This window comes from Trachypithecus francoisi, unplaced genomic scaffold (genome assembly GCF_009764315.1).
Source record: "Trachypithecus francoisi isolate TF-2019V2 unplaced genomic scaffold, Tfra_2.0 Lachesis_group10, whole genome shotgun sequence".
In the NCBI taxonomy this organism is placed as follows: domain Eukaryota; kingdom Metazoa; phylum Chordata; class Mammalia; order Primates; family Cercopithecidae; genus Trachypithecus; species Trachypithecus francoisi.
The window spans coordinates 8,174,499-8,246,587 of NW_022681455.1; the positions used below are offsets into that span (position 1 = coordinate 8,174,499).

The 72,089-nt window shown below is 41.0% G+C and overlaps 1 protein-coding gene and 1 long non-coding RNA gene across 3 annotated transcripts; both read left to right on the top strand.

The window, feature by feature from the left end:
* Positions 1–9,793: 9,793 nt before the first annotated feature.
* Positions 9,794–11,006, top strand: LOC117086702 (nucleophosmin-like). The gene has a single exon (XM_033216158.1). It carries the CDS (start codon positions 9,888–9,890, stop codon positions 10,665–10,667), a length of 780 nt encoding a protein of 259 aa, XP_033072049.1. The 5' UTR covers positions 9,794–9,887; the 3' UTR covers positions 10,668–11,006.
* Positions 11,007–14,999: 3,993 nt separating this feature from the next.
* Positions 15,000–48,166, top strand: LOC117086703. Of its 2 annotated transcripts, none has more exons than XR_004438537.1 (3): positions 15,000–15,377; positions 18,603–18,695; positions 47,918–48,166. It is a non-coding gene; the product is annotated as an uncharacterized LOC117086703 (long non-coding RNA). The 2 variants fall into 2 exon arrangements; XR_004438538.1 differs by lacking the exon at positions 47,918–48,166 and adding an exon at positions 38,092–38,178.
* Positions 48,167–72,089: the final 23,923 nt, after the last annotated feature.

Below are 72,089 nucleotides of genomic sequence, written 5' to 3' on the forward strand. Positions count from 1 at the left end.
ACCACCGTGCCTTTTAATTTCTTGTAGAGATGGGGTGTCACTATGTCACCTAGGCTGGTCTCGAACTCCTGGACTCAAGCGATCTTCCCACCTTGGCCTCCCAAAGTGCTGGGATTATAGGCATGAGCCACTGTGCCTAGCCCCAATCATTTTTGTACAAAGCCAGATATCTGCGTATTCTAGTGAGTGGCATCTACAGTTCTTGGTGCAAACTTTGAAGCAAATGTTATAGCTCCATCAAGTATATGCAAATCACTGTCCAAAGGCTTATTGGTGAGAGAAACCAGCTTCATTGGGTTATAATCATATCATAGCTCACTGGAGCCTCAAACTCTTGGGGTCAAGGATCCTCCTGCCTCAGCCTCCCGAGTAGCTGGGACTACAAGCATGTGCTACTCCCAGCTCATTAAAATATTGTAAAGGTGGAGTCTTGCTGTGTTGTCCAGGCTGGTCTTGAACTCCTGGCCTAAAGTGATCCTCTTGCCTTGGCCTCCCCAAATGCTTGTATTACAGGTGCCAGCCACAGTGCCTGGCCAGTCCTGCATCTTTTAGACTATTTAGAAAATAGTAGGAGGCTGCATGTTGGAGAGGAAAGAGCATTTAACTTAGAGTTTTATTCTGCGATTAGAAATGCTTTTAGACTTTGGTCCCAAAGAGGTTTATTTCTGACTAGATTTCCTATATATTAAGCGAGTTCTGCAACTATCTGTAAGATAATTGAGCAATCATTAGATATATCTGACCTCATATGGAGCCCTCATAATTTGGGGCATAAAGTAATTAAAGAGTAATTACAACTAACCGATTCTGTGGTCCACTTTCAGTTCAAACTTTAAGTAGGAAGCGAGTCTTTTTAAAAGAGGGGCTTTCACGTGCCCCTCACATTGCCAGTGCACCTCATCGAGCTAATGGGGTCAGAGAGCAGAAGACCACTCAAGTGGATGCAGGTGTAGGACGAGGGCTCAGAAGGAAGGAGGCTGCCGTTCCAGAGTCATCTTTCTTAGTGAGGGGCCGGCAGTCAGCGTATTGGAGGGAATCAAACCTCTCCATGGAAATCCAGTCCTGACTGTAAGCTCAGTGAGAGCAGTGTCCAAGAACAATTCTGGAAAACAGCAAAACACCAAAGACGTCAAACCAGCTTTGTTTTGAAATATTTTTCATCAAAACACACTCAGAGTTATTACGTGTGCCTGAGTGAGGGGGAACAGTGATGGTTATCAGAATCCCAGGACTGGACTACTGCACTCAAGAGTATGTTATAAGCCATATCTAGTTCTCATTGCTATTTAGGTTGGTGCAAAAGTAATTGCAGTTTTTGCCATTAAAAGCATTTTGTTAGCCGGGCACGGTGGCTCACGCCTGTAATCCCAGCACTTTGGGAGGCTGAGGCAGCTGGATCACTTGAGGTCAGGAGTTTGAGACCAGCCTGACCAATGTGGTGAAACCTTGTCTTTACTAAAAATAGAAAAATTAGCTGGGCATGGCAGTGGGCGCCTGTAATCCCAGCTACTCAGGAGGCTGAGGGAGAATTGCTTGAAGCCAGGAGGCGGAGGTTGCAGTGAACTGTGGCCACGCCACTGCACTCCAGCCTGGGCGATAGAGGGAGAGTCTGTCTCAAAAAAAAGAAAAAAAAAAAAGAAAAAAAGGTGATTTGTTGTGGATTTAATCCTGTCTTCCCCCACAATTCGTATATTGAGGTCTTAACTCCCTGTAATTAAAAATGGAACTTTGTGTGCAGATAGGATCATTAAAGATGATACTTAGTTATAATTAGTTAAAATTATAATTATATATGTATTTATATATAAATATATAAATTTATATAATATATAATATATAAATATATAAAAATTATATCTATTTATATATTATATATTAATATATAATTATATATATTATATATTATATAAACATAAATTATATATGTTATATAAATTATCTATATGTTATATATATTATATATATAACTATATATATTTAACTATAATTAGTTAAAATAAGGTCGTTTGGTGGGTCCTAACCCAGTATGACTGGTGTCCTTATAAAAATAAGAAATTTGGACACGTAAACATGTCCACAGAGAAAATGCCCATGAATAGGAAGGTAGAGATTGGGGTGATGTGTCTAAAGCCAAGGAGTGCCAGTGATTGCCAGCAGTCACCAGAAGCTTGGCAGAGGCATGGAACAAATCCTCTCTCAGAAGGAATAGGACTTCCTCAGACTTCCAGCTTCCAGAACTGGGAGACAATACATTTCTGTCCTTTAAGCGGCCCTATTTGTGGTACTTTGTATGGGAGCCCTAGAAAACTGATATAATGTCATAGTTCAGCAGTTCTCAATGCTTCTTTTTATCATCGTCATAAGGGCTTGAGTTAAGATTGTCAGATCATGTACAGGATGCTCAGTTGAACTTGAATTTCAGATCAAAATCAAGCATTCCTTTTAGTGTCAGTAAAAGTGTCCTAAGTATTGCATGGAACATACTAGTACTAAAAAGTTATCCATTGTTCATTTGAAATTCAAATTTAGCTGGATGGTCTGTGTTTTTATTTGCTAAGTCCGATAATCCTATCTGGAGTGCCTTTCTCATAGTGATGACAATGAGTAAATGAGTCAATTACCTGGACTCAGTGGATTCTTCTTGGTGCCTGCTAGAGTCAGCAAAAGCAGGGAAGTGGAAATGCTTTTAGACTTCTGTCTCAGTGATGTTTATTTCTAACTATATAGTTGGCCATCCGTATCCTCGGTGTGATGGTTAATACTGAGTGTCAACTTGATTGGACTGAAGGATGCAAAGTATTAATCCCAGGTTTGTCTGTGGGTGCGTGTTGCCAAAGGAGATTAACATTTGAGTCAGTTGGCCGGGGAAGGCAGATCCACCCTTAATCTGGGTGAGCACAATCTAATCAGCTGCCAGCGAATATAAAGCAGGCAGAAAAACGTGAAAAGGTGAGACTGGCTTAGCCTCCAAGCCTACATCCTTCTCTCATGCTGGATGCTTCCTGCCCTCAAACATCGGATTCCAAATTCTCCAGTTCTGAGACTCGGACTGGCTCTCCTTGCCCCTCAGCTTGCAGACAGCCTATTGTGGGACCATGTGATCATGTAAGTTAATATTTAATAAACTCCCATATCTATATCTATATATATCTATCTATATCATATTAGTCCCTCTAGGGAACCCTGACTAATACACTCGGGTTCCAAATTTTTGGATTCAATTAACCTTGGATTGACAATATATGATGAAAACATAATAAAAATAAATATTAAAAAACCAATACAACATAACAATTTATATAACATTTACATTGTATTAGGTATTATAAGTAACTTAGAGGTGATTTAAAGTATGGTATGTGCTGATACCATTTTGAGAAACATTTTGAGAAATGAATCACTGAGCAATTTCATCCTTGTGCGAATGAACACCATGGAGTGCAGCTGCACAGACCCAGATGGTGGAGCCTGCCACACACCTAGGCTGTATGGTAGAAACCTTTGCTTCCAGGCCACAAAACTACACAGCCTGGTACTGTACTGAACACTGTAGGCAATGTAGGTGACACAATGGTAAGTATTTGTGTGTGTGGGTGTGTTTTTTTTTTAATGATGGAGTCTTGCTCTGTCGCCCAGCCTGGAATGCAGTGGCACAATCTCGGCTCACTGCAACCTCTGCCTCCCAGGTTCTAGTGATTCTCCTATCTCAGACTCCTAAGTAGCCAGGACAACAGGTGCGTGTCACCACATCTGGCTGATTTTTAAAAAATTTTAGTAGAGGTGGGGTTTCACCATGTTAGCCAAGGTGGTCTCGATCTCCTGACCTTGTGATCCGCCCACCTCAGCCTCCCATTGCTGGGATTACAGGCGTGAGCCACCGCGCCTGGCCTGTAGTGGTGTACAGGTGTACCACTGTTGAATGGATGGTGCTTGCAGGACTGGAGGCTGCTCTGGGTGAGTCAGGGAGTGAGCGGGCAGTGAAAGTGATGGTCCAGGAAGTTACTGTACCCTACTCTCAATTTTGTCAACACTTTACACTTAGGCTACACTACATTTATTAAAATTGTTTTTTCTTTCTCCGATAATAAACAGCCTATGGTAGCTTTTTAACTTTATAAACTTTAATTTAAAAAAATTTTGACTCTTATGTAATAACCCTTAGCTTAAAACACAAACTCATTATACAGCTGTACAGAAATCTTTTCTTTTCTTCTTCTTCTTTTTTTTGGAGACAGAGTTTTGCTCTTATCGCCCAGGCTGGAGTGCAATGGCATGATCTCGGCTCACTGCAACCTCTACCTACTGGGTTCAAGCAATTCTCCTGCCTCAGCTTCCTGAGTAGCTGGGATTAGAGGTGCCACCACCACACCTGGCTAATTTTTGTATTTTTAATACAAACGGGGTTTCACCATGTTGGTCAGGCTGGTCTTGAACTCCTGACCTCAGGTGATCCACTGGCCTCGGCCTCCCAAAGTGCTGGGATTACAGGTGTGAGTCACTGCGCCCAGCCTTCTTTCTTTATATTCTTATTCTATAAGTTTTTTTATTTTTAAAATTTTTAATTTTTTTTTCCTTTTTAAAATGTTGTTAAAAACTAAGACACAGACACATTAGCCTAGGCCTACACAGGGTCATGATCATCAATATCATTGGCCTCCACATCCACATCTTGTCCCACTGGCCAGTCTTCAGGCACAACGGCACACATGGGGCTGTCATCTCCTATGGTAACAATGCCTTCTCCTGGAATCCCTCTGAAGGACTTGCCTGAGACTGGTTTACCGTTAACTATTTTCTTGTTTTTTTGAGACAAAATCTCTCTCTGTCACCCAGACTGGAGTGCAGTGGTGCCATCTTGGTTTGCTGCAACCTCCACCTTTTGGGTTCAAGTGATTCTCGTGCCTCAACTTCCTGAGTAGCTGGGATTACAGGTGTGCGCCATCACGCCTGGCTCATTTTTTTTTTTTTTTTTTTTAATAGAGATGAGGTTCCACCATGTTAGTCTCAAACTCCTGACCTCAGGTGATCTGCCTCAACTTCCCAAAGTGCTGGGATTATAGGCATGAGCCACCGTGCCCTGCCAACTTTTTTCTTTTTTTTATAAGTAGAAAGAATGCACTCCAAGATGATGATAAAAAGTATAGTATAGTAAATACATAAACCAGTAACACAGTCATTTATTGCTGTCATCAAGCATTATGGACTATACATAACTGCATGTGCTCTACTTTTCTCTGACTGGCAGCACAGTGGGTTTGTGTACTCCAGCATCACCACAAACATGTAAGGCATGCGCTGGAACGCCAGGTCAGGCCTGGGTTAGGATGGCTAAGACATCACTAGGCAATAGGAATGTTTCAGCTCCATTATAATCTTCTAGGGCCACTGTTGTTGGTGCAGTCTGCTGTTGACCAAAACATCATTATGTGGTGCGCAACTGTACGCAGGAGGGTGTGCAAATATGCAAATAATACATCACTTTATATAAGGGACTAGAACATCCTTGGAGTTTGGTATCCTTGGGGGTTTGGGGGATCCTGGAACCAATACCCCCTGTGCCTACCAAGGGGTGACTGTATTTGCTACATGTTAAGCTGATTCTACAACTAACTGGCTGTAGGACATTGTGCAAATCACCTGACATGTCTGGGCCTCAGTGTTCTCATTTGTTAAATGAAAGAGCAGAACTATTTGCTTTCGAAGGTCCCTTCCAGCCCTTTATGTCTGTCATTCAAGGAAATGCTTCTTAAAGGAACATTTAAAAAAAGCCTAGCTTATGAAAGCATTAGGAAGCACTTAGCTATTTTTATGGTTTGGATCAGAAATATAAGCTGTCGCTTCTTGGAAAGCTTTATGACCTCCACTTCTTAACAAAGGCTGAAGTTTAATATCATTATGTGCCCCGTAATGAGGAGGCTCTAATTTAGGAGGGCGTTCATGATGATGATCACTTAAAAAGATCACTGATTTGAGAAATGGTTCAAGTCTTAATGGGCGCTGAGAATGAAGGCTGAGTGATTACGTCTTTCCTGGGCTGGTCGTGTTGATGTTTGCTCTGCTAATTGTACTTAATTTACTGTGAAGATTTTTAAGGCACTCCTGTTGCTCTGAGTGATGGTGCTACTGGCTGAAGCATTGAACTTGGAGACTATTAGTCTAAGCTACATGAGACTTAATAGTAAAGACTCCTGAATTTCTTGTTAAGTAATTTTAAGTAAATTTATTTTATTTTTTGAAGGTCCATTTAATTTTTAATTTACAAAGTAATTCATGATTGAGCCAATTTAAACAACTCAGGAAAAACCTCAAACCCCAACAAAATTCCATTAACTAAGTGGATATATTTTAGTACATTTATTTTAAAGTAATGTATTATATTAAAGAAAGTGTGCTAGAGTTAGCTGAGGACTTTTGTATCTTTTCTTTCCTTTTTTTTTTTTTTTTTGGAGATGGAATCTTGCTCCGTCACTCAGGCTGGAGTGCAGTGGCACAATCTCAGCTCACTGCACCCTTTGCCTCCCAGGTTCCAGCGATTGTCCAGCCTCAGCCTCCTGGGTAGCCGGGATTGCAGGCAGACGCCACCATGTCCGGCTAATTTTTGTGTTTTTATTAGAGACAGGGTTTCACCATGTTGGCCAGGTTGGTTTCAAACTCCTGACCTCAGGTAATCCGCCTGCCTCAGCCTCTCAAAGTGCTGGGATTACAGGTGTGAGTCACCACATCCGGCTGACTTTTGTGTCTCTTCTTCGCATTACTTCTTAGACACAGAAATATTTTTGTTCATCTGTTTGTGAAAAACCAGGAGTTGGTAATATCACCAATGGTTCTTAAAAATGAGACCAGTCTAGGGATGCTGGCTCATACCTGTAAGCACTTTGGGAGGCCGAGGTGGGTGAATAGCTTGAGCCTGGGAGGTTGAGGTTGTAGTAAGCTGAGGTCACGCCCCTGCACTCCAGCATGGGGGACACTGGGGGACAAAGCCAGACCATGTTTTTTGCTTCTGTTTTTGTTTTTTTAAAAAAGAGACCAGGTAGGTATTCCTTAAAAATGTTTCTAGAGGAGCCAGCCAGCAGTTGGGATAGTGGAAATGGGAATGTCAAGAACTGAAGGGAAATAAGAGAAAATAACCTGATGAAAAAGCTGACCAGCCATGGTGGCTCACTCCTGAAATCCCAACACTTTTGGAGGTCGAGGTGGGTGAATTGCTTGAGCTCAGTAGTTCGAGACCAGCCTGGGCAACATGTGAGACCCCATCTCTGCAAAAGGATACAAAAATTAGCCAGGTGTGGTGGCACATGCCTCTAGTCCCAGCTATTCAGAAGGCAGAGGTAGGAGGATTGCTTGAGCCCATGAGGTCGAGGCTGCAGTGAGCTGAGACTGCCCTTCCCTGTGATTTCCTTCCTCTAACTGGGACATGATGTCTGAAGCCACATGAGGTGACAAGTGAGTAGGATGAAAGGGAAGAAAGATAAAAGTCAGTGTCTTTCACTTTACCGACCCACAAGTTACTCTGAACCTCCGACCTCTGGGCATTTTGTTTTATCAGGTCCTAGTCGGTTTTTGATTTTGGGCTGCATCATGAGAGGAACTATGTATTTTCCCCCAGTTAAGCCCATTGTTGAGGTAGAAAGGGACTGACTTATGTACAAAGAGAAATTGACATTAACTGGGAAATATATCACCCCTGGAAACAAACAATTACCTGGTGATCTATTTTTCCTTGATTTAAAGTGTTTCTTAATTGGAATTGTTACCTGTTTGACTTGGACAGTTTTGTTTTCTATTTATTTTCCACCCACCACATATGGGTATTTGAATCATCTTGCAGGGTAAGCTATCGAATACAATTTAAAATAAGAGGAGTCATTATTCATTACACATTGTATTCACATTCGCAATAGCTTTCTTTACCTTGTTAGACCTCAACCACCTTCAGTTAACTAAGGAAAGCTAAGCCACAAATCAGTAGTCTTGTGATTTAAGTTGTACTTTTGCTCCAAAGATGATATGGGAGTTGAAAAACAAGACCATTTATTTACCTGGACCTGGGAAAGTGATTCTCATCTGAAAACCAGGTGTCTCTGGTTCTTCCACTAAGATTGATTGCTTTGAGCGTCAGCCAGTCCAGGCTGAGCATTCCTGAGTAATGAGGATTCACTTCATTGGCAGGCGAGTGCTGACCTCACCTTGCAAAGCTCTCTAAAGTGTCTGAGCAGAGGATCCCCTCCTCCCCGGCATACCTTTGCAGCAATATTCTGGCAGATACTTTATGTCATGTTGCCATGAACTGCATTGTTCTGCCCCAAGCCCCAGGCTACTGGAAAAGATGGTAAATGTTCCAAGTTTAAGCTAAATAATATGTTTTTAATGAGATCATGTGCGTTGCGGATCAAAAACATCACCAAAAGGTAAAAAGTTCAAAAAGCCCTTTACATGCACAGTGAGTTTGACCAAAGTGGCTTTCAGGATCTTTCTGATAGAATTTTAAAAAGCACTTTCAAGTTTCTGATCCTAAATGTTACACTTCAGCAGGGTTTCTCCTTGCCTTTCATCACACAGAGACAGGAGCGATTCGGTGGTAGGGTACAATTCGGTGGCAGGACAATAACAATGCCTTGCAATCTGTGTGCTGCTGAACATAACAGGGTCTAGGAGCACTGGGAAGTGTTGTTGGGGTGCTCTGGAAATCTGATAGAATATTATCCCTTCAAAACACTGGGGAAAACCCACTGAAACAAGCCCTGGCTTAGGAGAATTGGAGTTCTGCTCAAACCACATCTACTTCATGAGACTTTCCTAGAAATCTCCTCAATTAGAATTAGCAGGAGGAAGGGAGAAATAAGTCAACATTTGCTGAGTTTCTATGAAATAATAAATACAGGCTGGGCCCAGTGGCTCATGCCTGGTATCCCAGCATTTTGGGAGGCTGAGGCAGGAGGATTGCTTGAGGCCATGAGTTCGAGGCCAGCCTGGGCAACATAGTTAGATCCTTGACTCTATTAAAAAAAAATAGCCAGGCATGGTGGCGTGTGGCTGCAGTACTAGCTACTTGGGAAGCTGTGGCAGGTGCATCACGTGAGTCCAAGTGTTTGAGGTTGCAGGGAGCGCTGATCATGGCACTGCACACTCCTACGCGGGTGACAGAGCAAGACCTTTTCTCAAAGAAAAGAAAATCACATGTTGGGGCCTTTAGATGCATTATTTCATTTAAACTTCAAATATCCTTATAAGGTGGTGACTGTTAACAATCTCTTATTCCTGGCTGGGCGCGGTGGCTCACGCCTGTAATCCCAACACTTTGGGAAGCCGAGGCCAGCGGATCACCTGAGGTCAGAAGAAGTTCAAGCCCGGCCTGGCCAACATGGTGAAATCCCGCCTCTACTAAAAATACAAAAATTAGCCAGGCATGATGGCATGCGCCTGTAATCCCAGCTACTTGGGAGGCCGAGACAGGAGAATTGCCTAACCTGGGAGGTGGAGGTTGCAGTGAGCTGAGATTGCACCATTGCACTCCAGCCTGGGTGACAGAGCAAGACCCTGTCTCAAAAAAAAAAAAAAAAAAAATCTTCTTCCATTGAACATTATTTTAACCATGAATATAAAATGTCTTCAAATCATCCTTGTATAAAATTAACGTTTTAAAATAGCCTTAACCTTTAGGCTCTGTGAGGTGAGAGAGCAGGGGCCATGCACTTACTACTTACCATCTATGGGCCCACTGAATGTTGGCTTCAGTATCAGATTCTCTTATATGTATGTCATCTCCTTTAATATTTAAAAATCTCGCTTTTCCCTGGTGTGATTCCGTCCTGTGCGGCTGTTCTTTGGAGCAGCGTTCGTGTATCTCCGTCTGCCTTCTCTCCCACCTAAGTGCGTGCCGCCACCTGATGGAAGATTCGATGGACATGGACATGAGCCCCCTGAGGCCCCAGAACTATCTTTTCGGTTGTGAACTAAAGGCCGACAAAGATTATCACTTTAAGGTGGATAATGATGAAAATGAGCACCAGTTATCTTTAAGAACGGTCAGTTTAGGGGCTGGTGCAAAGGATGAATTGCACATTGTTGAAGCAGAGGCAATGAATTACGAAGGCAGTCCAATTAAAGTAACACTGGCAACTTTGAAAATGTCTGTACAGCCAACGGTTTCCCTTGGGGTCTTTGAAATAACACCACCAGTGGTCTTAAGGTTGAAGTGTGGTTCAGGGCCAGTGCATATTAGTGGACAGCACTTAGTAGCTGTGGAGGAAGATGCAGAGTCAGAAGATGAAGAGGAAGAGGACGTGAAACTCTTAAGTATATCTGGAAAGCGGTCTGCCCCTGGAGGTGGTAGCAAGGTTCCACAGAAAAAAGTAAAACTTGCTGCTGATGAAGATGATGATGATGGTGATGAAGATGATGATGATGAAGATGATGATGATGATGATTTTGATGATGAGGAAGCTGAAGAAAAAGCACCAGTGAAGAAATCTATACGAGATACTCCAGCCAAAAATGCACAAAAGTCAAATCAGAATGGAAAAGACTCAAAACCATCATCAACACCAAGATCAAAAGAACAAGAATCCTTCAAAAAACAGGAAAAAACTCCTAAAACACCAAAAGGACCTAGTTCTGTAGAAGACATTAAAGCAAAAATGCAAGCAAGTATAGAAAAAGCGCATTGAACAGCCCTGGGCACTACATGTAAATTAAGCCCAAAGATGGGGAGAAAGGAAAAGGAGAGACAAATATAGTCCATACTGAGTGTCATCAACAATCCAGACTGAAGTCTTCTATTTTAATCTCAATCCCCTTTTCTGATTTGCCACCCATGCCTCTTCAGGCTGGAAACAATCTCACTCTTGGTTCCCTAAAGCACTTTCTTCTGACTGCTGTGATTCAGTGAACCTTGCCCTTTGCTTTCTATTACTTGTGCATTTGCCTCACCTCTGACAATGTTTTCAATTGCCTTTGTATCTCCTTAGCTGCTCAATAAATATTTGAATGAATCAAAAAAAAAAAAACTCTGGAGTTTGGCATTATTTTGCTCATATCATAGATGATGAAATTGTCTGAGAGATTGAGTCACTTGCTTAAAATCACCCAGTTGGTAAGTGGCAATGCTGAAATTTGAACTCAGTTCTGCGAGTGTAAAGCCCACATTTCTCTAGTAATATTTAGTAGTTCTCTAGAAATAACATTTCTAGAGTCCTCTTGCTTCCAGTCTTGGTGTTGCCCCTAGCATAGGGAGCTTCAGTGTTTGTCCGAGTGAACGCACTGTGAGTGATCCATTTTCCAGCAAGCACCCTTGTCTTCCAGGCCCGCATCACCAGATGGCGAGCCACCTCGACACACTTGCCTGTGCCATCTCAAAGTGCTCCCAATTCCTGCTTGGGCAAAGTGTGGCTCAAGGACACCAGCATCAGTGTCACCTGGCACTTCATGGAAATGCACATTTTTGGATTCTTTTTCAGGCTCTGAATCTGGGGTGGCTCCCAGGGATGTGCATTTTAAAATCAAGCTTTGCAAGTGATTTTTATGCATGCTGAAGGTCAGAAACCCCTCTCTTCACTGGTCTTCTTGTATCTAGGCACGAATCATTCCCTCTATCCTTTAGAGAGCTGCCAGTGATTTTTTTTCTTTTTTGAGACAAAGTCTCACTCTGTTGCCCAGGCTAGAATGCAGTGGTGCAATCACCGCTCACTGCAGCCTCAACCTTCCAGGTCCAAGCAATTTTCCTACTTCAGCCTCCTGAGTACCTGGGACCACAGGTGCACGCCATGATGTTCGGCTCATTTTTTGTAGAGATGGGTTTTGCCATGTTGCCCAGTCTGTCTCAAACTCCTGGGCTCAAACAACCCGGCCACCTTGGCCTCCCAAAGTGCTGGGATCACAGGCCTGAGCCACTGCACCCGACCTGCCAGTGATTTTTTGAAACACACTTGGCCTAGTGTTCCATAGGCTATAGCATACTTGCTCCTTAAGGAGACACTGTACCCTCAACATGCTTCTATTCAGGAACCCACAACATTTAATTTGAGGGATTTGCTTAAATGACCGTTACACTCACTGGCATGGGCCCTTTGAGAAGTTAGTCTTCACCTATACAGCCCTAGTGTGTAGCACCTCCGAAAACTATTTATTGAACAAATTAAGGAAACTGCTAAGTCATGTCATTTTCTTGTGGCAAGAGGGGACTGTGAAAGTTATTTGTTTGTTTATTTATTTATTTATTTTTTGAGACAGAGTCTCTCTCTGTCGCCCGGGCTGGAGTGCAGTGGCCAGATCTCAGCTCACTGCAAGCTCCGCCTCCTGGGTTTACCCCATTCTCCTGCCGCAGCCTCCCGAGTAGCTGGGACTACAGGCGCCCGCCACCTCGCCCGGCTAGTTTTTTGTATTTTTTAGTAGAGATGGGGTTTCACCGTGTTAGCCAGGATGGTCTCGATCTCCTGACCTCGTGATCCACCCGTCTCGGCCTCCCAAAGTGCTGGGATTACAGGCTTGAGCCACCGCGCCCGGCCAACTGTGAAATTCATTAATCAATCTGACAAGTTAGAAGGATGACCCTAATTCCTTTTGCTAAGTTTTTTTGGATGGTGGATTTTTCCCCGATTAAAACATATAGCTTGGAGTTGGGGGGAAAATAACAGGAGCAGGGCATGTTGTTAAGTCACCTGCAAACATGCCGATACTCTACTTAACGAATTTACAATGAGATGGGTTATGCTAATTCTCCAAGCAGCCACCACTTTGCAAAGAAGCAATTGATGAGCAAAATGTTTATTTTGCAACTGAAAAAGATTAGGAAGGTCTGTCCCCCTACCCTGAAATTTTGTTGAGAGTCCCAAATTTAAAATGTCATTGACAGGCATAGTCTTTCCTTTTCTCTCCCCTACAGAATCCAGAGTAAGAGGTTGCCCTCTCCATAGGCGGGGCAGGAGACTGACCAAATGAGGCAGTTTTAAGGCTACTGAAGATTCCATTTTGTGAGTTAACACATGGAGGCTTATGGAGTTTCAGTAATTTATCTAGAGTTCCACTGGTGGTAAGCAATGGGGCTGGGGCGGAACTCTGGGTTGCCTAATGTAGTGGTCTTTCCCTGCACACTGTCCTTTCAACAGAGAGTTCCCAAAGGCCCGAGCCTCAGCATCAAATAAGGTGCTTTAAAAAATATTTCTAGGTGCCACCATGGGCCTACCAAATTAGAATCTTGGAGGTACAGCCAGGAGAATTTGTATTTTTAAAAAATGTTTCGGTCTGGGTGCGGTGGCTCACACCTGTGATCCCAGCACTTTGGGAGGCCGAGGCAGGTGGATCACCTGAGGTTAGGAGTTTGAGACCAGCCTGACCAACATGGTGAAACCCCGTCTCTACTATAAATACAAAAATTAGCCAGGCGTGGTAGCAAGCACCTGTAATCCCAGCTACTTAGGAGGCTGAGACAGGAGAATTGCTTGAACCCAGGAGGTGGAGGTTGCAGTGAGCCGAGATCGAGCCACTGCACCCCAGCCTGGGCGACAAAGTGAGACTCCGTCTCAAACAAAAACAAAAACAAAAACAAAAACAAAAAAAAAGTTTGGTTATTTGTTGGTTTATTCTAAATTCTGATGCTTGTCCTTGTTCGGGAGTTGTGAAAACAGGCAGCCCCATATTCAGAAGGACTTGAACCTGCCTCAGCCAACCTGGTGGGTATCACCACAAATTCAGTGGTTCTGAAGGGTGGCCCCATACAGCGGCAGTAGCATCATGTGGGAATTTGTTAAAAAATGCAAATCCTGGTGCCCCACCCAGACTACCTAAAGGGGATCTAGGGTGGTGCCTAGCAACCTGTATGTTAATAGTCTTCCAGGTGATTCTAATGGTTGCTAAGATATGAGAAACGCCGATCTAATTGTTTACTGTATAAATGTACGTATTCCAGTCAGGGCCATTTCTAAGCTATTATCGGTTACTTGGAGTTCAGTGTAGATGAAGACTCTAAGGGAGGTGAGGAGAGACACAGCAGCACCAGCAGCAGCAGCAGCAGAGAGAGAGAGAGAGAGAGAGAGAGAGAGAGAGCGTGCGCGCAAGAGAGCGAGGTGAAAGGGGATGAGTGGGGTTAAGAAGGGAGGCAGGTAACTGAACAATCTACCAGACTTCCCAATTTTGCCTGAGGCCAGTCCTGTCTACCTTAGCTCCTGCCTTTCTTCTAAGAAGTAAATGTCAAAAGTAGTTTTCTTTGAAGGTGACATAGGTATTTAACACCTCAAACAGTTAGAACCCCACCAGACAGTTTTACGATGTGATAATTTACCTCTTACAAGTAAGTACACTTTGCCCAGGTAGAAACTGACTAGCTGAATCTGGGTTTCAGCAAGGAATTCTACTGAAACAATTCCTTCCTTTTTGAAGGCAAATCTGATTGAGTTTTTTTTTTTTAATTGGAAAATTATGTTCCTTTGGGCTCATTATATCACCAAAATGCTAGGCTAATGATTGGTCTAAAACCCAGAGTGTCCAGGGATTTCTGTGGTTTAAAAAGATTAAATGAAGGACTGTAGTCTGACTTCTGCACAGTACAGAATGAACACATATTTTTCTTTATTTAAAAGTATTCAAGTAAAACCTTCCTTCTTCTGCTTTTTAAAAAGTCAAAAATTTCAAATAACCTCCAGTGCGCACCAATTACGTGTTGGGGATACAAGGATAAACAAGGCAGGATTCTGATGCCCAAGGAACTTCCAGTCCAGTGAGAAACTTGTAGTCATGATTAACATGCACATACTCTACTCTCTGTGAGAAATCTCTTTGCCCAAGCTATATGCCTAGATATTAGTTACATAGTTGCCCATACAAATAGGTCTCTTACCCATAAGAATATCAAATACATATATCGAGTCAAGAGAATAACTATCAACTTGGGCATTTCAAACAGAGAATTTAATTTAGTGTATTGATAACATAGGTATTAGAAGAACTTAAGAGACAGACAGGATCATGGGGGCGCTCAGAGATTAGCAATGTGAGGAAGGGCTGAAGAGACACAGGGAAAGATGGCGTTACCAGATCTCAGAAGCTGGTTCCATTGGATGGTTCTAGAACCACAATGAAGACTGCTTGGTAGAAGCTGGAATCCTAGACAGATGCAGCTACTGCTGGAGGTGTCCATCAAAGTACAGTGAGAAGGAGAGAATCTTTGGTTCCCCGTTTGTCTTGTGCTCCAGTCTTCTGTGAGCACCTCCCATTGAACAAATCTAAGTGGAAGCCAAGAGGACAAGCATTCTGGAAACCACCATCCCTGAGGTACAGACAGAGCAGGGGGAATGTGGAGAATGGATCTAAGAACAAAGTCCGACGAGGGGCAAACTCCAGTTGTCCTCTGAAGGAACTTCTGGTTCTTTCTCGGCTGGAGCAGGGTAAGAAAGATTCTGGAGAAGTCAGGACCACTCCCCTGGGGGACTGTGGGGAGATGCAACCTCGTGGAAAGCAGCAGAGATAGATAGAGAGGCAAAAGCTGTATGGAGGCACAAGGACCCCTGTCAGAACGAGGATTCTTGAATTCTCCTCCAAATGCTACACTTAACCCAAATTATTTTATTTGTTATTATTTGCTTTTTTTCCTCTTGCAACAGTGGTCAACGTCTGCCTTCTACACTCAGTGAAAATCAGTGTAACGGTGAACCCACACAGGTATCAATGTATCTACATTGATTTGCCTTTCAAGAACTTGGGAGGCTGAGGCAGGAGAATTGCTTGAGCCCAGGAGCTGGAGGTTGCAGTGAGCCGAGATCACGCCACTGCACTCCAGCCTGGGTGACAGAGCGAGACTCTGTCTCAAAAAAAAATAAATAAATAAAAATAAAAATAAATAAATAAATAAACTCAGAGAAGAAATGCTTAGCTCAAAGAAAACATTGCAAGCATCGTGGCATTTAGGGCAAACAGATTTCGGGCAGAAGAGTCCCCCTGGAACCCTCAATGGGCTCCTGCCTCTCTACTGTAAAGACTTTTCTGTATAGAGATCTGGTTCATCGTAGTTTCACCAGGACCGTTGCAGGTTGAACACAATAACCTCAGCTCAAGACAGTCCTTTTCCAGGGCCAGCATTTAAAAAAACTTAAAAATAAAAAAAGGTCCAATCCACTGTGGGCACATACTTTGATACAATATAATATATTATAAAAATTACTAGAAGAGTTTCATAGAAAAAGACATACAATACACAGGATCTTTTTTTTGTTATTAGATTCAACAGGCATATAGTGACTCTATCCCATGGCGGTGAAAGTTTCTAAATTCTTATTCTTGGTCAGGTGCGGTGGCTCAAGCCTGTAATCCCAGCACTTTGGGAGGCTGAGGCTGGTGGATCATTTGAGGTCAGGAGTTCGAGACCAGCCTGGCCAAAATAGTGAAACCCTGTCTCTAATAAAAATACAAAAATTAGCCTGGTGTGGTGGTGTGCGCCTATAATCCCAGCCACTCGGGTGGCTGAGGCAGAAGAACTGTTTGAACCCAGGAGGTGGAGGTTGAAGTGAGCCGAGATTGCACCCCTGCACTGCAGCCTGGGCGACAGAGTGAGACTGCCTGAAAAAAAGAATAATAATAATAATAATAATAAAATTCTTACTCCTGACTCTGTACTTGCCTCCTTGTAGACCAGCCAGCCAGTTTCTGGACAGGTTCCAGTCCACTGTCCACACAGGCCTAGAAACACCATCCAAGATTGTCCTTATGATTGTAGGAGGCCACTCTGAAAGAAAGTCATTTTTCGCCTTCCTGCCCTCTGTGGCCTGTGAGTTTTGGAAGCCATGGCTAAGAGTGAACAAAAAGCAGGCGCTGTAAGTCAGCAAGGACCTGGTGCAGAACAGATCTGAGGAGGATGCTTAGCAATAGCTGAGAAGCATCTCACCCATTCTGCCTTTTTATTTTTTATTTTTTTGAGATGGAGTTTTGCTCCTATTCCAGTTTGCTGGAGTGCTGTGGCGCAGTCTTGGCTCACTGCAACCTCTGCCTCCCAGGTTCAAGCAATTCTCATGCCTCAGCCTCCAGAGTAGCTGGGATTACCGGCATATGCCAGCACACCTGGCTAATTTTTGTATTTTTAGTAGAGACGGGGTTTCACCATGTTGGCCAGGCTGGTCTTGAACTCCTGACCTCAGGTGATCCACCCGCCTCCCAAAGTGCTGGGATCACAGACGTGAGCCACCTCACCTGGCCCAATTCTGCCTTTTCAAGCGTCTCTGTGCTTCTCACTCAGTGAAACAGGGTCTACATCTTTTCTAACTGCCGCGTTTTATGTTCTTTTGATGCTGACAACTTGGAAAAGGCAGCAGACATATCTAAAAATGACAGTTATCTTCAGGGAAAGGAAAATGGCAAATATTAGACAAAAAAAGTATGAAGTAAATTTTTCACCCTGAAGGGCCAAAGAAATCATTAGAGTTATCTGACAGCCACAGTCTCCAGGCACATAACTTGCCCCCTGGCTATCTCGTTGCTATTTATATGAGCTGGGATGTCTATCTTGCGGCCAGGGCTCAAATCAGGTGGGAGCTATAGGAACTTAGATATGGCCCAGAGTGAAAGAAACCAGGAAACCCTTATATCTGGCTTTCTAAAGTCCAGATTTCAAATTATTCATCTGGAGTTTATAATTAGCTATCTTCTCCCAACACACACACACGCACACACACACACACACGCGCACACACACACACACATGCTCACACACACTTTTTATTCTTCTCTCTCTCAAAACATCACATTAAGCAAATTAAAACTTTTGGAGTTAATAATTATTTATCTTCCCCAAGATATTACTATTATTTACAAAGTGAGTGGGTATTAAAATAAGGTGAAATAAAAATTGCCGCTCTTTTTCTAGGACAAAAATATTCAAGTAGACCATGAATTGGGAAATTCAAAAGCCCTCTTACTGACTCTTACACTTGTTAAAAATCTACCAAATTCTGTGTTTAAAAAGTTGTCATGATTGAAGTGTTATTAGAGTAACATTAATTGAAGTTAAATACATACCTACAGAATATATTGTCAAATGCAATTACATAGAGGTGCCATGTTCCTCTCCGGTTGAGGAACAAGTTCTTTCTCCTGCCCTTTATTAAAGTTTAAAGGGAGTGCTGACTTGGTGCTAGGAAAAGGGGTGGGGAATGAGCTTTCTTGCACTGACCTTCAGGAGCGGCTGTGTTGCCTGCAGCACTGCTCTTAAACATGGCAGAATGCAGGAATGTTTGAGAAGGAATGTTAAAACAAAACAACAACAAAAATCCAAACCAAAAAGCCCTCATCTCCAAATCAGCCCCCAAATTCATCTCCCAAGATCTGTTTTTGACAAGTCTTGATCATCATTCTCCTGGCAGCTAAAATCCTAAGCCGTATGTCAGTGCCTTTATCAAAAAGAAGCTTGACTGTATTTTTTCATATTGTTTCAGTGATAGATTCTAATCACCAGAACTTAAAAACCTGTTCCTACAATCTTTTGACAAGTCAAAGTTTCTCCATATTTCAGCCTTTAGCATGATTAAAAAAAAAAAAAATCAAAAACCTCCGTATGTATTGAAATTCTCACTGCTGCCGAGTGTCTGCCTTCTCTCTGAAGATCACATCTTCTTTTTGACTAGGTTGTGCGTTTAAGACCTGAAAACTGTGACCCCTGTTGCCTAGCAACTGAGAAGCTCAGCCTCAACCCCGGGTGGGGGAGATGATGGAGAAAGGTCAATGAAAGAGGCGGGCCTGTCCTTATCAATATGCCACTGTGGCAGCGACTTTTATTTCTTTAGAGTAATATATCATAATAAGTTTTGTAGGTCTTTCTACTGTGGTTCTCCCTTTTGAATAAAAGCATAACTAAGACTTGAGGGGATGTCTGATATAACAGAAAATGTAACCATATAAGAAAAAACCCAGAATAGAAATCATCTGACTGCTGAGTACCCTGCCGAGCTGCCTGAGGCAGTTACACATTTCCATTGAGTTATTTTATGATCAGGCCAGTATGTTATTGAAATATTATCTCTTTAGCCTTTCTCATTCTGATAAGAAATGACAGGCTCTCAGAACAGCAATACATGCAGAGTACAAAATATGGGGCTGTGGACAAAATTCAGCCGGGCTGAAGAACATGGGCTTTGGAGAATTTCCATGAAAACCAATTCTCCTTGGGTTGTATTTTCAAATAGGGCATGGTACACACTCTAATGTCCACTTTAATTGTGATGAGAATTTGCAGCCTCCGTCGATGATTACATTTAGCCTAATTATCAAACAACATTCAAGAAAAATTGCATTGTTTTTAGTAGCCTCACTAAAGATGCAATTTCTTTAGCAAGTAATGAAATGCTGGAATGTGTCAGAAGCACAGGTGAGAGTTGCAATCAGGATTTGAAGGGTCACTCAGGAAAAAAGGGGAAGGAGATGAAACAAAGAATATAAAATTTCAAGTTCAGTATTCTGAAGGTGGTCTGATTTAGAACTATTTTGGAAACGATACACAGTACATACAGCTTTGTTCACTTATTTATCAACATATCACCAGAGGTTCCTGATCTTATTATAGTCTACTCCTTGCTTCTTTATTGTTGCTTAATATGTAAGTCATTTCACATAAATAAAATCGATATGTATGTATTTATAGATACGTAAGGGAGACACATGGTCTCTCGGGCTGGGTGTTGGCAAACCTGCGATCTGTTCTCCAATCTGCATGTGACTAGCTGTGTAACCTTTGGGCAAGCTACAACTTCTCAGGTCTCAGCATTATCCCCTGTAGAATGAAGAACTTGAACTATATAATGTCCACCATCCTTCCCTGTGATTCTTTTCACTCCCTATCAGCTACATTTTTACCTCTGTTGTTTCTCCTGTCACCTAGATTTAGATAATCACATTTCTTGTTATGCCAAGTTTGATATCCATGTGATTTTGTATAATTGCCACTTTGTGTGTCTTTAAGACTTTTTGAACTTCTGACAAGTGACTCGTAAGAGGCTATAAATTCAGGTGTTCCCAATTATTAGCATTGTTTTCAGTTTTTATAAATTGACCTTCCACAAATCTGAAGTTAGCGTTTTCTTCTGTTCAGCCCAGTCTCCATGAACTTACGGGATTCATGACTGTTTTGCTTTTCTCCTCCCTTCTTTCTTCCTTTTCTTTTTTTTTTAAGTAGCATTAATGTAGAAGCAGATGTTGTCTCTCTCCTCACAAATGCTGCACAGTGAATCATCGTAGCCTCTCTGTAAAATTTTAACTTAATGGAGTCCTGGCATTTCTGATGAGACGACGAACTTAATTTTATAGAACAACCTATTGAACAAGCTGTTCTTGGACATTCCCATCTCAACTAAATGTTAAAAGTATTAAAATTCACATTAGCACCAGAGGAAATTTTGCATGGGTAATCCTTTAATACAGTGTTTTATGGCTCTATTAGCTGCACAGCAGCTGGTGACATGATGAATTTAATCCATTAAAAAATTCAGTAAGAGGTTTAAAAGTCAGCTTTTTAAAACATTATCTTGCTACAAGGAAAGAGAACTACTCCTCGGGGCCAGAAACAGGGTGGCTTCACACTGAGGCAGGTACAGGAAACACACCTGCACACAAAACTTTCACATGCTTGGATGTTTGCGCTTAGAGGAGGGCTAGAATGATAGGTGAGAATTTAGGACACAGGCTGAGAAGAGGCTGACGCAGTGTAACAACTCCGACTCAATCTCCTACTTGTTTCTTGCTTTTAAGAGAAGGTTTAATATAGATATTAAATGATGGTGTTATTTTTGAATGTGCTAACATGTTTTCTTGTGCTGATGTGTGTTTTTGTGTAAAATCAGAAATGCTTCAAGCCTTTATTTAGAGACCTAATTATTTATCTTGTGAGAATTTAAGTAAGAAAATGTTTTCCACTCTTGATATAAATCAGCTTCTTTGCAAAGTCAACTGTGTGGAAAGGCTTTGGCCTGAGGGATTTGAGGTCTTACCTCAAAGAAATGCTACAGATTTGTACATCTGTAGGACATTGGAATGGATCATGGGCAAGGGATGGCGAAGTTGCACCTTGGATGGCTTAGTGAGTGAGGACCTGTCCAGGAACAGAGGAATGGTTTTAACCAGTAGGCTTTGAATCCCTACACTGATCTTTCCAAATAAGACTTTCTCAAAAAAAAAAAAGGTTCCTTGTCCAAGCCTAATGGATTTTGCAAGCTACTAGGTAGAATTATTGTTCTCAAAGTCATGAGTTTGGTAAAAGGAGAATTAGTCTGTAACAAATAGGTATTTCTGAGCAGAGGCAGTAACAGGTCACCTTGGATCAAATTGCCCAACATCCACAAATGAGTTTGTCACTGTATTCAACCCTCATGAGCGAAAAAATAGGTAGCTTAACTTAGCAGTGGTTTTTACCTAAACAACTCATTTATATAATTCCCATGTTCGTGTGAAGTCACTTATGTTATGTCCTCACTTAGCATAACTTGATGTAGAAGGGGAATTGTTGTTTCTTGTGGTGCAGCTATTATGGATCGTAACAGCAGAAATGAAATCCACTTCATCTGCCTCGCAGGAGATCTGTAATGGTCCCGCAAGTGTAAATAAACCACCAGGTTGAAAATGGAAACAGCCATTGTATTCTTGAGTATTAAAAATTGGTTTATTTTTCTTCCAACATGAGAGGCTTCATTTTTCTAGAATTGCTACCTGGATATGAAAGGCCTTTCCCTCTGTCCCATAGAAGGGGACATGAACATTCTGAAATTATTTTCTATAATCTCCCCCACCAAAAATGCCACCAATAGTTTGCCTTTTAATGGAAAATGTGATGTATTAGAAAACAGTTGAACTTGAGAGCTAAGAGCTGTTAGCTTGAGTGAAATCTGGTTTGATAATATCTCACCCTGTGTTGGAGGCTGACTGATCTAGATGTACCTCCCTGCCCCCTGTGCTTTTACAAAGACCGCTTTCATGGGTGTGCAGTAATGTGTTTCTTTTTCCAATCTACATGGTTCCTTGTGACTGAGCCTGTTGTAAGAAGGGTTATGCAGTCTGAGTGCCCAACTAATGATACTGCCTTCTGTAAAAAAAAAAAGAGAGAGAGAAAAAAAAGAAACACAAACTCCATGTAAATGATTTCTTATTGAAAAAAATGCATAACCAAAATCCAGTCAATAGTGTCATCATAATCAAACGCTCCATTTCCATATACACAGCATTTTCTTAAGCAAGAAGGATTGTGGTTGACATTTTCGATTTTATGGTAAAGCATCAAACAAATGTAAAATCATGACATCTTTTTGACAAGCCTAGGTATTTTGACAGCATTTAGTACGGTACTTCCATCCCCAAAGAATCCGTAAATGAGAGCAATTTGTATTTTCCATGGTTTGATCGATTCCAGTGATTCTTGAATTGCCACTACAGGATAGTACAGGGTGGGCCATGCTGGGTTACTTGATGTGTAATTAGCTAATCCTAGCATCCAAGAAAAACCTCTTAGCCACTTCAACCTCTTCCCTGCTTTCTCCACCTCGCGGTGGGATGCTGGGGAATGTTTGACACCCTCCTCCTCTCTCATATATGTGAGCCATGCATTGACAGCCTCTGCGAACTGGCCCCACAGTTGTTAATTTTTTGACTGTGGGCTGAGACCCATTAGCTCAAGTGCTCGCTAGTGCCCAATGCAAATTCGTATGCATCAATTATTTTTAAAATAGCTCAAAAAAGCACATTTTAAAGCCATTTAGAAACTGCTGCTTTGCATACCTGCATAACCTCACCCAACAGCTATCATCTATTGGTAAGATATGGCCTTCCCATGATAAAATCCCAAGCTGCTATTCTTCCCAATGAGCCCTCTGAGCTCCCTGACCCAGAGACTCCTCGCTGTGCTGTTATGCCACATCACTAGACATGTGAGCCCCTCTCCTCTGCTCTTCTCGTGGAGAGTTGCCTATGCTCCCCTATTCTGAGCACTGGCCTCTGCTTTTTAGCATCTGAACAGACTTCCGCTATGAGGGACTTTTTCCCCCTTACAACCCTGTCCAAGCACTGAGCTGGTTATGTGTTGCTGTTTCTTACGGTCATATCTTTCTTGATCACCCCCAAATCCTTCAGACCCCGACATCCTTTTCCCTCCTCCTCTTCCCCGTTTCTGCACAATAAACAAAACAACCTTGAGTGCTATATGCTTACACAAGGAGGAGGAGAAAACAAAGGAGGAGGAATACAGAAATTGGGGAAAGGCTGCCAGTATATACCCAGACTTGACTATTACGAGACGAAGTAACCAACGTAAGAAGCCACGTTTGCTCATTTCGGCTTGAACCCGCAACTCTGATGAAATGCAGCTCTCTGGAAGAATGCCTTGAAGACAAAACAGAATAGAGCACACAGCCTCCCCACGTCTCTTGCCTGAGTCATTACATTCCTTAAAAGATAAATGACCTAGCCTTGCCTTTTCCTACACATAAGATAACATCTGACAGGGTTAGTGATTATGCGTCCACAATCTATAACCAAATGTACTTCAGTAATCTATAACCAGATGTACTCTTACACCCAAATTTTCATGAGATTTGCACATACTGAATCTTCACCAACTGAATATAAACTGTGAGTTGCAATACTGTGTTGGAGCACTCTGACAGAACTGCCCCTGAGCTGTAGGCTTCAGTCTATAGTTTTCAGTGAGGCTTCTAAATAAAACTTACTGTCATTCTTTTCTGGGTCCTCTGCTGAGCAACTAACTTAGGGGAGGCGCATCTGAGTAAGACAAGGGAGGGCACAGGTACACTTGAAAAGGAAAAGGAAACATGTCGTGGCTGCTCTTCCCGACCCATGTTCCCATAGCTATGAATAGGTTTCTTCCTCTGTTCCCCATCCGCGAACATTCATTCACTTATTCCTTTTTTTTTTTTTTTTGTGAGACAGGGCCTTGCTCTGTCTCCCAGGCTGAAGTACAGTAGTGTGATCATAGCTCACTGCAACCTCTACCTCCCGGGCTCAAGTGATGCTTCTGCCTCAGCCTCCCAAGTAGCTAGGATTACAGGCATGTGCCACCATGTCTGGCTAATGTTTTAAAAACAATTTCTGTACATATGGGGTCTTGCCATGCTGCACAGGCTGGTCTCGAACTCCTGGTCTCAAGCGATCCTCTTGCCTCAACCTCCCGAAGCAGTGGGATTACAGGCATGAGCCACCACACTCACCCCCACTTTTTTTTTTCTTAGAGACAGGGGCTCACTTTTTCATCCAGGCTGGAGTGCAGTGGTGTGATCATGGCTCACTAGATCCTTGATCTCCTGGGCTCAAGCAATCCTCCTGCCTCAGCCTCCTGAGTAGCTGGGACTACAGGCATGCACTACCATATATGGCTGGTTAAAAAAAACAAAATTGTAAAGATGGATTCTTGCTATGTTGCCCAGCCTGGTCTTGAACTTCTAGCCTCAAGCAATCTTCCTGCCTTGGCCTCCCAAAGTGCTGGGATTACTGGTGTGAGCCACTGCATCCAGCCCACTTATTCGTTCATTGCACAGATTCTGATGGACTCCCTCCTATGTGACTAGCCCTGGGCACCAGGGTGCAGTGAAGAATGAAGTATAAATTAGATGATGGTGTAGGGGAAATTCCAACGAAATAGGAAAGGAAGCTATGAAAAGAGCCCACCTTCCCATGCCCCGGTGGGCTGTGGGGAGGGCGAGAAGAGTTTAGACAGCCAGGTGGTTAGGTGCCAGGAGCCTCTTTTTCACTCCTCTCAGGTGTGAGATCTGAGCCATCAAGTTTTCTTGGCAGAAGATTTAGAGAGTCGGGCATGGTGTGCGGGTGGCTGCAGGTCCCTATGAACACTCACATCACAGGGATCCCAAACTGGATTCCCAGTAATCCCAGGAAGTGCCCAGGGTAGGACTCCACAGACACATTTGTTTGGTGAACACTCCATACTACACAGTCCTCTAAGACAATGCTTGATGTGCATGCAGATCACCTGGGGGTGATGCTAACTCAGCAGGTCCGTGTGGGGCCTGAGCATCCGTGTTCCTAACCAGCGTCCAAATGACGCGATGCTGCTGGTCCATAAGCCCTATTTTGAGCAACGAGGCTTCTGAGACTCTTTCTGCCTCTTGGTGTACTAAAGGCACTAAGACATCTTTTTACGAACTCGATTTTATTTGTCTAACATGGTCGTTTACAAAGTAACTACAGCACAACTGTGAGAGCTTTTGGAAGCATTTCAGGAAACTTTGCACTATTAGCCTCATGGTATTTCGCTACGTTATCAAGCAAGAATTCTGTTTGTTGTGTGTGAGTGTGTGTGCATTGGAGTGTGTAAGTGTGCCACAGAAGTCTAGGTGGCAGAGTGTATTTTGCAAAAATAATTGACCACACTGTTTCCCCCGTTATCTAAGAACCTCATTGATTCCTCCTCGAGAGGTGGCATGTATATTTCTTCCCCTTGAACCTGGGCTTGTGTGACAGTCTTGGCTAGTAGGGCACGGCCAAAGTGTGATTTGGGATGTTAGGTCCTAAAAGATGATTCTGTTTCCACCTGCTCCCTCTCGGGACAATTGCTCTGAGCTTTCAGTCACCATGTGAGAAGTCTGGCTACCCTGAGGCCAGCACATGCAGAGACCACATGGAGAGATGACAGGCAGAGAGAGCCGCCCAGGGAACTCCAGCTGTTCTAGCACCCAGCTGTTTGAATCCTCCCAGCCCAGGCACTGAACATGAATGAAAAGTTCTTAAGACGACCTCAGCCCTCAGACCCAGCCACAGGCTGATTGCCACTGTATGAGAGACCTCAGATGAAAACTGCCAAGTGGAGCCCAGCTAGCTAACAGATTTATAAGCAAACTAAATGATTGTTATTGTTTCAAGTCACCATTTTGAAGTGGCTTTTCTGCAGCAATAGATGTCTGGAGGAGTCCTAATAATAAAAATTAATCAGATGGAGGATATGCTTTTTTATTTTCACTTAGGACTAAGGAAAGGCTTGGTATAATCTTTGTTTGAGCTGAGATAGAGAATACATTACTCTTAACATTTTCCAACAAATGGAGTCCTTATTGCCTGTAGTTAGTATCCAAAGCTTAGACACTTTCTGTCTACATACCCTTTCAAGGATAAGGCTGTATTTTGTAATGCCAGATGACACAATCTGATAAACAAGCAGACACCCATTAAAATGAATGACTGTCAAAATTTTTTCATGCTTATTTGTTATTAACGACGGAGAATGTGAAGGTGCAATTCAAATAGTTTATTATTGTTATAGGTTTGTGGCAATATATTACAGTTTACGCCTTGGCTTGGAAGTTGATTACAAGTTTTATGAGACTGAGTGCCTGTTATTGGCAATCTTGATGTTTTCTTTTTCCCTGTAACATGTCACAGACAATTGATTTATATGTAGTCAATGATTTTTTATACTATATCATTTCAATAAAAAAATTAAAGAAGAAAGTATGTAGTAGAGAGTGGAAAGAAGACAATGAAGGCTACATCAGTCATATGGTAGGATTTAAAAGTGTATTAATAATCTGCATATACTCTATGAAATCCATCTGAGAACATTTTATATTCTTGGTGAGAGACAAAACAACAAGTCATCAGAGACTTCTTATAAACACAGGTGGTGCTTATTAACTGAGAAATAAAAATTTTACACTCCTGATGATTAGCTAGACAAGTTTTCATGTGCTCCTGCACTTTTGAGAAATGGTTTTTATTTTCTTTCCTATTTTTTTCTCTCAATTCTGATTACCTTCATTCTATATGAACAGCTTGAGTTAGTGGTGCAGTGATACCTAAAATATCTCTGACAGATTTTGGGTGGGGGAAGATATTAGCAATCTATTTTACAATGATCATCATAATAAAATATGACACTCTGCAAATTTGAACAGATATGGCCATGCAGCCTTAATGCAAATGAGCAAAGACTTCACATGTGAATAGAGAATTATGTTTATATCTACAAATAATTGGCTAAGTAGGGAACATCTAATTGACCTGTTCTGTTTTATCTGTCATTACTACACATTGCTTAAGTGATTGTTCTTAAAATTGCCTGAGTTGACTGGTTATTTTGTGACTGTTTCGATACATATGAAGGACAACAACAACAACAACACAAAACAAAAGAAAAATTAAGAGAATTTTGTGGATCAATAGGGACAAAATACACAAATGAAAAAGTCTTAATCATTCCTTCAAACAAAGCTGAGTTTGGAGGTTGGTTTGATCACATATATACTCTTTGAGGAAGAAAGAGACTGTAGAGAAAGTTTTTGAAAGGATCTTAAAACACTTAAAAATTATAGTGTAAAGAAATCTGAATTTAAACCTCTGGAGTGTAGGAGAGGTGAGAAGTATAGATGGGCATTTGGAGCATCTAGAGGCAAAGACGCTGCATGACATTAGAGAACCTGGGTCAGGGTCTGAACAGAGAAACATGAATTTAATGCATGTTGTAGAGATGGTTTATAGGACAGTCTTCAGATGCAGGAGTCCTTTTACTATGAATAAGATTTACATCTCACAAGCCTTTGTATCAATTCAATTTCCTATTCAAAGTGCTGTAGAAATATTGTATATGAGCACAGACTTGTGTGTATGAAGGTGGGCAAGCACAAAATATTACTTTAGTTAAAAACATAAACATCTATCTATCTATCTATCTATCTATCTATCTATCTATCTATCTGTAATTCAACATTACGGCATAGAAGAGGATAATCTGAAACCATTCAGTATTCATTGAAATGAGATAATAGCTAAAGAAAAATGAACTGTGTAAAAAAGTAAATGTATGCATCAAAGCAGGGGACCCAGAGTGCAAATAATTGAGAGACAGAAGCCTGGATGGTTGGTCCTGACTATTAGAGGCCATTTGTCAGGGTGGGGTGCCTCATAGTCAGATGAGAACAAAGAAACTTCCACCGGCTGCAGAGAATTCAGTAACTGACACCAAAGAACAGCTTTCTGGATAATCGCTTTCCACACTATATAATGGAATGGACTCTTCCAGATGAGGGGTTTAAAACTCAGCACAAGTAATTCCAAGTTGAATCAGGTCTCAGAGAACTTTCATCTCTGAACTACTTAAGGATCACTTCTATCATCAGTTTATCCACCTACTTGCTCGGGGAACTGGATAGACCTTCTATCATCCATAGATAAGCCTCCTTGGCTGACATTAAATGAACCATGAGCTGGGAGAGGATAGAGGGAGGAAAATAAATGTCTGCTAAAGAAGCTTTGAGCCTTTTTGTTTCTAGTTTATTATCAATCGTATTTAGAATTAAATATCTACTAGGAGAAATGTTAAACATAATTTGAGATATAGAGCCAAGACCGTGCAGAATATGCAATTAAGACTATTTTGTCTCTTAGCAAAGGAATTTCTGGATGAAGTAGTGGCTCAAGAAAAATGTACAGAGGCATACCGATGGATGAGATTCTTTCGTTCACCTGAGTATTTATTGAGCACATACTATGCGTTCAGAATCTGTGAGTCTTGCTTTGGGAATGAAGAGAAACGCAAGTATTATTTTGAAGAGAGAAGTAGAAGTTGATAATATTTGCTGTGTATTTCAGTAGAGGCAGTGGAGAGGTAACTGTCAGTATAAAGTGCCTCAAATTTAATACCTAGGATTTTGTTTTCTGGAGAATAAAGGATGGGATACCTGTCCATTTAAGATGAGAATGAACTGAGACTGAAGAATTAAAAAGGGATAAAATAAAAAATGTAACGTAGTGAAAAAAAAAAAAGCAAGTATATCGATTATACAGATAGGTAGTGAGAAAAAAGAAAAAAGGAAAAAAAAGGCAAGTATATCTGTTATACAAATAGGTGGTTTTCACCAGGTTTCTTCTGTAAACTTCTAATAGACCCTAGTGGTTGGCATAATGTCTATAGGTAAAAGGGCAGTTTCAAACAAATAACGATGAAATTATTTTATTCATATACATTACTCAAATTTGAAAGTTTTTGATAATCACAGAAATTCCATTATATAAGTTGCATGATAGCCCCAATTTTAGAAAATCACAAAAAATATGGTCAAAAGTGATTAATTGGTAATGATGGGTTAGCTTCTATAAACTCAGTACTTTCACAAATAATAAAAAATGTCCTTCAGACAAAATATTAAAAAAACAACTACTTGAAGGCATCGGGGAGCAAATAAAAGCAGGCACATACTAAAGGAGCACTAAAAGCTAAACCAAGGAAGAGAACTGAATGAGTCTCACATTCTTAAGGCTTTTAGCTTGAGGACAAGTCCCGGTTGCTGTCCTGTGAGGTGTCAAAACATGGATAAAAACCCATCAACCTACTGGCTTAAAGAACCATAGGACAGAAGTCCACATATTAACAGACAAGGATTTTAAAGCAGCTATGACAATTATGCTCAAGGGTAGGGGAAAATATACTTAAAATAAATGAAAATATTGGAAATCTCACCAGAGAATTATAAACCATAAAAAACTGAAATAAATGGAAATTATATAAGTAAAAAATACAATATCTGAAATCTAAAAATTACTGTATGTGTCTGACAGCACGCTGTATACAATAGAAGAGTTAGTGACCTTGAAATTATCCAAGCTGTAGGCCAAAGAGGTAATAATTTAAACAGAAATGAAATTTAAAAACCCACGTGAAACCATGGAAAATATCAAAGTATCAAATATATGAGTAATTTGAGTCCCAGAAGAAAAATTGGCAGAAAAAGTACTGGAAGTAGGCTCAATAGAAAAAGAAAATATCTAAACCAGCTAGAGAAAAATGACATTCTACATACAATGGGACAACATTCTGAATAATCACTGATTTCTTATCAGGAACTCTGGGGACCAGAAGGAAATGGAATAACTTCTTTAAACTGCTGAAAGAAAAACACAAGCTTTCAACTCCGAATTCTATATTCGCTGAAAATATCCTTTAAAATGAAGGCAAACAAAAAGCATTTTCAAATAAAACACAATCAAGAGAAGTTTTCCATAGCAGAGATGCACTAAAATTGCTAATGAAGTTCTTCTGACTGAAAGAAAGTAATACTGGATGTAAATTTATGTTTTCAGGAAAAAAATATTAGAGATGGTAAATACCTGGGTAAATATAAAATAAGTTTTTTCTTACTTTTACACTACATAGATCTGTTTAAAGCACTGATTACACAAAATTCTTGAGGGGGCATATATTGTCTACAGATGTAATACATATACCAACTGTATCATAGAATATGGGAAGAGAGAGAATGTTGATTGTAAAAAGACTGAAAAGTTTATAGTGTGTATTGTAATCCCCATAGTGTCCAATGAATAATATGCAAAGCAGTAAAGCTAAAAAGCTGACAGATAAATAAATTTAAAAAAAAATTTTTAAACATTTTTTTAAAAATTCAAAGAATCTAAAATAAGGCAAGAATAGAGGAACTAGGGAGCAAGAACTTAAAAGGACAGATGGTGAATACATAATGAAATGATAGGCCTAATTCCAATCATAGCAACAGTGCACTAAATATTAATGAACTAAACACTCCAATTAAACTGCATAGATGATCAAACTGGATAATAAGCAATACTTAACTATGTACTGTATACAAAAGTGCTCTAATTATAAAGCTATAGACAGATCAAAAGGAAATGGATAGAATAAGATGTACGGTGCAAATAGTAACGATAAGTACAGTGCAGTGGAATTCATATCAGATAAAACAGACTTCAAGACAAAGAGCATTACCAGAGATAAAGATATTTTGTAATGATAAAGGAGTTTGTTTTCTAGGAAGTGATAACAATCTCAAATGTGTTTAAGTTTAATAATGGGTTTCAAAATATGCTAGTCAAAAATTGATAGAATTAAAGGGAGAAATAGTCAATTCCATGAAAACGTGAGACTGCAACATGCCTCTCTTAGCAATTCATAGAACAACTAGACAAAGAAATCAATAAAGTCATTGCTGTGGTTTGAATATTTGTCCCCTCCACAATTCATGTGGAAATGTAATCCCTAATGTGATGATTTTGGGAAGTGGAACTTAGTGGGAGGTGTTTGGATTATGGGGGCAGGTACCTCACAAATTGCATGGTGTTGCTTTCGAGGTAGTGGGTTCTTGCTCTTGGGAGACTGGGTTAGTTCTTGTGGGAATGGATTGGTTTCCTCAAGACCGGAAGTTGTTATAAAGCCAGGACACCCCTCAGATTTTCTCTTATTTGAATGTGTCCACCCCCCATCCGCTACATTGTGATTCAGCACAAAAGCCCTCGCCAGAAGCCGGGACCATGACCATGAACTTCTCAGCTTGCAGAACTATGAACTAAATAAACCTTTCTATAAAAACAATAAATTACCCAGTCTCAGGTATTCCCTTACAGTAACACAAAAGGAACTAAAACAAACAGAATATCAGAACAGTGCTATCAACCACCTTGACCTGATTGATGTTTATAGAACGTCTTAACCAACAAATGCAGATTACATATTTTCAGCTGTCAATGGTATGTTCACCAATAAAATATGAACATTAGCTGTGCAGTAAAAATTTCAATAAATTTAAAAGGATTGAAATCACAAAGAGTATGTTCTCTAATTATAATAAAATTACATCAAAAATAGAAAACAATAAAATCTATAAAAACTCTAAAGTCTATAAAAACCTTAAATATTTGGAAATTAATCAACTCTTTTCTAAGTAATCCAAAGGTCAAGGAAAAAATCAGAAAGACGTTTGAAGATATTTTGAAAATGAATAATGAAGTACAACATATTAAAATTTGTCAAATACAGCTAAAGCAGGCTTAGAGGGAAACTTAGAGCTTTAAATACTTCTGTTAAAATGTATATGAAAATCAGGCTGGGCACAGTGGCTCATACCTGTAATCCCTGCAGTTTGGGAGGTCAAGGCGGGAGAATTGTCTGAGCCCAGGAGTTTCAGACCAACCTGAGCAACATGCTGAGACCCTGTCTCAAAAATATATGTAATATATATTATACATATGAAAACCAAAGGAACTAAAAGCAAAAACATTTCTTAATAAAACAACAAAATTGGAAGACTTTTTGCTATATATATGTGTGTGTGTGTGTGTATGTGTATATATATGTATTTTTTAAAATACTTTCTGACTTTAACATTTGCCATAAGGCTCTAATAATCAAACCAGTGTGATATTTGCGAAAGGATAGACAAATAGATCAATGACACAGAATTGAGTCCAGAAAGAGACCCTTACATCTGGATAAAGTTTATGCAGGAGTTTTCTGTACTTTCCTTTCAATTTTTCTGATTCTGAAATTATTTCAAAATAAAAAACTTGAAGGAATGTAAAAATGTTACATGATTTAAACAATAACACACTGAAGTAGTTACTAACTGAATGAGTAAAAGAAATCTGTAAAACAGCTATGCTAAAAAAATAGTTTTTATTGTTCTGGAATGTAAAATTTCCTCAAGATTCATCTGTAGTCCTTTCTTCCATTTACAGAAAAACTTACATATTACAGCTGAGAATGTGTATTTTAATGTGCAATGAATACTCGTGTTAAAATCTAAAAGCATACACATTTAAAAAATGAAGCCCCAACAAACCACTTGGAAAAACATTCTTAAATAAAAATGAAAGCAAATCTATAATTACACATTGCAGCAGATGCTGTTGATGCTCATCCATAGCCCCCCAGTCCTTGTCTAAGTTCGCTTGCAGCTGAGATGAACAGCATCCATGAGTAGTGATAGTTTCCTGCCTCAAACCACCATGGCTTTTTATTTCTTAGCTTTAAGGATTTCTTCAGTGTGTTTTGCTCACAGACATAGCCGGCTAGAATTACTGAGGATTTAACACCCTCAGGAATGTCTTCCCCTTTCCTCAATGGGACATTTCCAGGACATGCTGTCAACTTATTTTCAGAGATGGAGCTCCTGTTGCTCATAGCATTAAACCACTTATTCACTCTTTATTGGCTTTTCACCTGCCCATTATCACTCTCCCTACTTCTTTTATGCTTCCCAGAATCACATTCTAGATAACTTTCTACACCCAAGTACTTGTTCAGGGTCTGCTTTCTGGGAACCCCAAGCTACAACACACATTATCTTAAAATAGTGTGATGAAGATCACTACCTCTCAAAAGTAATAGGATGTGACTAACAGGGTTTGTACTCATGCAAATTTGTAGCAGTGTAAATTTTTATTATTGAAAAAGAAAAAATAAGAATTATACAGTTTATTTAAAAGCTTAATAATCAATGTAAAAATAAGAATATTATACAAATAAACACAACCACAAAATAAATTTGTTAGAAAGCAAATACAAAATTAAGTTACAAAATCAAAGAACGTGCCCTTTGGAAAAAAGTTAAAAAGCAACAAATGTCTGAAAATTCTGATAAACAACAACAAAAAATGAGAGAAGACAAGTAAGCAAAATAGGAAAGCAATTATTACATCAGATATTGAATAAATAAAATAATTTAAAGAGAATGCTGTGTATAGACCTATTAACATAAGTCTACGGTAATAATTTGGTGGAAAAATAAATAATTTTAAAGGAAAATATGAATTACTACAATTAACTCAAGAAATAGATAACTGAATATTGTATGAAAGAAAACAAGTTTTTCAGAAGAAAACATGCTCTACGGCTGGATTATTTTGATATAATTTTTCTCAAACTTTTAAATCATAGCTCTTTCTAAGCTATACAAGCTAATCATAGATGGAAAACTTTCCAATTCCTTTCATAAAAATAGAATACATTTGATACCAAAACTTGAAAAGGATAAATCAAAGAGGAGAAAAAGCATTGAACAATTTTTCTTCTGAATATGCTTAGGATAATGAAAAATATCTACAATCAAAAGGCAATAGTTTACTAGGCAGTAAAGAGCTAGAGGCATTGCCATTATAATTTAGAACAAAACATGGATGTATGCTACTGCCACTATCAATTTATATTGTCCTGAAACCTCCAGCTATTAAAAAATAAGACCAAAAACAAGGATAGAAGACGTAATATGTTTGTTACTGAGGAAAAAAAAAACCCCTATTATTGTTTGCCAATGGTAGTTTATCTAGAAATTGCCAGAGATAAACTGAAAAACTGTCCAAACTAATAAGGTTAGTTAGTTGATTAATTAGATAAATGGTTCTTGTAACAGGGAGAGCCTGAATATGATAGATTAAATAAGATGGGAATCTATTTTCACCTGTCACACTAGTCCAGAGATCAGTGGTTCAAGAATGATAGAACTGCTCTGCTCCACATGGTGATTCAGAGACCCAGGTTCCTTCTCCCTTCCTGACAGTAGTGCCCTGGGATGGGAGTTGGCAAACGTTTTCTGTAATGAGCCAGATAGGCTTTGAGATTCATATCGTCTCTGTCACATTTTCTCTTTCTCCATCTTCTCTCTCCCCACCCCCCTTCTTGATCTTTCTCTTCCTTTTGTATTTATCTTTTTACGACCATCTAAAAAGGTAAAACGATTCTTGCTCATGGGCCATACAAAAGTCAGGCTACAGGTCAGATCTGATCCACAGGCCATAGTTTGCTAACTTTTGCTCTAGAATGCTGTTTACTTCTTTGTGCTTAAAAATGATTCATCTCAAGCTTGTGTTCCCAGATAAAAACACAAATGTTTTTAGTGATAACTTGAAAGTTGCAAATATCACTTCTATCCACATCCCATTGGCCAGACATTTCACCTCCTGAGCTTCAAGGAGGTTTGGGAAATCTGGGTAGCCATGTGACCAAGAAAAGCAGAAAAACACACTTGGATGGGACAACTATCAATTACTGGTTAAAATAATTTTTTAAAAAAATTAATACTTTTGTAAGTATCAATAATTTCCAGTTATAAAATATGATGGAAAATGGGTCTTTTGCAAATCATCAATAGCAAATTGTCTCTAAAAACTACCTATAACATTTCGAACCTGAAATATTCAGGATCTACCTGAATAAATGTAGGAACATGTAATAAAGAAAGTACAAGTTGATGAATTAAAAGAAAGACAAATGAAATTGCTAAATGGAAAGCTGAGTATTTAAAGTATGTATGTCAAATTTCTTAAATTAATCGATAAGTTTGATATAATTATAATTAAAATTCTGGCCAGGTGCAGTGTCTCACACCTGTAATCCCAGCATTTTGGGAGGCCAAGGCGGGCAGGTCACTTGAGCCCAGAAGTTTGAGACCAGCCTGGACAACATGGTGAAACCCTGTCCCTACTAGAAATACAAAAATTAGCAGGGCATGGTGGTGTGTGCACCTGTTGTCCCTGCTATTTGGGAGGCTGAGGTGGGAGGATCGCTTGAGCCTAGGAAGTGGAGGCTGCAGAAAGCTGTGACTGCACCACTGCCCTCCAGGCTGGGTGATGGAATGAGACCGTGTTTCAAAAAACCACAGACAACAACAACAACATTTCAACAAAATTAATGTGTGAGTTTGACAAGATGATTCTGAAATGTATGTAGAAAATAAATGTATGTAGGAAAATAAATGGGAGCAAATTCTGAGAAAAAATTATTTAAAAATAAATGAAATGAAGTGTCATCAGTCAAAAGCGGGCTCAGGAGACATAGTATAGTTGGAACAGGGAAAGCTCATTACTCTTCTAACAATTTTTACGTCATAAAATCTTGGGAAATAGGAGATCTTTCTTTCACTTCCTACCACTTTCTGTGTGACCTTAGGCAAGTTATTTAATCAATCAGAGTGTCAATTTTATGGCAAAATGAACCCAATACCACATCTTTTATAGGGGTTTATTAAGGAATACAGTTTGTTCTGTGCCATTTCTTTACTGTCCGATCTTAGAAGGGAAAGACTGCACCTAACTAAAATGGTATCAAATCCACTGTTCCTAGTGTAGTCTGCCACCTAGGATCTCAATACATGCCTGTGGTTACTGATGAAGATGATGATGAAGAAGGGGAGGAAGAAGGGGAAGAGGAGGGAGAGGAGGAAGAAGGTGAAGAGGAAAAGGAGGAGAAAAGAATTGATATGCTACAGAATTTTACACAGCGATTCATCTAGGCAGCACTTGCCAGTGTCAGGAAAGAAAGCTCTTTTGAATTTTAGTTCTATTCCTAGCCATATAATATTAGGAATGTTACTTAATTTCTCTGTGCCTCTGTTTTTTCACTGGTTAAATTTAGATAATAATACTTAACTTGCCTGGCGGTGATGATGGTAACAACAACAAACAATTTATTGATCAGTTGTTGTGTCCCTGGCACAAAGTGCTTATAATACATGAAATAATTGAATTCACACAAATCTTAAGAGGTAGGTACCATCATCATCATCATCATCATCATCATCATTATGGATATTATTTGCATTTTGACAGAGGAGGAAGCAGAGGTAAAGAGATTACCATAACTTGCCCCAAACCATGCAGTTATTGGGTGTTGACATCAGGCCCAGAACTGGGGCAGCTCTTTACCACAAGGGTACCATCTGCATAAATGACCAGCAATAGGTACTTACCCAGTACAGGTAATAAATAATAACTAGGCCAGGGCAGTGGCTCACACCTGTAATCCCAGCACTTTGGGAGGCCAAGGCGGGCAGATCACGAGGTCAGGACATCTGACCATCCTGGCTAACACCGTGAAACCCCATCTTTACTAAAAATACAAAAAATTAGCCAGGCGTGGTGGCGGGCGCCTATAGTCCCAGCTACTCTGGAGGCTGAGGCAGGAGAATGGCGTGAACCTGGGAGGCGGAGCTTGCAGTGAGCCCAGATTGCGCCACTGTACTTCAGCCTGGGCGACAGAGTGAGACTCCGTCTTAAAAAATAAATAAATAAATAATAAGTAATAACTAACAACTGTTGCATCTGGGCACTCACCTTACAACGGCAGTCAAGTTGCATATTGCAATCTAGCTGGTCTGTCTTGTGAAATATTTACTTAAACAAAGGATTGTTTAAAGGCTCAGTGAGTCCTTGAGGACAGGGAGTATGTCTTGTTTGCAAAGCTCTTGGGACAGTGCTTTGGCTTGTGGTAAACATTGAATAAATGGGGTGATCAAGGTGGTGGTTCACTATTGTCACCAAAAGGTCTAGACAAGTGCCTGGTTCTTTATTGGTCACTAAATACATATTTGCTGATTGAATGAATACGTCAACAAATTTATTAATTTCAAATGTCTTTGATATTCCTAGCTTTTTCCTAGAGTTATGACTTTAAGGCAATGCAAGATATGCCATTGTGAAAAGCCTTATAGTCTTAAATCAATGTTTGTCTACTAGAAGATCTTTCCTATTTAAATTTGGTTAAAACTAGTGAATTTGTAGGGGAATGGTAACAGTCTGCAGTAAAGAAGGTGAAACCTTAATTCACTTCAAATCAACAAACATTGCTGTTTAGGGATAGTAATTGATGACTGTTTAGAATTCTGGTTGGAGAGTTTTATTACAGGTATGCATTGTAACCAGTTTCACACAATCCAATGGCACAAATTTCAGCAAAAGTGATGAATTTCAAAGAAAACGTATCTTTTACTTGTAGTGTTTCCAATTTGACTGTTTTCAGTTGTGAATCAAAAAACATTTGGTTTGAGACAATGAGTATAGCAATGCTGTTTTATTAGAGTGTGGTGGGCTCACTAATGTTCGTTTATTTTAATCCTCTCTCTAAATTTTGACTAGAAGCCTCTTTATGAACACATACTTTATGAGTTCCACCAAATAGAAATGTCCCAGAAAAACATTATTTTATTGGGGTAGACTAAATGTTTCGCTGGGCAAAAATAAAACCACTGAAGATAATGTATAAGTTGAAAATTTGTGCTTCATTACAGAGTTTCGTTTGCTGGAATAGAGGGTGCCCATATTTCTGAAAATTGGGACTGGTTTCCAGAACTTTGCTGTACCATTTTAGATTCCCTTTCTTTTGCTATAGACTAGTTTACTAATCACTGGGAAATGGAGTGACCCTGAGAGAAGTTACCCTACTTTATCAACTCTTGAGGAGATGAATCCTTAAAAATGAGAGAAATATTAGTTGGGGGTGGGATGAAGAGAGAGAGAAAGAGTGAGAAAGAGAGAGAGAAAGAGAGACAGAGAGCCAGCAGAGCTGGAAAAATAATCCTTTGCTTTCTATATTAGCTTCCAAGATCATCCCCATATAGCTGTTCGAGACCTCAATTTATTGGACCTAATGGAGATGAGCGACAGAATGGTGAGACTGATGATGCAGCTTCACTGAGGTCAGACTGGTCAGAATGGTGAGACTCAGTGCAGCTTCACTGAGGTCATGGGCTTGGTTAATTCCCTTCCAAAGGGACGGGAGGAGAGAAGGAGAGCAAGAAGAGTGAGTTCAGTCAATTCAGCCCCTCACTTTCAAGCTAACTGGGAACTGTTTATAATGAATGTCCCTGCCTCCATCAAGGGCATTGCTTCCATTACGAGCACGCAGGAAGCAGACATTGCTCAAGTACAAGGGTTCAGTTTGCAGTGAGCCACAAATCACATTTCATTTATCAGGCCCTACAGATGACAGGATATCATCGAATCCCTGGAGAGCCATATTCATTAAAAAGAAATCTTAAGTAATTACAACAATTAATTGACTTGAAACAGTTTCTGGTGGATAAGGTTTACATAATTCATTTGCCAGACAAAACAAGCCTGATCGAATCTGGGAACATGTTATTTAGAAATGTCCCACTATCTGACAAGATATCTTCGTGGAAAGGTGTTTATCATCGGGATCTTCTTTTTTTTTTTTTTTTAAAGGAAAGAATAATTTTTGAACAAGAAATGGAACCCTGAAAATGTCTAACAGACTTTATTTTGAGCCCATAAAATGGTGCTACAGCACCTCTTTACTTACCATTGTGACTAAAACTGATGAATGAAAATGACAATGGGTTGTATTAATCGAGGACTCTCTGAGTTTTTGGTTTTGAGGATGAAGTTTGAGTTGGATCCAAGACAAAGGCCTCCCAAAAAGCTAAACAACCATTTAGGACAAGATCTAAGGCCCAGTTTAAGAACTCCATTATCGACAAAATAAGATGCAGAAAGAACTACTCTTGTCAAATTAATATTTTGCCAAAAAATTTCAGCCATTAGTCATAAATATTTTAGCTCCAATATTTTACTTTATTTATGTAATTTTTTTTGAGACGGAGTTTTGCTTTGTTGCCAGGCTGGAGTGCAGTGGCGCGATCTCGGCTCACTGCAACCTCTGCCTCCCGGGTTCAAGCGAGTCCCCTGCCTCAGCCTCCTGAGAAGCTGGAACTACAAGTGTGCATCGCCTAACTTTTTTTTATTTTAGTACACTCAGCTAACTTTTTTATATTTTAGTAGAGATAGGGTTTCACCATGTTGGCCAAGGTGCTCTCAATCTCCTGACCTTGTAATCCACCCACCTTGGCCTCCCAAAGTGCTGGGATTGCAGGCGTGAGCCACCGCGCCCAACTAGCTCCAATATTTTAAAAGGTGGGGCCTGTGATTAAATGTAGAAAGGGATATCACTGAACAGCCCTAACAAATAACCTTTTATGTACTGCAAAATAGGATTTTCCAACCACTCAGTGACACCTGCAACATAATATAACCACGTTATTAGCCTTCCGCTATATCAATGTTTATTCTGGAGAAATGATTTAGAGAGGTTCACATAATGAAACACCATCCCCTAATGCAGCTCTGAGTTACCTTATTGGGGTCATAGGAGAATGAATGATGGTAACTCTTAGGAAAGCAAGAAAGAAAAGCATATACTATAGAATTTTTGAGATTGCTATATCTTATTTCACCACCCAAGTGAGGTTTAAGACGTCTGGCTTTTAGGACTCACAGTCTTATATAAAGGGCTAAAAGTTGGATGGGCATTGCATCCAAGAGTGATAGTTTTTTAGGTTTGGTTCTCCCAAATCAAGCCACGTATCGGCTGCCTCAGTATCTCCTAAGAAGCTTGCTAAACATATGAATGCAGCACCCGGGGAAGACACGTGGAAAAAGAATCACCAGGGTGGACTCGAGCCTCTGCTGTTTCGACAGACATCCTAAAACAAGATGACCATCAGTGAGGTTCAGAATCACTGAAAAACCTGTAGAATGAATTTCATTTTTTTTTGGTGTTTTTAGACATCATTCTATTTTCCCCCTCCAGATTTCCCTTTCTGTGCCACTTGTTGAAATGTTGCTCATTTCTAGACCCTAAACTTACATGAAGACGTTGCAATGGTATGGGTTATACCCGTAAAATCTTATTCAGCCTTATGGAGTCCCCAGAGCTGGAGCTATAAAATGAATAATGTTTCTAAAAGTTAGTCTCATATTTTCTTGAATTTCTTTATAGACAGATTTTTATTTGTTAGTCTGTTTCTCCACATTCATAATTGCCATGTGCTTTCACAAAAATAACTCCCTTCTCTTTGCTAAGGTTTTCTAATTTATTGTTTGTTTTTAGAGAATCTGATGGATTGCTTATATGTTTTCTGATGGCTGAGTTAAAATCCTTTTCAGATCATTCCAGCATTGGATTCAACTGATGTTGATATGAGTTGGTTGCCTCTTCTCATTCAAGTTGTGATTTTCTTGGTGTAACAGGCAATTTCTATTGTATACTGGGCATTTTGGCTATTATGTTGAGCAACAGTGGATCCCATTTAAATCTTTTTATTTTGGCAGGTAGTCACCTTGTATAGGTTAGTTCTCAAGGACCTTGCTTAATTTGGTAGGCTGTGTTTCCAACAGTAGCTTAATTTCCTTCCTTCCTTCCTTCCTTCCTTCCTTCCTTCCTTCCTTCCTTCCTTCCTTCCTTCCTTCCTTCCTTCCTTCCTTCCTTCCTTCCTTCCTTCCTTCCTCCCTCCCTCCCTTCCTTCCTTCCTCCCTCCTTCCCTCCCTCACTCTCTCACTCTCTCTGTCTCTCTGTTTCCTTCTTTCCGTCTTTTTTGACAAGTCTCACTCTGTCGCCCAGGCTGAGTGCAATGGCGCGATCTTGGCTCACCGCAACCTCTGCCTCCAGGGATCAAGCCATTCTCCTGCCTCAGCCTCCCGAGTAGATGAGATTACAGGCACATGCCACCACACCTGACTAATTTTTGTATTTTAGTAGAGATGAAGTTTCACCACCTTGGCCAGGCTGGTCTTGAACTCCTGATCTCAGGTGATCCACCTGCTTCTGCCTCCCAAAGTGCTGGGATTACAGGCATGAGCCGCCGAACCCAGCCAGTAGTTTGATTTTCTGAGACTTTGTGGTGTTATTTGTCTGCTTCGTTTATATGTTGCCAGCGAGGCTCTCACCAGTTCCTGCTGGGGCTGCTAGAGGGGCTGAGGGGCTTCCCCAGGGGAGCCTCCCCTATGTGTACCTCGGTGGGGAAGGGAAGTTCCCATTGGAATGGGGACGGGGCTTCCCTGACCAGCTAATTGTTGCTCTGGTATTTCTCACTGGGGTAGAGGAGTCTCAAGTAAATGGCGCAGGTTTGCCTCCTATTGCAGGAGGAATTCCTATTTATTCCAGCAGAGAAATGAGGCTTCCTGGGCTGCCTTCTGTTGCTAGGTTGGGGTGGGGAAATGCTGGGTCTGAGTCAGCAGGTCTGAGTCCTGGGTTGGTTGGGAGGATGTGAGGTGTCCTGCCCCTGTGATGTTCGTCCAGTCCTGGGACCCCAAACCTGGTGGCTTTCGTCTTACCACCTTTCACTGCTCTCCTTTGGTTGCCTCTTGAGCTACTTCTAGGATTTATAGTTATAATGAGTGGGAGAAAGAAGGGAGAAATGGGTCTGGGTTATGAATAGGTTTCTAAAATTAATTTCCCATGGAAAATCCCAAGGATAGATTTTTAAAAATAACTTCAAAGCAAAGCTTTCTGTTGTGATATACTAACATGTGGCCCCAAAGATTTTTTAAAGACAATTTCCTGTGAAGGTTTTTAAATGAGATAAGATGTATTAATAAATTTTTGCCTAATGATATTTCTACTTGGAATTATACATCAAAAATACCATGGGGTTTGAAAAACTCTATAATCTGGGGAGATGAACCAAAAAAGAAATACTTGGCTAAAAAAAAAAAATATTAAGAGAGAGAGAGAAATACTCTAGTTTTAGTTTCTTGTTAAATACCCAAGGAAGTTCATGTTCTCATTTAGTGTGTTTTCTTCTGTCATCCTTAAATGGATACACAATTATTTGAGACAGAGGCAGTTTCCAGAGTTTAATACCAGAAGTTTTTCCAAAGGCCTAGGTCAGTAGTGCATCAGGGCTGGCTGGTTAACAGAAATCCCTAGAGATATTTAAGGCATCCCTGCTTCACCCTTTAAAATTTCTAAGCCAGTGAGGTGAGGGTTTGGCCCCTGAACATTTTTTTGTAAAGCTCTCGAAGCAACTATGATGATTGACCGCATTTGATAACTATATTTAACCAATAAATTGGTACATTTCCAAAATGTGCTTGAACCGGAAAGAGAAGGCCCTTTGCTCAAGGTGACGTGTTGTGCAGGGAAAGCCAAAAGAAAGATGGAAATGTTGACCTTGCAATGGTTTCAAAAGGGAGAATGAAAAACCAGAAACTACCCAGGAGTGCAGCGAGAATTATATAAAGGGTCCGACAAGTAGCGTGTGAGAAAAATGCCTGGAATAATAGATGTATTTTACTTGGTAAGGACAAACCCTAGGGAGGATATGCTAATTATATTCAAATATTTAAAGGAGCATTTTGAGAGGAAACTAGACTTCCACCATTTGGACTAGGAACCTGCATCTTTAGCAAACTTCCCAGGTGATTCTGAGGGAGACTACGGACTTCACTGGAACATTCTTACCAGAAGGCTTCATCCAGATTTTTTTTTTTTTTTTTTGAGATAGAGTTTCACTCTTGTCGCCCAGGCTGGAGTGCAGTGGTGTGATCTTGGCTCACTGAAACCTCCACCTCCCAGGTTCAAGCAATTCTTCTGCCTCAACCTCCCAAGTAGCTGGGATCACAGGTGCCCACCTCCAAGCTCAGCTAATTTTTGTATTTTTAGTAGAGACGGGGTTTCACTGTGTTGGCCAGACTGGTCTTGAACTGCTGACCTCAAGTGATCCACCCGCCTCAGCCTCCCAAAGTGCTGGGATTATAGGCATAAGCCATCGTGCCCAGCCCATCTAGGCTTTTATAGAATGGTTTGGGGGCTTGAGAATGAGAGAGCTGCTGGGGAGAATTCAACAGGGAACCAACCAACACGAAAAAGGAAGGAAGGGAATAAAGGATGGGAAGGGAAGAGAAGAGGAGAGGAGGAGAGAAGAGAAAGGAAAGAAGGAATGAACAGAGGAAGGAAGGCAGGAGAGATGGAAGGAAAGAGGGAGGGGAAGCAAGGCAAGGTGCTGTAGGTGTGGAGGGCCTGCCCTTGATGAAATGCTGGTTGTTTGACTGACTGTAATACAGCTCAGCGACTGGGAATAAGGCAGAGAAAGTAGAGTTGCATTCACTGGAAATGAGGAATGGGAAAGGCGGACAGAGTGGAAGGTCACGGGGGAGAGGGAGTTTGAGTTGTTGATAAGGGAGGTAAGAGAGTTATTGGTCATAGAGGATCATGGCCAAATAGGAAGTCAGGTACATAGAAAGCACACCAACAGACCTCAAATAGGCAGTGAGGCCAATGGGCTAGAGGTTGCCACGAAGGTGCGGGAAATGTTTAGAAACAGTGAGGAAGTGGAGAGGACTAGATTTGGAGTTGTTCCCCCTCTTCATGGTCAGTGAGATGGGGAGAAAGCAGCACTCAGCATGGAGCCAGCTGGGAAGCCAGAGTTTTGCCCAGGACAGTGCTTCTCAAACCCAGGTGTGCATCACCATCACCTAGAGGGCCTGCCATAACGCAGGCTGTGGGAGCCACCGCAGAGATTCTAAGGCAGTAGGTCTGCAAGGGGCCCAAGAGTTTGCTTTCTTGACTAGCTCCCAGGTGATGTTAATGTCTTGGCACCATATTTTGAGACAGTGACCTAGGAAAATCCAGCCTTCTGTTAATGGACACACTTGGAAAGGCTGAGGGCAAAAGAAACTGTCCACCATGCAGAGGTCCAGAAAGCAGAGTAGGCATGGAGGGGTGGGATGGGGGTGATTGGGAGCCTGGGGTCACTGTGGGCTGCACCTTGGTGAGAGTTTGGGCCTTTTTACAGGATGGGGTGAATTGGATGAAGTCCAGAGTGTTTTCAAGTAGCAGTAAAAGTCTGCATGGGTAGTTCACACTTACCCATCACTAGTTATTTAAAATTGGCTCCTTTCCATGCGTATTTCACTTCATTGATGCTGAAAAGAGCAGTAGCTCATTTCACTATGCCTGAAAGGGGTTTTGGTTCAGAGCTAGCACCGAGTAGGGTTGCCCCTCACAAAGAATGAAGAGTTTGATAGCAGAGGCCTTGGGTGAAACCTGATGGCATGAAGACTTTATTCTTTTTCTGAAGCCTTTCAATGACTTCCCATTGTCTTTAGGGTACAATCTAGAATCCATAATGCTAGGTACAGAGGTCTTCACACTCTGGCCTGAGGCAGTTTCTCCCTTCTTTCCTGGACTCCAGTCACAGAGGATGTGTTCTATTTCCTTGCACTCACCGTGCTTTCTCCAGCATCAAGGCCTTCACAAGTATTTGTGGGTTTCTTAGAATGGGTTTTCTCTTGCTTTATTAGCTAGCTTCTACTGATTATTCTAATAACAACTTAAGTGTCTCTTTTGGGGGAAAACTTTCTTAAGCATCAAACCAGGACTCCCTTCTCCTTTCTTTTCTCAACTTATCTCACAGTTTGCTTTTGTTTGTTTGTTTGTTGTTTGTTTGTTTTGTTTGAGACAGGGTCTTGCTATGTCGCCCAGGCTGGAGTACAGTGGCACCATCTTGGCCCACTGCAGCCTCCGCCTCCTGGGTTCAAGCGATTCTCATGCCTCAGCCTTTGAGTAGCTGGGATTACAGGCGTGTGCCACCATGTCTGGCTAATTTTTGTATTTTCAGTAGAGATGGGGTTTCACTATGTTGGCCAGGCTGGTCTTGAATTCCTGGCCTCAAGTGATCTGCCTACCTTTGCCTTCCAAAGTGCTGGGATTACAGGAGTAAGCTACCATGCCCAGCCTCACGATTGTATTGTAATTATGTGTTTACTATATAAATTTTCTGTTTTCTACCAGAAATGGTAGGATGGGAGAGGGGTGACCAACTCCTTCCAGTTTACCTGAAACTTCCCTAGTTTTATAGTTTCAAGTCCAGTGTCCTGGGAACTCCTCAGCTGGGGCAAACTAGGATGCTTTGTCATACTAGTCTGATCCACAACACACTCTAGATCTAGCACTGTGGCCAGCACATATCACATACTCAATATATGTACATGAAAAAAATGTGCATGAAACAAAATTGAGTAGTGCTTAAAGTGGGTAAAAGAGAAATTAGCCATCACTCTCAATATTCCCCTGACCTTAACAAACATTCCTTGAGAAGGAAAAACATGGCAAACAGCCACTATTCAAAATGATTTTAGGAGTCCGACTCAACCTTTCACCCTGAAAGACAGTGGTTGAATTGAAGACGATAGACAAATAGCGGGATAATATGTAAGTCCAGTCTGCTGAACATGGAGGTGTCCATTCGTTCATTCAGCAAACAGTAATTTTTTGTGCCTGTCCTCAAAATACTCTCACTTCTCTACCAGGTTCACTAGTAAATTGTATTCATTCTCTTCAGAGAGTTTTTGTAAATTACCTAGTGATGTGCAAATACTGTGGTAGGAGATGACTCTAAACTCTATCAGCTGTAATTCTGAAGTGGGGAGTGGAATGAGCATGGGTTCCAGGCTAATGTCTGCAGACTTTAGGACCCCTACGGTGGCCTAGGTCAGGCTATGAAAATATCCTACTTGCCTTCACATGTCTCTTCTTCCTCCACAACCCCTGGGGACATGGATGTCTCTCTAAGTAAATAAATGATCTGTGCTCATGAAGAAATGAAGTGCCTTGCAAGGAACACAATGTCCTGACTCAAGCTCCAGTAAACAAACTCAGTAATTAATGTGGGAAGTCCTTTGTAATTTTACACAGACCCTCGACTGCGTTCAACAGTTTAGGAGTATTTATTCATACAGCATGTTTAAGAGTCAGCATCAAGGATTTCAGTCTTCCAAACAAGAAAATTAGAAAGCATGTTTTGTTCCCACAGTGACAGAGGAAGGGCAGAGGCTATTAGGACAACTCCTCTCCTACAATATTAAAAACACCCTGGCAGGCTTCGCCAGGTCACAAGAAGGACCCACTGGAGCTGGGAGAGGGAAGAGCAGCTGTGGTGGCGGTTTGCAGACAGGTGCGTGGGTCACTTGTTTCTGCTTGTGAGGTCAGAGATTGAAATGAGAAGAAAGCAAGCTGAAATGCTTCTCCCCAGACCCATGATTTCCACTGGACTCAGAAAGCATGTCTTTACTTTAGACATGAAGGAAATTATGAAGCTAAGCAGAGGGTGAAAAATAGTCTAGAGAAGACATAGGATAAGATGTTCGCATGTTTTTCACCTGCTTAGAACCAAACCCAGTAATAGAATAGGAGCCTCAATTCCCTTCACTTCCCTCATCTCAAGCAGTGGTGATAGAGAAAACCGCGATATTCCTCCAAGCATTCTTGACCCTGACAGCTGTTTCAAAGATACATGGTTCTATCATTGGATAAACCTGTGCACAGAGAGCGGCACAGATCAACCAAGACCCATTAGTACTTGTTCCAGTTTGCTATTTTGCAAATTACCTTAAAACTTTAGTTGCTTAAAACAACCACCGTTTTATTATATTTCTTGCTTTTATGGGTCAGGGATTTGGGCAGGGTTCAGTTGGAAGGCTTTTCTGTTCCAGGTGGCATGGACTGTGCTTGGTTGGTGGTGGATTCAGTTGGCAGGTGGGCTGTAAGGAGGACAGTTCCTGCACAGATATGGTGCCTCAGGGGGTGTGGTGGGCCCAATAATGGTCCCCAGAGATATTAAGGTGTGAATCCCTGGAACCTGTGACTGTTATCTCATATGGCAAAAGGGACTCTGCAGGCATGATTAAGGATCCTGAGATGGGGAGATCATCCTAAATTGTCTGGGTGGACCCTAAATGCAATCAGAAGTATTCTTACAAGAGGAAGGGAGAGGGAGATTTCACTACAGAGAAGAAAAAGGCTCTGTGAGGACTGACACGAGATGTCACATTGCTGGCTTTCAAGATGGTGGGAGAGGACATGAACCAAAGAATGCATGGAGTTCTGCTGTCATTGCTGGGAAAAGGCGGGGAAACAGGTTCTTCTCTAGAACCCCTGGGGGAAGCGAGGCCCTGCTGACGCCGTGGTCTCAGCCCAGTGAAATTGATTTTGGGCTTCTGACCTCCAGAACTGTAAGAAAATAATGTGTGCTGCTTTAAGTCACCAAGTTTGTGGCAATTTTTATAGCAGCCATAAAAAAAAAAAAAATAAACCAACAAACCTAACATAGTAGAGATCACCAGATGACTGGAGTGAACTGAGACTACTGAAGAGTGGGTGGTGCTGTGGCGTCTCTGGCATGGCAACTGCTCTCAGCATTTCACAGGGCTCCCAGAGAGTGTCCACGAGAGGAAGTAGAAGTTTCCAATTTCTTAACCCTTGGGCGAAGCAATCGCAGAGCCTAACCCAGTTCCAAGGATGGAGACTAAACTACCTTTCCATGAAAGAAGCATCAAAGACTTTGTGGCTGTCTTTTTACTGCAGGAAAGAACACTTGGAAAATTCATGCCCTACTGACTGTAGAGCAACACTATCATGTCTGCATGCTTATTCAGTCTGCTGACTATCAGAATCCTGGTTCTGTGGTGGGTAAAATCATCTATCAGTTTGACATAAAAAACAGAATCATAGGGATTATTTTGTATTCCTGATGGAATCCAAAATCCACTGGCTTATGTCATTCTAAAAGAGGTCAAGAAAACAAGCAGGCTTGTTACAGTGTGTTCATTTATTCATTTCTAGTCTTTCTGCAGAATTGACTAGAAGACAGACATGGCATCAGCAAGTGGGGCCAGTAATGTAGAAGACAGTGTGACAAAACTGATGGATCTTCACTGCAAAACTGGAGAACTGGTACAGGATGTCTCCGTTCTTTAGTCTGAACATAACGACTACCATGAACTAGACAGACTCTACTGCAGCTTCTCAGAAAGTGCTGCTGTGACCTCCACTTCCAATCCAATGTGTTGTATGGATGCATGTGAGCGTTATTCAGGCACTTTCATTTCATTTCATTTCATGAATGTGAGCGTTATTTCAGGCACTATGTCATTTCCTTTGATCTTCATCACATTCTACCTCTCAGCTCGTTATTACTAATAACAGGAAACTCAGCCTGAGAACAGTCACCTAGCTAAATAAATGATCAAACCAAGACTTTGGGTTGGCCTTCCTCTTTTTCCCAGCTGAGGGAAGGTTCCCGGGGGTGGACACATGATGCAAGAGCCCAGGGAAGCAGGTTTCCCCCATATTTCTCATGCCATTTTCTCTTCATTGCAGACGTATGCTGATTTCACACAACTGGCTGACTTAACAGGTGTTCAAGCATTTGAGCACCTGGAGTAGAGATGAATCTGAGATGAGGGTTGCTGTATCAGCCCCATGCAATGCACACTGGCTGATGTCTTGAAGCTCTTTAGATTATGCTTTTGCATTTACTTCTATAGTGGAGAATAATAGAGTCAGGACATCAGGGACCTGCACTTTGATCATGAAAACAAACTGGCTGGATCCACCATATTGGTAGAAGCCCAGTCATATACCTCAGCTGCCCTGAGGTATATGTTTGGGTGTGTACAGGAGTCCATGAGAAGTGCTGCAATGAGCGCCTCTCTGAGTAACCTCTGGGCTTTTAAGAAATCATAACAACATAAGAGCAATAATAAAGATAATAAAGATGAAACTCCTCTTACCACAACTGGAGACCTCTGAGGTAAAGGATTATTTTCTGGTCAGAAACTTGTGAGAATACTTTCCTTGTATGGGAACAATGGCTAGACATCCAGCACTCTTAGCTGAAATCAAGCCAGCTCTAGGCCAGGCATTGTATTAGGTCCTTTATTTATAGCTTTTTTTTTTTTTTTGGTGTAAAAGGTATATTTTCTCCAAAATCCTGTGTTAACATATTTTTGTGTTGCTATAAAGGAATACCAGAGGCTGGGCAATTTATAAAAGAAAATAGGTTTATTGGGTTCATGGTTCTGTAGGCTATACAAGAAGCATGGTACCTGCTTCTGGCAAGGGCCTCAGGCTGCATCCACTCATGGTAGAAGGGGAAGGGGAACTGATGTGTGTAGAGGTCACAAGGAAGGAAAGAAGGGCAGGGAGGTGCCAGGCTCTTTCAACAACCAGTTCTCTCCGGAACTAAGAGGGAGAAATCATTCCCTAGAGAATGACACCAAGCCCTTCATGAGGGATCCACCCCTGTGACCCAAACACTTCCCACCAGGTCCCACCAGCCCTTTAACAAAAGGGATCAACTTTCAACAGGAGACTTGCAGGGCCAGACAAACCCATATCCAAACCAGAGTAGCCCCTTACCAGGAAAGTATCTCCAAATGTCCCTGTTTCTGGGGAACCACATTACGTAGGGCTTCTACACACAGGGGACAACTTAATCAGAGAAGGAAAAATGAAGTGGAATTGGAGTTATGCTCATAACATTTTAAAGTTTTATTACTATAACAAGTTTCAGAAGCATCTAAGGTGTTATTCATACTAACATTCAAACTTCCATGTTACAGACTTTATAAAGAAATGTGGTGAAGGGGCTGCAGAGTGATATTTGGTCTTGTCACCAACCAAGAAAATGGCAAAGAAGAAATATACTGAAAGCTGCTAGAGGCAGCAACCACCACCCCTGGAAGGGAGCTGGAAGGGGCCATGTATCGAGTAGGGGTTCCTTCCGTAGAGTGTGAAAGAAAACCCAAAATAGGGGCCAGGCCTGGTGGCTCATACCTGTAATCCCTGCACATTGGGAGGCTGAGGTGGGAGGACTGCTTGAGCCCAGGAGTTAGAGACCAGCCCTGGCAACACAGCCAGATTTCATCTCTACAAAAAACAAAAAGAATCAGCTGAGTGTAGTGGCATGCACCTGTGGTCCCAACTCCTCGGGAGGCTGAGGCAGGAGGATTGCTTGAGGCAGGAGGTTGAGGCTGCAGTGAGCCGTGATTGCGCCACTGCACTCCAGCTTGCATCACAGAGCAAAATCCCATCCAATGCCAAATAGTTATGTCTTATTCAAGATAGATGCATTTGCTTTCTTTCCATAAAAGGATCCCCCAGGGTAGACAGTATTCTTGGTTACAGTTGCTCCACAGTGGTCAGGGATCCATCTCTCTCTCATCCATCCACTCTGTCATCTGACGTCCCATGGTCTAGGAAGGTTTCCTGGATTGCAGCCAATTAGCTGCATTTCATCTACCAGGAAAGAGGGAGACAGAAAAATGCAGCAGAGATGAACCCACTGTCTTTTAAGGGGCCCCCTAGAAGCTGCCACATACACTGCCACTTTATCTCTATAAGGAGGATGGAAAGTGTCATCTTTAATCTGGGTCAACCTATATCTTGTTCAAAATCAAAGTCTGCATAACTAAGAAAGATAGGAAAAACCAGTATGGATAGACCAAACATGGCTGTTAGAAAAAAGACCTGATTTCTGCCTGGATTTCGGTATATACTACAAACATATTAACATGAACACAGTAACATTTAACAGGTCATGACTCCCCTTTCCAAAACTGCGTTAAATTAATTCTTAACACGTGTACCATGAAACTACTTTTCTTTTCCCCAAAATCTTTTTCTGGTAAAATTGGCATGTATCTTATATTCATTCATGTCATAGTTTGATAGACATGATAAAAATCTCATTGAATTGACTGCCTCAAACCTATGAAGCAGGCAATATTATTCTCATGGTTCAGGAGGATTAGGAAGTCTGTTTAGGCCCAACCAGGATTGAAATCCAGATGCATCTGATTTCAAAATATTTAATGCTTTCTGAAAATGTACCAAAACTGCTGGACTTCAGGGAAAAAAAAATAGCCTTGGTGAGAGAAGCTCTTCCCAGTTTGTCCCATATGAGAACATTGTTTGGTGGTAAAAAGAGGCATTTTAAAACTGAGGAAGATGTGGTACTGCAATATTAATATAAAGAGACATTGCAACAGAATACCAATGTGTCTTGGTCAGGCCATTCTGTGTAACTATAAAGCGGTAGTATCTTTGGCTCCTGGGTCGTTTAAGTGGCATTTTGCTGCTTCTACAACAGCGACACAGTAGATCCTAGCTGAGTTTGTGTTGCAGTCTGGTGGGCAGCCGGTGTAAACAATCCAAACTGAATTTCTTTGCTTGCAAATACTATGGCAGATCCCTGAATGCAGAGCAGATGTGAGAAATAAACTTTTGAGCCATTTATATCTGTTGTAAATTGAAAGGGGGAAGAAAATCCCCAAGTAGAAAAATAGCTTGGTTTGGTATTAGAAGAACGTATTTTTTAAAAAGATGCCACATGAAGAAATTTAAGTATCAAGATAGCATTGGGGAAAGTTGGTTAATAAAGTGTTGGAATCCGAATTTTCCTAGAGACAGGTGTTATCCTTTATCAGCATTCCATGTAACTGGGTGTTCAAATGTTTAAGTCTTAAATTCAGGGAATGCCCACTAGCATTTTGCTCCAGGTTCCACAAAAGTAGATTTGAGTATTGTCATGACAGAAATATATATACGGTTGCTAAGGCCAGAGGTTTACCCACAGGTCCTTCCCTGTATGGCCCAGCCACATGAGAGAAATTTTGAATGAAGCACATCTATGTTTCTGTTTTGGCTTTGATACAATTTGATGGGCCATCTGCTCCCCGACAGCTAGGTCCCCGGGAGCTGTCTCTAAACATCTGAATAACTCTCTGGTCCACAGACAGCTGTGTTCACACAGAGGCTTCAAAACAAGTCCCAGGTCTGAGCTGAAAACAGTGGTGTTGTTTAAAAGATACAGCTCTCAAATTTTACCATTTGAACAGAAATATAGTGAAGGTCATTGCTACCTTCTACACCACGCGAAAAAATGTTGGTTGTGCATGGGTTCACCGCAACTTCTGCCCCTGAGGTTCAAGCCATCCTCTCACCTCAGCCTCCAAAGTAGCTGGGACTACAGGCACACACCACCATGCATGGCTAATTTTTTCCATTGTTGGAAAACTGGTAAACTGTTAGTGTCCCAATGAAACCCAATTTTACTGTGAGTAAAATTAACCTTTGAGTCCCATGAGGCCCTAAATAAATTATTGGTCCCCAAATCACTGACTTGTTCTCATTAATGCCTTTGGACTTACTGTTAGGTGCAATCACAAAAGATATAAAATGCATCTGCTTATTGTGGAGTTTATCTCTAAAATAGGCAAGATGAGTTCTTTCCTGGATGTATAATTGAGAATTTAAAATACCTTTGGAATGCCCGTTTCCAAACAACTACTCCCAGAGAAGGCATTGTGAAGTATTGCTGCTAATTCTCTGTTCCTTGAGCTATGGTGGACTGCTGTGGAAGATTCTCTAGAGAAGAAGGGTACTGAGGAGACAAGGGCATTTCTTAGCCACAGAACTAGAGAAATAGTGCCCTTTCCACCCTCCACACTGTTGAACAGGATCTTCAAGACTGAGATTCATACACTTTTATGGGAAAGTTCTTTCTGGATTTACACAACTGTGACAATATCATGCTTCATCATTAAAAAAGTATCAGCCTCATTCTTTCTTTATTTTGTGTTTTTATTCATTCATTTATTTATTATTTCATTCAGCACGTTGTTGAGTGCTTTTTCTTTTTTTTCTTTCTTTTTTTTTTTTTTTGAAATAAGATCTGGCTCTGTCACTCAGGCTAGAGTGCAGTGGTGTAATCTTGGTTCACTACAACTTTGCCCTCTGGGGCTAAAGCCATCCTCCCACCCCAGCCTCCCAACTAGTTGGGACTACAGGTGCCCGTCACCATGCCCGGCTAATTTTTGTATTTTTTGTAGAAATGGGGATTTCACCACGTTGGCCAGACTGGTCTCGAACTCTTGAGCTCAAGTGATGCTCCTGCCTTGGCCACCCAGAGTGCTGAGATTACAGGCATGAGCCACCGCGCCCAGCCTATTTTTGAGTGCTTTCTGTGAACAGCTATTGTGTTAGTCATTAGAATTATGAGCAGAGAGAGAAAATCTAGACACTGTTGCTTACAGTGTAAGTTGGGGAGAGGGACATCAGTCTGAGAATCCCAGGGACAGAGGTACAACTGCCGTGAGCTTCAGAGGAGCAGCTCAAGGTCACACGAGAGTCAGTAAGAGAGCACTTGACTGAGGGTGGTCAGCAGAGAGTTCCATGAGGAAGGTATTTTGAGCTGAGAGCTGAAGGAAGCATGGGAAGAAGAGAAAAGAAAGGCAGATGAAATGTTGTAACAGGCAGATAGAACAGTTTGTGTAAAATCCCTGTGATGTGGGGTATATGGTGGGAAGAGGGCCCAAGTGCTCAAGTAATGGAAGAAGGCGGTTGTAGGTGGAAGACAGGGATGGAGGGGCTTGGGGAAGAGTCACATTCCCACGTCCCTGCCCTTCCCAGCTCCCGCAGCCCCGTCATCTTCAGGTTTGCAGAGAAATCCAAATGAACAGTAGGAAGCTGGAACCTACATGTTGACCAGGATTTCACTTCCTGTTGTTAGGTATATTTCATTTTTTTGCACCTTGTTTTAAAGAGTGCCAGCAATCCCACTATTGGTATATGCCCAAAAGGCAATACATTGTTATGTCGAAAAGTTACCTGCATTCATATGTTTATCACAGCGCTATTCACAATAGCGAAGATATGGAATCCACCTAAGCGTCTATCAACAGAGGGTTAAATAAAGAGTCCATAAAAAAGAATGAAATCGTGTCTTTTGCAGCAGCATGGGTGGAACTGGAGGCTTTTATCCTAACTGAAATAATTCAGAAACAGAAAGCCAAATACCGCATGTTCTCACTTATAAGTGGGAGCTAAACAATGGGTACGCATGGACATAGAGGAGAATAGTAGACGTTGGAGACTCAAAAGGGGTTGGGGGGTGGTGAGGGTTGAAAAATGATGTAATGGGTACAGTGTTCACTATTCAGGCAATGGGCACATGGAAAGTTCAGACTTCACCCCATGTGATATATGAAATAAGAAATCTGCACTCGTACCCCATAATAAAAATACATTAGATAGATAGATAGATAGATAGATAGATAGATAGATAGATCAAGAGTCCTAGGAGGCTAATAATTAAATCCAGTATTCATGACTGAATTATCCTTACCCCACCTTTAACCTTCATCTACCTGCCTCCCACATCCCCCACTATGATTAATGTGACTGATTCATCACATTTAATTCTTTTTGCTGTTTCTTTGGGTTTTTTATTCTCACGTTTCTAAATATGCTTATACCACTAATCATTCATCTCCCAGTTTTAAGCCTATCCATTTGTGTCCTGTTTTTGTAGATGAAGGCTCAGTTTGTCTCTCATACCTCACTCTCCTTATCACACCAACATGGTTATAGTCACCAGTGTGGACATCAGTGAAACTTTGTGAATATTATTCACTGCGGAGCCTACTATATACTGTGATCATGCGTTTTTCTTCGCAGTTTTTGGCTTTCCTTGAATTAATACTCTGTCTCATTTCTTTATTTGCTTTACTCTATGTATATATTCCTAATATTTCTCCATCAAATCTGAAAAAAAATCCTGTATTGAGAGCACATTCCCTGCCACCAGCATTTTGGGAAGAACAGAGTGAGTGAAGGGCATAGCTCACTCATAGACTTTTCGTAATCTTCCTGTTTTTAGGATGGGATCTCCCTGCCCCTCCACCGTGTCTGGCATCTGGAGCCTTTCTAGGTGAATATATTTAGAGACTAAATCTGCATCTCTGGGGCAGGGTGTCTGGGGAGGCATTTTGAGGGTTCTAGTTGCAGAGTGGCTTCCTCTATCACCCACCTTCCATTCTCTTATCAGCTTCCAAAAATCAGTTAACCTTACTCATCTGCTGATGCATCTTCTCCTGTTCTCGTTGTCCCTATGGGCTTCTGCCTATTTTATTCTATTTCCTTTATTTTAGTGGCATTTCAAAGGAGGGCAGGGCCAGCCTGCCATGTTACCTGGCAGTCCCCTGCGGTTCCAGGGTCAGCTGTCCTCTCAGCCCAGTGGCCAGGCCCTGAGTCAGGCCTGAGACTAGTGTGGACCATGCAGGGATATGAGGGAAGGCTTCTGCGTTAACCACCAGTTCCCTTGAACTTTCTGCCTGTCTGCTTTCTGCTTTGCAGCCTTGTGCCAGGCACCAAAGCCTGGAGGTGTGTCAGGGAGGCTCATAGGTGAGGTTCTTGCTCATATGTGCAGGAATGACCCTGACTGATAAGACACATACATACTTTTTTATTACTCTTTTAGCAAAACTTTCAATAGTCAAAATCCCCCTCCCCTCGCCTCTCTTTCTCTCTGTGTTTCTATAATAACTTCATTGGATCTGGGCATCTGGATTATAGGTGTTCACTGAAAACTTCAAAATAACAGGGTCTGTCCTCCTTTCTCCTGGGAAGGCCCCATGTGAATTCCACAGCCCATCTTCTAGGATCCCAGCCCCTCATTCCCTGCTTGATGAAGAACCGGAGGAAGGATGGTGGAGAAGGGGCCTGGGAAGCAGGCAGGCTTTGGCATTCCAAAGTGAAAAGATAACATCTTGAAAATATCTATTTAGAAAAGGTCAATGAGTGAAGAAACAACATAAAACGTAGGTGGGAGTTCGCTTGACCTCTTGGCCTGGTGTGAAGAAGCCTCGCCAACTTCGGGAAATTAACATTCTTCCTGGTTACTCAGCATCGGCATCGGAGATGGTGAAGAATACAGTGGAATCCATCCACGCAGAGGCTGCACTCCTGGCGTGGGGTCGGCCATGCCGCTAGCAGCTGGGAGTGAATCTCTGCAGCCACTGAAAATAGGGGTTTGTAATGGAAATGCTGACAGACCCTTAACCATGGCAGTGCTAGCAAGAGCTGCGATAATACAGTAAATAAGGTGAATGGGTTTGGCTTATCTCATTTCACAGCTGAGCTGTGTATTGCCAGATAAATCAAATCAGGGTAAACGGCTTCATCTAATAAACTGGGTCAACATATAATGTATTTGTTCAGGTTCGCACTTTCATTGATTCTCATTTGATTTAAGAAGAGATATTTCAGCTCATGTTTGAACATTTTTACTATTCATCCTTCCTTCTGGTAAGGAGAGACTGCGAGGCAGGGACACACAGCTGGGATTTTTTTTTTTTTTCCTTTAAACAAATTAAGTTTTCTGATTCTTGTAAGTTCTTCTGCTTTTCATCTTTATGCATCAACGTGGGGGAGGGGTGGCAGGACCGCTTGGGGAGAAAGCCAAGAAGAAGCAAGAGAAAGCACTCCGTCTCTTCATCTGCATTTCCCAATAACGTTTTAGTGATGTTTGCTAATGTATCATTCATTAACCATCAGCCACTATAAAAAACATAATCTATCTCGCAAAGTGGACATTATTATCGCATTAAATCATTTCACAATATACCTGAACGGTTCCACATGAGAGGCCTGGTCTGGCCAAGCTCAGACGCCTCCGGGGCAATTCTTCAGCAGTAATGAGATATGAGGTCTCACTGTGATGAATACGATATTACTCGTGTCAGTGGTTGCGGACTGCACCCAGAATATTTCTTCTTACAGGTTTTTTTTTTTTTTTTTTTTCCATAGCAGAGGAACTCAGGCAAAGCACTATTAACCCAGTAAATGAAGCTCTAAAGATCACAGAGTGTGTCCATTAGGAGACAAGATGGTGACTAATCCAATTTTTCTTGCAGGAAGGGAAGATGATGCTTTGGTCACATCTGGGAATGGCAGGCCCTGCATTGCAGATGAGGCTCTGCGTTTGGGTCCTCTCCATTCCTCTCCTTTCTATCTCTTCCTTCTCTGCCTTTGTCTAAGGGCAATTATTACATTGTCCCCTCCTCTCCCTCAAGCCTCTCTTGCCCAAAACCTCCTTGAAGGTGATTAAAATAATGTCCGTGGCTGGAGGAAGAAATGCAAAAGGGTAAAGGGTGGAGGGAGAGAGAAAGAGCCAAAAGGTAAGGCTTCCCACTTCACATTGCTGGGACTGTTTCCTGAGGCTTCAGGTCTGAGTTGTAGACGGGCTGGATTCTGCAAAAGGGTGGGTGGGAGGTGCAGGGACCATTTGCTTTCTGTTTCTGTTAAAATCACGTCAAAGAGTCTTGCTTTTTGGGAAATAATCCATGTTTTTTCTCTCATAAGGGCCTTCACTTGTTTATTTCTTGGAATACTGGTATTTGTTTAAAATGTTGACGGATAAATGCAAGATTCCAGATCCCTTAACGTAGACAGCCATAGGCTAGGATGGGAGGAATATCTTGAAGAGTAAAATAAAAATCGAAACAGAGTGGTGATTTTTTTCCCTAACCTTGTTCTAAACCTTTCTCCCTTTCCTTTTCTTCAACAAATACTTATGTGTCCACTTTATGAGGTACCTTGTGCGGGCCACTTATGGTTCATGGCGTTGTTACCTCAGTGAACAAATACAAAACAAATAAACAAAAGGCCACAAACAGGAGGGCCACAAAAGAGCTGCACGGATGCCCCAGTTAAAATCGGGTGTACAGGCTGGCAACTGTGTCACATGTAACTAAATGTGATGTGTGATTTTTTTTTTAATGACAACCCTACATCATTACTTCCCAAGAGAACATCAAAAATACATTCCCCCGAAGAGTAGCCTAGAGAGTCAGAAAATAGATCCTTTTTCCCCACAGTTTTGTCTTCTGCAGTTAATCAATTCAGAAGGATTAGCTTAATTTTCCACACTTAAAAATGCAGGTTGAAACACCCCCTTTGAAAGTCAAATTTATACTATTTCACATTGCTCTGGTATATTAGCTTAGGTGATGTGGAAAATGTAATTTAGAAAACATTTTGGCTTACTCGTGGTCTTTAGAAAGAACAGCATGATAGGAGTCACGATTTTGTGTCTAAATGAATGTACCCTCAACCTCCCTTCTCATGCTGAAATGACCTTATAGGTTATATCAGTTTCAGTGAAATTTATTTACATTGAACGAATGACTCAATCTCTCGCTGAACCCCCTGACCCACTTTCCCTTGTCCTTCCTGTTTCTCTTCCTTTTTTTCCTTTCTCACGTAACAGGACTAGAAACCAGTTGGTGGGGGCATTTTACTGACAATGTCCTCATTTATACCCTACTAAGAAAATACTTGGGCTGGGTGCGGTGGCTCACGGCTGTAATACCGGCACTTTTGGGAGGCTGAGGTGGGTGGATCGTCTGAGGTCAGGGGTTCGAGACCAGCCTGGCCAATGTGGTGAAACCCCATCTCTACTAAAAATAAAAAATAAAAAAAAATTAGTTGGGCATAGTGGCAGGCACCTGTAATCTCAGCTACTCAGGAGGCTGAGGCAGGAGATTCACTTGAACCCAGGAGGTGGAGGTTGCAGTGAGCCGAGATTGCACCACTGCACTCCAGCCTGGGTGACAGAGCAAGACTCCGTCTCAAAAAAAAAAGAAAGAGAAAATATTTGTTGCCATGTTTTTTAAAAAAGAATATCTAAGGTCTTTTTATTGATTTGACTTATATTCAATTTATAAGGCTCCCTTGAGTTTTTGTTTAAGTTAAATGATCCAGACAATGTAACAAAATCTAGAACTTTTAAAAGGTCATATATTTAGCAGAGCATTGTTCTGGCCACTGTTAAGAGGGCTATTTCATTTCGTTATATAGTATTTCACTAAGAGATGATTCTTTTTAACTAGAGTGGAACCTATGGCCCACATCATTAGCTCAGTTCTCGTAGTTAAAAAAAAATAGTCCTCTTTTTCTTCTCAAAACTTTAGCTCCAATGTGGTTATTCTTTCTGGACTACTCAATAATGATTTTTTCCCCCTATTTATTTGTCCAGAAAATGTTTATTGATACTGATCAGAGTATTTCTAGCTCTTAGTATTTGCTGTATTCTCTATAGCTCCCACCAAAGTGCTGGGCACTGAGGAGGTGCTAATAAAATGTGTTGAATTGAATGAGCTGTAATTGTCTTCTAGTTGGTTTTCTAGGTTCTACCTTCACCTGGTTCAGAAACGTTTTAGATACAGCAGCTCAAGTTACTTTTATTTATTTATGTATTTTTTTATAGACAGAGTCTTGCTGCGTTGCCCAGGCTGGAGTGCAGTGGCACAATCTTGGCTCACTGCAGCCTCTGCCTCCCGTGTTCCAGCGATTCTCCTGCCTCATCTTCCTGAGTAACTGGGGTTACAGTCATGTGCCACCACCCCCGGCTAATTTTTGTATTTTTAGTAGAGATGGGGTTTCACTATATTGGCCAGGCTGGTCTTGAACTCCTGACCTCAGGTGATCTGTCCGCCTTGGGCTCCCGAAGTACTGGGTTTACAGATGTGAGCCACCACGCCGGCCAAAACACTGTTATTTAAATTCTTCTGACTGTTGTTCATGGCTTTCCATGATCTGCCCAAAGATGTATGACATTGCATATCCCAAGTAAGACAGTTATTCCATCCCAAAATACAGCCCATTCTTTGTTATCACTACTATCTCCACGTTGAGTGGAAGCTGCACCTGCTGCCTGAAACTTGTCTCCCTGGAGCTGCTCTTGTTCGAATCTTTACCCACTTATTCAAGGCCCTATGCAAGCCCTTCTCTGGCCCTTCCAAAATCCCTCTTTGATAACTGCAGTCCACATTGACTTTTCTTTTTAACATTCACTTGTATTTTATAAAACTTTTCTTGTACATAAGGATACTTAACACGAGATCCACCCTCTTAACCATTTTTAGGTGTCCAATACAATATTAACTATGGGTAGAATGTTGTGCAGCAGGTCTCTGGAGATTACTCATCCTGCTTGACTAAAACTTAAGAACTTTGATTAGCAGCTACCTGTTTCCTCCTCCTCTCCGCACCTGGCTGGAATTAAGCAGTATTTGTCCCTCTGCAGCTGGATCATTTATTTTAACATCACAGCATCAGTGTCCCTAGTCATCAGGGAAATGCAAACCAAAACCATAATGAGCTATCCCCACACACCTGTCAGAATGGCTGTTATTAAAACAAAACAAAACAAAACCTGAAAGAAAAGACAAGTGTTGGCCAGATTGTGGAGAAATTGGAATCCTGTACACAGTTGGTGGAAATGTAAATACGACAGAGCGAGACCCCGTCTCAAAAAAAAAAAAAAAAAAAAAAAAAAAAAAAAAGAAAATGTGCTATATATATATACACACACACATATATAGAGAGAGCACATTATATATATATATAGCATATATGTGTGTATATATATAGAGAGGGAGCACATACATACAATGAAATATTTTTCAGCCTTAAAAAGGAAATTCTGCGATGTGTGACAACATGGATAAACCTGGAGGACACTGTGCTCCAGTGAAATAGGTAAGTGTTGCTAATCCTTCTTCCACGTAAGTAAGCTAAAGCTCAGAGATGTCATATTATCTGCCCAAGGTTTTAGAGTTAACATAAGGCAATGGAGAAGTTGGAATTGAAATCCGTCTGAAATGTTGCTGCCATACACAAGGTCATCTAGATTTTTGTCGATTCATTTGCATTTTCTACATGGACAATCACGTCATCTGCTAACAAAGGTAGTTTTATTTCTTCCTTCCAAATCAGTATACCTTTTATTCCATTTTCTTATTTCCAGATTGATATACCTTTTATTCCATCTTCTTGTTCTGTTGCATTAGCTAGAACTTCCAGTACTGTGTGGAAAGGGAGTGATGAGAACGGGTGTGCTTGTCTCATTCCTGACCTTAGTGCGAAGACTTCTACTTTTTCCCCATCGAGGGTGATGTTCGCTGTCGGAGTTTTGTAGATTTATTTTTTTATCAAACTGAAGAAGTTTCTCTCTATGTCTAGTTTGCTGGGAATTTTGTTACAAGAGTCTTAGGCTTAGTCAAATGCTTTCTGTGCATTGATTCATGTAATCATACGGTTTTTCTTCTTTAGCTCGTTGATGTGATGGATTATGTTAAGTGACTTTTGAATGTTGAACCATTCTTGCATACCTAGGGTAAATCCTACTTGGTCATGGTGATCTATTTCCCTTTTAATATTCTCTCCTCTACTTAGAATAGAATTTTTACTGCTAAGGTATGAGTGTGTGTGTGTGTGTGCACGCATGCAAGGGAGTTCCATGCCTTAATCCTAGCATGTTGGTATCATTCGATAGCCGGTGAACTTGAGTACTCCGTTCTGTTGTCACTAGCATATACTACAGCTCAGTGAGCATTAGTTTTACTCTGAAGTGCCTTTGAGAACTTCATAAGAACAGTAAGAATGCTGTGGACGATAAATAAAATATCGTATGACCATTGAAGGTTGCTTCCTTAGTGACTTCCCAACTTTCTTCCTCTCTGTTCTGTTTAGTTGTTTGCTGCTGTCTCTCCATGTGACCCAGCTCCTGACCAGTTAAACCAATCAGAATAGTCCCAATTCCCATGCCATCCTCTCATTTAGGGGTGGAAATGTAACCCAGCTCAGGATGGTGAAATGTGTGAGGGATATTCTACTCAACCACTATCTGTGCACTTGGGAAAGGATTCCTTGGTTTTTGGAAGAAGCAAAAGAAATAGATGGTTTATTCTGGAGTGTCATTTCTGTATGCAATGTCTGCCGCTGTGTGGCCACCAGGCAACCATAGGAGAGCTGGCTTAGGACAATGCCAGTACACCCAACATGACGGAGTTGAGAGACTGAAGAAACCCAGGCCCTTGGGGACATTGTGGAACTGCGAAGTCTTGAAGGTGCCTTAACTCTTAGTTTTAATTTTCTAAAGCAGAAACCTGAGGATTCCTGCAATGTCAGTAGGTACTTGCATTTATGTTGAGAAATTTCTCTGAGTGTGGCCCAAGTACAGCCTATGTCAGAATACTTCAGAATGCCTGCTAAAAAGCTGGCTTCTCTTCATATCGTCCATATTATAGGAAGGAATATCCGTGGTGGGGCCTAGGAATCACCATTTTAACAATTCCTCTATTTATTCTTCTGTTCACTCAAGATTCAGAATCTGTACTTTCAGGAAAAAAAAATCTATTGCAGGGGACTCAGTTCATCACCCCCATAGAGAACAGCCTTGCAATGTATTCTATTTTCCTATGTTGATGCCTAATTCTTACAGGGCATCTCACCATTCTAAGATAACACCACCCCAATGAGACATGAGCCTAAAGTCCAGAAATGTGAAACAGATTAGAAGTGACAGAAAGATCAGAAATATTTACTAGGATAATTGCAAGAAGAAATGCTGAAACTCAACAGGATAAAAATATGTCAGTGAGACAATGGGTCTCCTCCCACATATATTCAGAAGGTGGATGGTTAAGTGGGAAGCTAACCCGTTAAGAAATAATTATAATAGGCTATTGGAGACTAGGGAAAAGGAAGTAAAAGATTTATTAAATAGCTTGCACTCCATTTATGCACAAAGGTGGCCAATCATGGATTATATGTGCATGTGAGTGTGTATTAGTGAGAGGAAGCAAGCCTTGGAAAAGCGGCAGAGCTTAAAGATTGCCTGTGGAAAGCATGAATGCGTCAGATGGTCGTCTTATGAGCTGAAAGAGTGATGTCCTCACTTTCAGCATCTCACTGGCCATCAAGTACAGTTTGACACCTATGTTGTTAAACGACAGTTGTAAAAATGATAGCTCTGTAATGTCTGATGTTTAAAATACTTCTTTTCTGGCAAAGGCTATTTAGATTTACATTTGTTGAAACCTACAAACACTCATGCACACACACACACACATACAATCTCTCTAGAATAAACCATTTAAACACCTTTACATCCTTTTCCCAAGCCTTCAATAACTTCCAATTACTGAAGCCATAAATGCCCTATTTTACAAAATAATACTCTTGAGGCCGGCACATTTGCCTCACTTAATACCTGGGAAAGGCTAAGTCTCTTGTTAGAATAGTAATTTAGGTTATATTTAGTTTGGAACTTCATTCCCATGGCCCTGGAGAGCAGATATTGGTGTTTTCATACACCTCATGGGTGAGTCTTTTCTCTTAAATATGGAAGGTTGCAGAGCTGGTCTCTAGTGCGCTGTTAGGGAGAGAATTATTGAAATTTCACACAGGAAACACTCACCATCTTCCTGCTATCAAATATATGAATATGCCCACATCTTTATCAACCATGTCCTCCTTCTCACTTGTTAAAATAGAAATTCTATCTGTTCTTTAAATCCAGTCTCTTCTTGGGTGCTTAGGATTCAATTTACTTCCATTTTCCAGGAATTTGACAGAACCCCTTCTCTCTATTTTGTATTTGACTCCGCCTTACAATTTTTCTTTTTTCTTTGTTAATTTATTTTTTGAGATGGAGTCTTGCTTTGTTGCCCAGGCTGGAATGCAGTGGTGCAATCTCAGATCACTGGAACCTCCGCCTCCTGGGTTCAGGCAATTCTCCGGCCGCAGCCTCCTGAGTTGCTGGGATTACAGGCACCCGCCATCATGCCTGGCTAATTTTCGTATTTTTGTAGAGATGAGGTTTCACCATATTGGCCAGGCTGGTCTGGAACTCTTGACCTCAGGTGATCCACTGGACTTGGCCTTCTAAAATGTTGGGATTACAGGTGTGAGCTACCACGCCCAGCCTCAATTTTTCTTTTTTAAAATAGACTTTATTTTTTAGAGCAGTTTTAAGGTCACAGAAAATTTGAGCTCAAACCACAGAGAGTTTTGAACCCCATTCCCCCACACATGGACAGAGTCCCCCATTATCACCATCTTCCACCAGAATGGCACATTTGTTACAATCCGTGAACTGACGTTGACACATCATGATCACCCAAAGTCCATAGTTTACAGTAAGGTCCACTCTTCGTGTTGGACATTCCATGGATTTGGACAAATGTATAGTTACATGTATTCACCACTATAGTATCGTACAGAGTAGTTTCACTGCCCCCAAAATCTTCTTTGCTCTACATATTCATCCCTCCCTTCCCCAACCCCTGGAAATCACTGATCTTTTACTGTCTCCGTAGTTTTTCCTTTTGCAGAATGGCCTGTAGTTGGAATTATACAATAGCCTTTACAGATTGGTTTCTTTCACTTAGTAGTATGCATTTAAGTTTCCTCCAAATTTTTTCATGGCTTAATAGAGCATTTCATTTTAGCGATGAATAACATTTCCTTGTCTGGATAGAACACAGTTTATCCATTCACCTACTGATGGACATCATGATTTCTTTTAAGTTTTGGAAATTGTGAATAAAGTTACTATAAACATTTGTGTGTAGATTTCTGTGCGTACAAAAGTTTTAACCCATTTGGGTAAATGCCAATGAGTGCAACGGCTAGATTGTGTAATAAGATTATATTTAGTTTGGTATCAAACTGCCAGTGTTTCCAAAAGGCTGTACCACTTTGTATTCCCATCAGGAAAGAATGAGAGTTCCTGTTGCTCCACATCCTTGTCCGTGTTTGGTGTTGTCAGTGTTCTGGATTTTGGCCATGCTCATGGGTGGGTAGTGGGATCTCAGTGTTGTTTTAATTTGCACTCTCTAATGACATGATGTGGAGCATCTCTTCATATGCTTACATGTATCTGTATATCTTCTCTGGTGAGCTATCTGTTCAGATCTTTAGCCTACTTTTTAATTGGGCTATGTATTTTCATATTGTTGAGTTTTAAGAGTACTTTGTCTATTTTGGAAAACAGTCCTTTCTCATATACGCCTTCTGCAAATATTTTCTCCAAGTCTGTGGCTCACCTCTCATTCTCTTGACAGTGTCTCTTGCAGATAACGTTTTAATTTTAATGAAGTCCAGTTTATCAATTATTTCTTTCACGGATTGTGCGCTTGGTATTGTATCTAAAATGTCATTGTCATACTGAAGGTCATCTAAATTTTCTCCTGTGTTATCTTCTAGAAGTTTTATACTTTTGCGTTTTTACTTAAGTCTGTGATACATTTTGAGTAAATTTTTGTGAAAGGTCTGAGGTCTGTGTCTAGATTTTTTTTTGTTTGTCATGTGGCTGTTGAGAGTTGTTCTAGCAGCATTTGTTGCAAAGACTTTGTTTTCTTGTCTTTGCTACTTTGCCAAAGATCCATTGACTATCCGTCTGTCTGTCTGTCTATCTATCTATCTATCTATCTATCTATCTATCTATCTATCAATCATCTATCTATCTGGGTCTATTTTGGGCTTCATGTTCTGTTCCATTGATCTATTTGTTCAGGCTTATGCCAACGTCTTTATTACTACAGCTTTATGATAAGTGTTGAAGTCAGGTAGTGTCAGTTCTCTGACTGTTCTTTAATATCATGTTGTTGGCTATTCTGGGTCTTTTGCCTCTCCATATAAATTATAGAATTAGTTTGTCAATTCTCCTGTCAATTTTTATTTTTCTCTTTCATATTTAAAATCTGCTTAAGATTCTTCATTCAAAAACAAGACTAAGCATACAACAACAAACCCCAAAACAGCCCTCTCAACCTCCCCTCCAATTTCTGCTCTCTCTCCTTTCTTGTTAGTTTTCACCCTCATCAATTCCACCAAAACAGTTCTTGAGGATTTCATTAGTGACTCTTATGTAGCAAAATCAGCTGATATTTTAGAGCTCCCTTGATTTTGCTTCTGAGCCCGTTCATCACTGTTTACCTTTGCCCCTCCTTTGCTGTTTTCGGCAGCCTTGCCTTCCTCAGCCTGGATGTCCGAGGTTGCACTTCTCAGAGCTCCGACTTGGACTTTCTGATGTTCTTCCTGTCTTCATTTCCTGAGTGGTTCTGACCATGCTTCAGTCACTTCCCTATCACATCCTACTATCTACTGCCAATGTTTACAGATATCCCAGGTGAATTCCTGTGGAGTCGTTACCACAGTTTATGATTATAGATGTAGTCATTTATTTATCTTTCTCCCTAGACTGTTAGTGATATGAGACCAAGGTCTGGGTCTATCTTTGATCCACACTGTCCCTAGAGCTTAGCACTTAGCTGACACATCTTAGCTACTCTTTGAATATTGTTAAATGAAGGACCAGAGAGAGGAAACTTGGCTATCATACTGTCTGTCCGTAAGTGCTTCTGAGGTGTCTCTAGTGAGACTAGTGAGACTAGTCATTTAGATATAATTAAGTTGTTCTCACTGTCAATGTCCTCACTTATCACTTTCTTTTTATTTTTTTATTTTTTATTTTTTATTTTTTTTTTTGGAGACGGAGTCTCGCTCTGTCGCCCAGGCTGGAGTGCAGTGGCGCGATCCTGGCTCACTGCAAGCTCCGCCTCCCAGGTTTACACCATTCTCCTGCCTCAGCCTCCCGAGTAGCTGGGACTACAGGCGCCCGCCTCGTCGCCCGGCTAGTTTTTTGTATTTTTTAGTAGAGACGGGGTTTCACCGTGTAGACCAGGATGGTCTCGATCTCCTGACCTCGTGATCCACCCGTCTCGGCCTCCCAAAGTGCTGGGATTACAGGCTTGAGCCACCGCGCCCGGCCCACTTATCACTTTCTAAGCGGATCAGCAGCTTGTTGTTGTCAAGTTCTTTGGCTTCTTCGCTCTTACCTTTCTGAGATTGACATGGCCTAAGTGTATTTTCTCTTCAGCCCACCACTTTTCCCCCAAGATGCAGTTGTTGCCTATTTTGGAGGGTCTCTCTTTGTTGATCTCTCTCTCTCTTTTGTACAATAGCTCAAGGAAGAATTTGGAGCAATGCTTTTCTCCCTCTAAACATACCCAGAGGGTTGAGATGTCACTAGGTTTCATGCTGAAATCAGCCACTGCTTGACATACAAGGACTGGAAATTTACATGTCTGACATGGATCTTCCGTTTTTTGCAGTATGATTTTGGTATCTTGCATGGACTTAAAACTTTATCTTGTTTTAAATCTAAATACTATAATAGTAGATACCTACCTAAATATATATAAAATACTAGAATAAAATAAAACAAAAATATGCTTCTATATGGACTCATTATTCTTTTCCAAATTTCCTCTATGTTTCCCTGGTCTTTAGGACCCAAGTCTGATGCCAGTCTACCCTTTTTCTATCTTTCTGTCATTTCTGTCTATCTTGACCTGGCTAGCAGGCCATGCTGCTCTGGTATCTGCTAAACTCATCAGCAAAAACCATTGCCAACACCTTTTTGCCTTGCAGCTCATGTTCTGAACTCTGCCATCTCAACATTTTTGCCTTCTATTTCTAGCCTTTTCCAATTTGTAGATTCTGCAGCTGTCTCACTTAAAAAAGTGTTTTACTGAGATACAATTAACACAATAATAAATTATGCATATTTAAAGGGTGTGATTTGATGAGTTTTGACATACATACTTCTGTACCCATGAAACTAGCATCATGATCAATATAGTGAATATGTGCATCAGCCCAGAGTTTTCTCATGCTCCTTCATAATCCCCCTGTTGTCCTTCCCCAGATCCCAAATCCACAAAACCACCAATTTAATTTCTGCCACTATCAATTAGTTGGCATATGTTAGACTTTTTATCAAGAGAATAATACAGTGTGTATTCAGTTTCATCTGGCATCTCATCATAATTATCTTGAGATTCATTCATGTTTGTGCCTTATCACTTCCCTTGTGAATGGAAATTTGGATTGTCTTGTTTTGGCCTGTTAAAAATATAACCATTATGGGCCCGGCGCGGTGGCTCAAGCCTGTCATCCCAGCACTTTGGGAGGCCGAGATGGGCAGATCACAAGGTCAGGAGATCGAGACCATCCTGGCTAATATGGTGAAACCCCGTCTCTACTAAAGAATACAAAAAACTAGCCGGGCCACGAAGCGGGAGCCTGTAGTCCCAGCTACTTGGGAGGCGGAGGCAGGAGAATGGCGTAAACCCGGGAGGCGGAGCTTGCAGTGAGCTGAGATCCGGCCACTGCACTCCAGCCTGGGCGACAGAGCGGTACTCTGTCTCAAAAAAAAAAAAAAAAAATATATATATTATATATATATAACTATTATGAACGTTGGCACACAAATATTCATATGGCTGTATATTTCTTTGAATAAATATTCAGGAGTGCAATGGCTGGATCATATGACAGAGATATGCTTCTCTTTTTTCAGAAGCTGCTAAACTTTTTTTCCAAAATGGTTGCACCATGTTATATTTCCACCAGTGATGTTTGAGAGTTCCAGTTCCTCCACATTCTCCCCAAAACTTGCTATTGTCAGTCTTTCTAACTTTAATCATTCTCATAGGTAAATAGTGGTATCTCATTATAGCTTTAATTTGTATCTCCTTGAGTTTTAAGAGTTCTTTATATGTTCTGGATATAAATGTTTTATCAGACATGTACTCTGCAAAGATTTTCACCCAGTCCATAGTTTGTCTTTTCATTCTTTTAGCAGTATTTTTTGATGGGCAGGTGTTTTTCATTTTGATTAAGTCCAACTCATCAATTTTTTAATGGATAGTGCATGTAGTGTCATATCTAAGACATTTTTGCATAACCCAAGATCAAAAAAATTTTCTCTCATGTTTTCTTCTAAAAGTTTTATACTTTTAGGTTTTACATTTAGGTCTATAATCTTTGAGTTAATCTTGTATATGGTATGAGGTATGAACCAAAGTTCATTTTTAGGGGGAGAGAGGTTGCTTTTTATTTTATAGTCTCATGATTATACCTTAGGCGTGATACTTGGGACCTCTCCTTGATGGTTAACAATTACACTGATTACAGCTGGTTACACACTGGCTATGCACTGGTTACAGCTGCTCTGGCCAATACTTTGCTGAGTAGAGCTTAGCCTTAGGACCAAACTTCATGATGATGGTTGGGGCCAGTCTGTGGCTTGGCTAGCTTTGGCCCCATGCCCAAGGTCCACATGGAGCTCTTTCTTTGAGTCTAACTGACAGTTGTTGTTTTCTTATTTATTTATTTATTTTTGCTATGTACCCCTCTTCATCTAACTTTTTTTTCGTTAAGTGCTCATATCACATCTCTGGATTAATTACAGCAAGGAGGTAGCATGAATACCTCCTCTCTTCTATCTAATGTGTGCCTCACTGAGAGTTACCTCTATAGTCACTCCTAGATTCTCATCTCAAATATCAAACCAAATTCATTTAGGTCATTCAGTTCATTTATCCAATGTTTTTTGAGTTTTACCACATGCCATGTAAACTGCAACAAAGGCAGATTCCATCCCTGCCCTCATGCACCTTATAGCCCAGTGGTGGATACAGAGAAACAAATAGACTAATATGGAGTTGTGAAACTAGTGCCAAAGTGGTGGAAATTATAGGGGCTTCCATTAATCAAGTCTCCTCTTTTGAATTGTCCCCACCTCCAGTTACAACTTGGTTCCTTGTTCCTAAGAAGCGCATCTGTCCATGGTTTCTTTCTCCGCCCAATCATCCAATGAATTTGGGCACTTCCAAAGAGCAAAATGCCATTTGCACTCATACAAACTCTGCAAGAGGTAAAAGCTTTGGTTCTGAATGATCTAGTTAATTGTCACTGCCATCTGATTTTTGGCTGTGGGCAAGTAGCCTTACCTGTGAATTGAAACTTGTCTAATTCCTGTAGGACTTCTTTTACTTTTGCCTCTGAATGCTTTTCCAATGACTGCACGTAAAATTCTACCATTCTTAGAATTTATAAGACTGTAGGTCAAATCTTGCTCTGTCATTTGCTGTGTGACCCAGTGCTATTTTTTTATGCCTCAGTTTTTAAATGTATAAATTGAGAGTTTCAAGTTTTGATTCTAAAATGCTAGATACTTCACTTTAAAAATTACTTAAAACTTACCTCCCTTATTCAGACCACCTCCCCTCCATCTCTGGCCACTCCTATAATCCAGTGGCTACTTTATAAGTGAACATAATTATATATCGCCATGTAGCTATCTACAAGTATTTCTGCTTCAGATATTTTGCTATCTGGTTATATGAAAATGTTGCTCTACATTTTCCCAAAGAAAAATTTCCCAAAGTAAAAATATGGAGTCAGTAGTTTGTTCTTTTCAATTTGATGTATTTCCATAACCTTAGCATGTAATATATGAAAATAATGTTGACCAAGTGATTTTGTTCTAATGGCTTCATGTATATACACAAGAATTCCTCAGTAGTCCAACAGATTTGTGATTTCAGATGAACAGTTTACACTTTTGGCCCACTTAATTGCCTTTTCATTGGAGATGAAGATTGAGGGCCTGAACTGTCCAGCTGAATCAGTTCTCCCTTCGGTTTTGCTTGTGTGGAGCCTCACCTCTGAGTTCCTACTTGGCTAATTCCAGCGAAGTCCCACTGGGAGCATGGCAAGAAGAGAGGAGTTATGCAAACAGGCCTGAGAGCTTGAGTGCTGCTGATGACTGCGCCATTACCCAGAAAGGGCAGGTTAATGCGGAGGAAGGGAGGAAACTGTGGGAGGCAGCAAAGCAAACCCAACAACACCCATTAGAAAGAACAGTCATGCAGCATTGAGATCAGGAAGAAGAGTTAAGGGTCAAAAAGTCAGAGAAACTCCCCCCATTCCCTAACCAAGGAAAGCATGTCAGAGACAGGAATCAAAGAAACAGCAATAGAATGAATATTGAATTAATTCACATCGATTTGGCTCTCACAATGTGGCCCCGAGTCACCTGATGGGTCTCTAAATCCTTGCAGGACAAACAACCCGTGCTGTTGGGAAGGATGTGATCAAGTGGCAGCAAATAGGAGGCATACTGCACTGCTCCTAGTAAGTGCTGTGTCAGCTGTATGGAAACTATCAACTTGGCATATGCAAATAACTCCATTATAGAACAGAATATGAAGTGAGGTCAGAAAGCCCAGAGAGAATGATGTGCAAATTCAGAGAAGGACGAATTCAATGCCCATTCAAGTGTGAATTTATGTGTTGAATCCAGAAAGCCTTTATGAAGACATGGAATTTGAAGTCAGCCTTGTAGAACTGGAAAAATTTTGTCAAGCCAATACTGTAGGAGTAAGGCAGAAATAGTAATAGAAAATGGAAGAAAAGTTAGAAAATGAGAGGGTGCTTAGAGAACATCCATAGTTTAGTTTGGCCAAGGGATAGATAGGATATGGGGGTAAAAAGACATACAATTTTAATGGTGGGTTGAGGACAACTCATGAGGACTCCTAGATGTTACCCATGGCTTTTCTATTTTTTGAGACAGGTTCTCACTTTAAAGTCCAGGCTGGAGTGCAGTGGTGTGATCTCTGCTCACTGCAGCCTCAACCTCTGAGGTTCAGGTGTTTCTCCTACCTCAGCCTCCTGAGTAACTGGGACTACAGGTGGAATGTTACCACACTCAGGTAATTTTTTGTATTTTTTTTGAAGAGATGGAGTTTCGCCATGTTGCCCAGGATGGTCTCAAACTCCTGGGCTCAAGTGATCCACCCACCCCGGCTCCCACAGTACTGGGATTACAGGCATAGCCATTGTACCCTGAAGTTCATGCATCATCTTCACTTAGCACCCTCTCCCTAACAATCTCCATCAAGAGACCTTCATTTAACCCAAGACAAAGGGCCTCGATACCCTGTATGGCCCACATTCTATGATACGGGCTGGGGGCTCAAGTGTTCCTCACAGACAAGGAATGGATCTCCATGTTGGGCACTCCTGGATCCCTTAGCTTGGAACCCCAAACACACATTCAGGTGTGAGTGCCACACAGGGCAATCCTCAGGGTATGCACAAGTCAAATTACTGCTGTCAGGTACATCTACCATACAGCATCTACAGTATTGTCCCACGAAGACCCCACACAATGGGGAAGAAGTGATTTCCTAAACTGAAACAAAGACGTTACTAGGAAGGGGAAGTGGGTATTGTGTTGACAAAAATATATATCTTCCAATATCCATTGTCTAGTTTTTTTTCTATTACTGCTTCAGATCTCATACTTTTTAAGTCTTGAAAAGACATTTTGTGAATTGGTTGACAAAAACAATCACTAAAAAATGTTTTCTGACTCTGTCCCCACCTTCCCTACACAAACTCCAAATGCCCATGGTTCTCCCAAATGGCTCTGGGAGGGCCCCGGCGGCGTTCAACGTGTGCTCTG

Bases quoted from the DNA above. Each gene is read 5' to 3' on its own strand.
- LOC117086702 (XM_033216158.1), top strand. From the start codon at position 9,888: ATGGAAGATTCGATGGACATGGACATGAGCCCCCTGAGGCCCCAGAAC.